Source organism: Cupressus sempervirens, chromosome 3, assembly GCF_028749045.1.
Source record: "Cupressus sempervirens isolate cs-2001-9-10 chromosome 3, ASM2874904v1, whole genome shotgun sequence".
In the NCBI taxonomy this organism is placed as follows: Eukaryota; Viridiplantae; Streptophyta; class Pinopsida; order Cupressales; family Cupressaceae; genus Cupressus; species Cupressus sempervirens.
The window spans coordinates 874,606,899-874,667,846 of NC_143120.1; the positions used below are offsets into that span (position 1 = coordinate 874,606,899).

General features: G+C 33.9%; 1 pseudogene; it reads right to left on the bottom strand.

Annotated features, from left to right (window-relative positions):
* Positions 1-45,541: 45,541 nt before the first annotated feature.
* LOC149569576 (ATP-dependent helicase rhp16-like) lies at positions 45,542-60,663 on the bottom strand (annotated as a pseudogene).
* Between the last annotated feature and the right edge of the window lie 285 nt (positions 60,664-60,948).

Consider the following 60,948-nt stretch of genomic DNA (forward strand, 5'->3'; position numbering starts at 1 on the left):
AATTTTGTGTATGTGGGTGGCTATGAAGGGCTTTTCTTTAGTCAACCCCCCATTTTTGGTAATTTCCACTTCTATGAATAGTCATAGGAAAAATGTCATGTGTATGTGTGTAACCCTAGATTTGTAGATCTAAAATGTAAATATGCTAAGAATCTACTCTGTGAGTGAAACCCTAGCATGTAAGTGTACAAGTATATAAAATTTGTGAAGGTGCAAAGAATTAGATCTAAAGCATGATGTAGAAATCATACTAAGTACCCAAGACTTAAGTACTCTAACCATCTTTGAGATCCCTTCAAAACTCCATGTTTGATATATTCACCTTTGAATGCTTGAAGAAGAATAATAACCTCACTTCCAATGAAGAATAAGAAATCATCCCTCACTTTCACCTTGTAGTTTCCCTAAGTTAGATCGAGATGTCTACAAGTGCTTTATACTTGCTCCTCTCACACCATGTCATGTCATTTTCTTGTTCAAATGAGGGATTGAATGCCTTTTTATAAGGATTTTGTGAAATTACTTTGCAAGAGTTAATTGCACAAGTGAAATTTTAGCAGAGGAGTTAAACATCTCTGAGCCCTTAATCAATGAAAACCTCAAGACTGGGCTAACTTGAGTTGACCTAGTTTGGACAAGGTCAAGTTGGGTGACCTGGTCTAGACCAGGTCAACTATAGACTAGGTCGACTATAGTTGACCTAGTCTAGAAGGTTGAATTTCAGGGTCTTCCTGTCCAAGTTCAAGACTAGTATAGATCAGAAATAGAAAGTGTTAGAGTAAAGGGTTAATTTAATTTAATTTATTAAATTACCTTTAATCCCTACTTAAGATTTCAATTTATACACTTGCATTTCCATTTAATAATTAAATATTAATTTTTAAATGCCATTTACCTCTTAGGGTTTCCCTTTTAGGTTTTACAATCTCCTTTTATAAGGATTGATCAATTGTAAATTTCATTCATTCTTTCAATTTGATGTTATAATTTTCCATATTTTGATAGAAAAACCCTTGCCTCTTCTCTATCTTTTCTTCTCTATGATAGGTTCATGCATGCAGGTCTTGTTTGGGTTGTATTGCTCAAATCCTTCATGGTATTAGAGTCGGATATGCTATAACTTGTTCAATTTTTGAAGAAAGCGGGAATGAATGTTTGTTGGATCAGATCTAGCTATTTTTTCACTATTTTTTGTGCAAATAGGGGGTTCTCTAAAAATTAAAGTGTGTTGACTCCAAATGGACATCATAGCTGGATTTAAAAGATGTCAAACCCCTATTTTCATATAAAATTTGTCAATTTGGACACTAGGCAAATTTGATGCATTTTTTTATTACCTAACAAGACCATCAACCCTCAACATGCATTCTAAATTGGATTTTAAAAAAAAAAAGATCAAAAAATTATTTTTTTAAACATGTTGCCACCATTGTTGGTGTTCCCCACTGGTGTGACATCCGATTCACTCTGCCCATGTGCTACCAGGCCACATCATCGCTGCCCACACCCTGTCTAGCCTCCATTGCCTAGCATGCTATCGCATGGGGGGTTGGGGGCTTATTTCTTAGCCCCTTCTATTTTTTTTTGATTTTGTGCAAAATTGTTTGCTATTTAGAGGCCTTGGCAATTTTTTGGCTCTAACTTGAGCATACAGAGGCATTTTTGGGCAATCAAAATATAGTCAAAATGCTGATTTTGAGATGGACATGATGAAAAGGTATTTTTGGATTTTTTTTGGAGTTTCATATCTATTTTTTTACTCAATGTTAGATGATGCTTTCTATCTTCCAGGTGGCATAACTTGCTCATTTTAGCTCCATTTTCCAATCTGAAAAAAGAGTCAAAAATCTCTTCTCAAGAACTATCCACATTCTCTATTATTTTTATCAATATTTTTCAAAGGTACATGTGATTTTGAAATTGAATATTTTTTGTTCTTTTCTTATATACACATTCCTTCTAGTAGCTGGGGTTCAATTTTTTCCATTGTGGGGGGTGTTTTGTATTATTGTTTATGTAATTTACATCAGTAAACCATAAGCTTTTCAAAAAACAACCCAAAAACTTCTAAAACAATGACTGATACCTCTTCTTGTCTAGAACTTCTGACCCTTCATAACTATCACACATAGAAGTCCCTAATAACACAACTTCTCTAGTCAAAAGGGTTGTGGTTTTGTTTAGACATATTGCAACTTGTTTTATAGAGGCCTTTTGAGGTCATGCAACATAGGAACAAGATGGATGAGGCAATGGGGTTGATTACTTTATAGGTATAAAAAAGTCTACAGTTCCATCTTGATGGGTGCAATACCCCTCTAGCTATGTGGACCAAGCTTGATGACTTGTTTAGTATAGTAAATGAGTTTAGGGCACTTTAGATTTAGGTAGAGCTTACCTCTCTTATACCAAATTCTTTTCCTTCCATTGAGGACTTCTTGATAAAGTTCAAACAATAGAGATCTTTATTGCAAGGTTGTGAGAAAATCGAGATTGACACTGAGAGCATTTACTTGATTCTTTCTAAGCTTCGTGGAAACTTTTAGATTTTAGCTTCTACCTTCCATTCCACTATGGATGATTTGGGTACTATATTTATCATGCCATCCTTTGAGGTTTCTTGTGATCATTTGACTTAAGAGAAAGCTAAGCTCTCTCAGTTGGATTCTATCACAAGCTCACAGACTTATGCATTCGTAGCTCAGACATCTTCTGAAAAGGAGAAGAAATAGAAGTCATAGGCTACCGAGTCTCATATTGCTTCTATCCCTCACATTTCATTAGGACCACCTCCTCCTAAGGGGGATAAACTAAAGCTAGATAGACCAAAGTGTGCTTATTTTAATAAGTCTAATCATGATGAGTCACAATTTTATGAGAAGAAGTTAGATGGCTATGTCAAGAAAGTTTCAGATTTGACAACTCTCCTTTATAAGAGAAAAATTGATATTCCTTCTACTTCTCATAGATCTTCTTCATCCTCATCATTTCAATCAGATGGTAAAGACATAGGAAAGGGTCATGCAATATGTGCAACTACTACTTCACATTCTTCTAGATGGTTACTAGATTTAGGTGCTTCACACAATATGGCATCTTCTTAGAATTTGTTCTCTTCTTTTGAGGCTTCTCCTACTCCACACATTTTGATGGGGAACAACATTGTTATGAATGTATGTGGGAAAGGTTCTATTAATATTGATGATGATACATTTTGTAATGTACTATGTTTTCCATCTTTGTCCTCTAATCTTCTCTGTATTTATTAGATTACACATAGTGGGATAGGGAAGACAGTTGAGTTTGCACAAGATTTAGTGCAGATTAGAGATAGTGAGATAGGCAATATTGTTGCTATAGGGAATGTCAATCATTCTTCCCACTTATACTCTTTCTCTTATTTTGGTCCACTATCTCCACTATCAAAGACTCACTCTCCTTCTTCACCAGACACTACTAACGTGAAGTTTGGGCACTTGAACTTATGTGTTGTTCCTGAGACCAATGTTATGACTTCTAGACCTCCACCTCCTATTTAGATTCCATCTATTACATAGGATTACTCTTCAACATTGTCTACCATTGCAGCTACAGTCATTGAGCCACCTACTGTAGTTGTTGAGGAGATTTTAGAGGACACAAATGTCCTCTTAGATGATAGATTCAACACACCTATTATCCCACCTCCATTGGAGATTCTATTTCAGGATTCTCATGTATTCTCCTTTGAGCATCAGCTAGGACTTCCAACTTCACCTTACATTCAGGGGTTTCATCCTCCTCATCTAGTGCCTTTGTTTCTTTTAGATCAAAGCCACAATGGTTTGTTCATCGACACAAGATTTTTGCTCTTCTAGGAGGGCTATGGAGTCTCAAGCCTCTACCATGGGGGGTTTCATTGTAATTATGGTTTTGAGAGAGTCTCTTGAGACATATTATTTTTAATTTTTCTTTCTATCTCTTTTTGGAGTAGGGTTTTTCCCATGTGGTTTTCCCTATTTCTTTGTTTCATAGGAATTTGGTTATCATTGGGTACCTCATTAGGCCTTGTTTTTGGGACCCAAGTTTGCTTTCAACATTGTACTTTCCTTGTGATTTCATGCATTTTTTGTAGCTACATTTTTTCTCATCTTAAGGGGTGCTGTTAGAGTAAAGGGTTAATTTAATTTAATTTATTAAACTACCCTTACTCCTTTCTTAATATTTTACTTTATGCACTTGCATTTCCATTTAATAATTAAATACCAATTATTAAATTTTGTTTACATCTTAGGGTTTCCCTTTTAGGTTTTACGATCTCCTTCTATAAGGACTGATCAATTGTAAATTTCATTCATTCCTTCAGTTAGATAATATAATTTTCCATATTTTTAGAGCAAAAACCTTGCCTCTTCTTTGTCTTTTCTTCTCTGTAACAAGTTCTTGCATGTAGGTGTTCTTCAGGTTTTGTGGATTTGTATTGCTCAAATCCTTCAGAAAGTGTGTGTTAGACTATCATCTGGAGATCCAATATGGGATTTTGATGTCCTAGAAAAGAAGGATAATGATATATTAGGTCCTAATGTAGTGAATGTGTGAAGGAGGGAAATCAAAGAGGATTTGTTAGGTCCTACCTTAGTTTCACCTAAGAGAAAGATAAGAAAAGAAGTGAAATGTGTGCTTAAGGTGTGAATGTGATATAAGACACACTAAAAAGGAGCTAAAAGGTCTTAAATCAAAGTGCATCCAATTTAAGATGGTAGATTGAATCAATATACTACTTGGGTTAATGGGAAGAAATAAATATTATTGCCTTTGGTTGAGAAATCTGAGGAAAGTCAATGTACTTCTGTGAGAATTCATTTGGTTTATGGAAATAAGTTTATGAAAGAAATAAAGAAATATAATTTTTTCTTTAATTTGAGCCTTAGAAAGAAAAAACAACAAGATGAACTTGAACATGCACCTAATCTTATATCTTTGTTGGCTAACTTTCAAGATATTATTTCTGATAATGTTATTGATGGATTACTCCCTATGAGAAGCATAAGTCAATGTGTGGATTTGATACATGGAGATAGTTTGCCTACTAAAGCACAAAATAGACTTATACCTAGAGAAAATGAAGAATTGGATAGGAAAGTACAAGAATTTCTAGAAAAATGATTGATTTGAGAAAATTTGATTCCTTGTGCAATACCTGTTGCATTAGAACCTAAGAAAAATGGAGAATGGAGAATGTGTATAGATTATAGAGCTATAAACAAGATATATGTGAAGTATAGGTTTCCTTTTCCTAGAATGGATGACATTATGGATAGATTGAGTGATTGAGTGGAGCAAAATATTTTAAAAAGATTAATTTGAAAAGTGGATATTATTAAATTAGAATCAGAGAAGTGATGAATGGAAGACTTCTTTTAAGATTAATGAAGTCTCATATGAGTGGTTGGTTATGCCTTTTGGTTTAACTAATGCACCTAGTACTTTTATGAGATTAATGAATGAAATTTTGAACAAATTATTGGGTAGTTTTGTGGTTGTATACTTTGATGACATATTTATCTACAAAAAGACTAAATAATATCACCTTGATCATATCAAACAATTTTCATAGAGATTAAAGGAAGAAAAGTTGTTGATAAACTTGAAGAAATGTTCTTTTATGAAGGGGGAACTTGTTATCTTGGGTTTGTTATTTTTGTTGATATTTAGAAGATGGATCCTAAGACGGTAAAAGCTATTCTTGACTAGACTACACGTAAAAGTGTTGGGGAAGTTACATCATTTCATGGATTGACAAGTTTTCATAGAAAGTTTATTAGAAATTTTAGTTCTATTTGTAATGATATGACTGAAACTGTGAGGGGAGATAAAAAGGATTTCAAGTGGATACATGGAGTGAATAGAAGCTTTAAAAAATTGAAGGAAAATTTCACATAATTACTTGTGCTTTCTCTACCTAATTTTAACAAAGATTTTCAAGTTGATTGTGATGCTAGTGGTAATGTCATTAGTGATGTTTTGAGTCAAGAATGTAAGCCTAAAAATTTATACCATGAGAAATTGAATGATGCTAAGAGGGAATATATAGTCTATGATCAAGAATTTAATACAATTATTCAAGCTTTACAAAAGTGAAGACATTATTTGATGCCTAAAGAGTATGCACTATACATTGATAATAAAACTTTACAATATTTAGGAAGTTAGAACAAGTTGAATTAGAGACACATGAAATGGGTTGAGTATATGTAGAATTTTTCTTTTGTGTTAAAACATAAGAGTAGAGAATACAATAAAGTGGTAGATATTTTGAGTAGGAGAAGACGTTTGTTGACTAAGATGAGAGTTGAAGTCTTTGGCTTTGAGGTTTTGAAGAACTTGTATGAAACTAAACTTGATTTTGTAGAACCCTGGAAATCTTGTAAGAACCCTATGATCAATAAACAAGACAAGTTAGTTAACTATTTCATTTAGGAAGAAATGTTGTTTAAAGTAGTTCATTTATGCATACCAAGAGGATCTATGAGAGAGAACATTATTGAAGAGAAACATAGTGGTGGACTTGTAGGACATTTTGGGATTGATAAGACAATAAAAATTATTTTAGAAAGGTACTTTTGGCTGCAAATATATAAGGACATTCAGAAGATGGTAAGGAGTTGCAGAATATGTCAAGTTGCTAAAAGATGTAGTCAAAATGTTGGTTTGTACACACCTTTTTCTATTACATGCAGACCTTGGGAAGATATCACTATGGACTTTGTTTTTGGATTGCCTAGACCCTAGAGAGGTAATGATTCTATCTTTGTAGTGGTTGACATATTTTCTAAAACGGGACATTTCATATCTTTTAAGAAGACATCAAATGCAGTACACATAGAAAACTTATTTTTTAGAGAGATTGTGAGACTTCATGAATTGCCTGTGATAATTATTTTAGATGTAGATACTAAGTTTACTGGTTACTTTTGGAGGGCACTTTGGAGGAAGTTGAATAGTGATCTTAAGTTTAGTTCTACATTGTTAAGATTAGGTGTGTTGCACACATTTAATAGTATTTTTTATATTATATTATATTATTTTATTATGTAATGTTGCACCTAAGAGCACCTAGATGGATGTGCAACATGTAAAGATTTTAATAGGATATATTAAATGTGGGTCAGTGGGTTAGGTAGCACATGGTTTTGGCACATGTTTTATGTAATACCACTTGTGGTTTTGGGGAACTTGCTACTATATGAGCAGTCACAACAGTAGTTGTTGTATGAGAAAGACAAAAGGGGAAAAAAGGAAAGTCGAGCATGACAAGGCTTGACATAGGTTGGAAGCATGACATGGGATGTGTGGATTTATGATTTTTCACATGGATTGCTTTGTTGTAGCAATGGCTTTGAAGGCTTCCATGGTTCTATTGAAATGGTATTTTTGCTAAATAACACATGGTAATGGATGCTTTTGGAGGCTGGGTTTTTTTCTGTTAATGAGGGTTTCTCAGGGTATATCTTATGTCACATTTATGTTAGTATGTTGTATTCTCTTACATGTAGATTTTAATTGTATATGTATTTAAGATTTATTATGAGTTATGTGGAAACAGTTATATTTTTTTGTTGCAAGTTTCCTTACAACTAGTATCAGAGCTATGATTTTGTTGTTGTAACCCTAGATTGAGTCCATGGGAATACATGAGAGGATAAAAGAAAGGGCAAGCTATATGGGTTTTGTAGGTTGTTTATTGCAGATTTGAGGACTTTGAGTTTTCTATTATGATAGGATATCGATAGATTTTGGGCATGTGAAATTGTTGGTCAAAAGATTTTTTAGATGTTTTGTTTAAATGAGGGTTTTAGGGTGGTGCTTGAAGAAATGACCTCCTAGACAGAAAAAAAAACCTCACCACTGAATCCAGGTTAAAGTTTCCATAAATATTAATACATAATATGCCCTAGTTTTTTCATATTGATAGAAAATAAAAAAGCTTTTTAGTTTTAGCTTGTGACAACTATCAAAATTAATGCCATCAAAATTTTCATCACAAAAAAATAAAATGAAAAATTGCAGTGAAAATGGTAAAAATTCTGTCTTGGTAAAATAATCATAACTTTTTCTTAGGATATTAGATTTTAGAATTTGTATAGTCATTGGAAAGCTAATTAAGAGCACTACAATAACTTGTTGGATCTACAAGTTATGCAATTTTGTAAGCAGTCTATACTTAGAAGTTGTATTTAAGGCTTGGATATGTGTTGTCTTTGCCCATTGAACTTTCATTATTGATGCATATTCATATTGGTGGCTTGGATATAGGTTCTCTATGCCCTAAGTCACATAATTTATTAATTTTTTCTTTATGTAGAAGGGATGAGATGTTGTTACTAGGTATAGTCATGGTGGAGGATTGTGGTTGACTATTTTATGCTAACAAGTTGGACACATTTTGAGAGTTAGTTGTTTGGTTCATGGATGTGACCACAGTGCCATAGATTTTGGCATTACATGATTGGATATACAAGTACATCCTTGATGTTTATTAGTTTGGATTTCTAATTTGGTTAAGGTGGTATATCTTCTTGTTTGAGGATCATGCTTATTTGGTTTCATTTGAGGAGCTCATGATGTGCACTTTGAGTTCAATAATGGTTTGATTCCTTGGTTTATTCTCATGGTTAGAGGATTGTTTTTTCATCATGATGTCATGGATATCTTGGATACACAATTTAATGGGAGCTCATGACAATGATGAGGTGGCAATATGGGGATTAGTTCTTAGTTTGGCTTGTATCTTCTTGGTTTGGATATCTTGGTTTCACTTGGTACTAACACTTTGGTTGTTTGTGTAGACTTGGAGGATCTTCATGTAGGAGATGGATTTTATCATGCCATGGGTGACTTGATACCATGGTTCAGTGGGAGTTTTTGGCATTGATATATTTATTGAGTATTTGAAAATGTTGGAGGTTTCTCTTAGATCCTATTGGTGTAGAAGCATCTTTTAAATTTGCATGGTTCACTTGTTATCTTCATGGTATGTGGAGATGGTTTCATCTTGAGCACTCATGGGGTTCTTGGAAAAGTTGTGGTTTATGCTTTCATTTGACATGATATCCTTGGTGTTAGGATGGTTTCATTATATGTCATGGTATATTCTTGATACATGTTTGGAGTTTTGACATGCTATGGTATTTTCATATGGAGCATGTTATCTCTTTGGTTGAGATGGTTTAGATCATGTTGTCATGTTTATGTTCATGAGGCCATGGTTGGAACTTTAACATTGATCTTGGTTTAGTTTCTTAGTATTGAGTACATTGATCGTTTCTTGTTAGTGTATCATCTTAAAATGAAAGCACTTCCATGATAAGAGCATTTAGCCCTCCAAGTAATTGATTTGGGGTCATTTCAAGTGCCTTGAATAGATCTTTGCATGGATCTAGTTTTTTCCCCCCTGTTCTGCTTCTCTCCTCCTATTTCTAGCCTCTTTTTGAACACTTTCTTTGAGAAACTAAAGACTTTAACTTTCTAGGTCAATGATGACCTGATAAGTCAATGTTGACCTCAACCTTGACCTAGGTCAAGGATGACCTTGACTCTGAACTAGGGAAAAGTTGACCTTGACCCTGGCCCCAAGTCCAAATTTTAAGTTTCGAAGGTTTTAGGATATCGAGCTTCAAAAATTTCCATTTTCCCACTTCTAGGTTGATCATTTCATGTTTTAGAATGGTAAAATCTTAAATTGCATTTAATCTAGGTCCATTTCTAGGGGTTAATATTAATTGGGATTTAATTCTCCAATGTTGGCCTCTCTAGAAGTTTGTGCCCTAGATCACTATATAAGAAAGTCTTCTCTCATTTTGACATCTATCTATTATCTATCTATGAGCTATCAATCTACCTATTATCTACTTTTCATAAAGAGATGATTTGGATATAACTTTCTATGATCAAGAATCCGCATTCAAGCATTCAAGAATTTGATTCATCAAGGAGATCCATTGTTAGCCATTGAAGGATTCAATCTCCATGGAGCCCTCTTTTTGAATATTTCTCCATCCACTTTCATTTAAGCCTTTTCCTATGCTAAGATCCATTCAAGATTGATCTTATTGATTTGAGACATCCTACATTCATTTCTACGTTTATTTGGAGCACCCATACTTTTGGATTCAAGGATTTGAATCCTCCACAAGGATTTCGACATAAACAAGGTGAATAGTTCCATTTACTTTGTTTATACATATTGCAATTTTAATTACATTTTAAGGTTGATTCCAAATTGGGGTTTGACCAAGGAAAAAGCCCCATCCAAACAAAAAAAACATTTTTCTTGTAAGTAGAGGTATAAAACATTGAATATTAGTGCAGATTTGGATACCCTTTTTGGTGAACCTTTGAGATTCGTGAACAAAATTCTTGTCAGAGCAGTGTAGGTCAAGGTCAAAAATAAAGGGCTAAGATTGTGCCTTGCTATCTAGGTCAAGGTTGACCTACCCTCAAAAAGGCAAAAAAAAATTTAGGTTTTCTTTGTCTTGGCATTTCCAGTCTAGAGTAGGTTGCAAAATTTCTCAAAACTGTGCATAGACATCAGAAATCAGCATTTTCCAAATTTTCCCTACTTTGAGGTTAGTACTTTCTTTTTATTCATTCAAGATTTCAAATACATACTTTCTATAGTAGATTATAGGATTTCCTTCTTTCTTCATATTCTCCATCATTCTGTTCATTTTTGCATTGATCACTTCTTTGTGATTAATCAATTTGGATCTTTCCTTTTGGGAATTTGGGTTAAGGATAGGTCTTATATTCCCCCTCTTATAGCATATTTATCCCATTCATTTTTACATCTATTCAACTAGATACTTCATTATATTTCTATGTTGCATTTGGAGTTGGCATGGATTGATTGGTTACAGGTACTCATGGATACTTAGAGACAATGGTGATCTTGATTTCTCTAGGATTATGGATGTATTTGTTGGGACACTTGATGGTTTCAGCAGGAAGTCTAAGAGGCATTCACTTGATATAAACTTGAGAGGAGATTTTTCTTAGATGAGTCTTGTCTAGAGACTTAGATATCTTGATGAGCATTCTCAGTCTCCACTCTTGGTCTACTCGGTGGTTTACTACTTGAGATATAGCCCATTGTTTCTCTCAGTTGAGTTGTGTTTATGCTTGTCTTTCATGATATGGATCTTGAGCTATTGTACTTGATTTAGTTCTAGAGGGTTCATTCGAGATATAGTTTAGCATTGGTTATTTCCTTATGCATATGTTGTTATGTTGGTTGAGTTTGGGAGATTGTTTTATATTGGGCATATTCCTTAGATTAGGAATGGTTATTCCTTGCTTTAGGAATAGTTTATGAGTTTTATCTTCTTATGAGAGGCTTAAATCCATGTTTATTTATATGGTATGATTTGGGTGTTTTTTTTTTGGCTTCTTGGTTGGGGATTTATGGAGGTGATGTTACTTGACACAATTTACATCTAGAGGTGTGTGTAGAAGGACATGATACATGTTATGATTTAAATGATTTATCTTTGGTCTTGGTTATCTTCCTAGATGTTTGATTTCACTTATATTGGATTTAAGATTGGTTGGAGATCGTAATCATTGGTTTGTGTTCATGTATATCATGTGAGAGATGACATGGTTATTCCTTTATCTCTTTCTTTTGTTGGTTATGGAGAACTTGGGAGAGCATTGGAGACTTATTATGAGAGTTGGTCTTGCAGGTATATATATGTTATGAATTTCCTCGATACTACATGGATTCACTTCTATGAGATGTTGTGAGTGGATTGGTTAAAAATTTGACATTAGCTTTTGTAGTGGGAACCTCTTGGTATATATATGGTAGGTATTATGTGATTGTAGGTTACAGATTGGATATGTTGATGATGTGAGATTCACTTGGTATAAGTTTAGAGGTATAGATAGTTGGATGGGTTTGACACTTGTTGTCGATGTTATTTCAGCTATGCATAATTGACAACTATAGATACATGTGATTGCCTTCGGATTAGGTGTTTGGGCTTGACATTTTAGTTGGTACATGATTTTATGATCTTCTAATGTGACATGTTGGGTGGCTTTCTCTTTGGATGGCTTCTATGTATGTCCAGTTGTAGTTGCATAATAGGATGTGGCATTATTCATGTTTGAGAGGCTAGATACTTTGATTTTTTTGTTGGTACTAGGATGGAGCACTTGGTGTACTTTAATCTATGATAGTGGATGTACTAGGAGGGATTTTTCCCTTGTTCATTTATGTGGCTATAGATTGACCCTATGCAATGTATACAACAAGTGGGAGATTGTTGAGATTATGTGTGTTGCACACATTGCATAATATTTTTTAGATTATATCATTTTATTTTATTATGTAATGTTGCACCTAGGAGCGCCTAGATGAATGTGCAACATGTAAAGATTCCCATAGGATATACTTGATGAGTTGTATTGTAAAATTGTGATAATATTTGATGTAATTATTTACTATTGAAAAAAAATTAAATGTCCAATATTAAATGTGGGGTCATTGGGTTAGATAACACATGGTTTATGTAATACCAATTGGTAATTTTCTAGGACTTGCTATTAAATAAGCAACCACAATGGGTAGTTGTTGTATGAGAAAGACAAAAAGGGAAAAGAAAAGTTGAGCAAGAAAAGGCTTGATAGGTTAGCCAAGGGAACATTTGTGAAGGTTGGAAGCATGGTATGGGATGTGTAAATTCATGCTTATTTGCATGGATTGCTTGGTTGTGGCTATGGCTTTGAAGGCTTCCATGGTTGTATTGCAATGGTATTTCTGTTGAATAATACATGGTGATGGATCTTTTGGAGGTTGGATTTTTTGCCTTGATGAGGGTTTTCTAAGGTATATCTTGTGTCATATTTATGTGGGTATGTTATTGATGCAAGGAGGGATAAAGCAACTAGGGCTAAGGGCACACCTAGCTATCCAAACTACCCACCCTATAAAGTAAACACAATGGAAGAAAACAACAAAGAACAACACCAAGGAGAGAGAGAACAAAACATTTTTATTTATTTTTCAAGCAATCAACATACATGCCTAGTTGTAAGGCCTTCTAGGTTACGACCAGATACAAAAATACATTCAAGATCCATGATCCAACTTCAAATTCACACTTCAAGACACATATGCCTCCTACTTACATAACCCTCTAAGATCTACCTTTAAGCTAAGCCTAAGTACTCTATATATACTTGCCAAAATGGCTTACATAAGATTCTAGAACATTACATCAAAGAAAGGCCAACCCTAGAATGGTCAACACTCGTCCCTAAAAAGATCCTATCATTAAATTAATGATCCAAATTAAATACAAAGGTCAGCTCCAAACAAGAACCAAAACACATAATCCTCAGTCAAGGAAGGATCAGAGCATTAAAAAATAAAAGGTTTACTCAGCACATGATGGAACACTTGGTCAACATTCAACAACTCAGTAGCAATTAAAACTTGGTAGCAACTGAAACTTGACAACAACTGGAACTTGGTAGCAACTAGAACTCAACAGTAACTGGAACTTGATAGTAACTAGCACTCAACAATAATTGACACTCGCAATAACTGACAAAATGAACAAAAAGTGTAGGATTACAAGGTAATTCAAGGTGCTCTTGCACCAGACAACTAGGATTAAAATAAATAATTCTCCTTAATCATGAACATGTCACAACCTGAGCTGAATCCAACTCAAATTGAGAAATCTATGTAGCATCTTCAAATGGTCTATTCTTCCACTTTACCAAATAATCATAGTAGTCTTTTCTCTTGTGCTCTTACCAACTCTCTGATCGAATACATGTTCAACCTCTTCAATTTTCTTTTTATTCTAATCATCTGATATAACAACTTCATCATTCAACTCATGATATTTATACAAACAAAAGCATTAAATATAGGAATATATCCATGTCATTACGTAACTTAACTTCATAAGCATTACCACTGTAAAACTTCTTCAAGATCTTACAAGGTCCAAACTTCTTCATCTTCAAATTACTGTATGTTCCAATAGGAAATTTTTCTTTCTTCAAATAAACCATCACCTCATCACCAACTTCAAAAATATAATGTCTTCTAGAATTATCAACATTCTCCTTGTACTTTTGATTACTTTGTTCCAATTTTAACTTTACTTCCTCATGAAAAGACTTCATAAAATCAGCAAAATCTTCTCCTACAACACTTCTCTTCTCTTCACCAACAACATCCCTTAAATCAAATATCCCTTTAGGCTATATTTTAGTGACAATCACAAAAGGTATTTTCCTTATACTCCTATTCACAAAATTATTATACACAAACTCAGCTTTTGCTAATACCAGCTGCCAATTACTTGGCTTATCTCCAACTAAAAATCTCAGCAAATTACCCAAGCTTCTATTCACAACCTCTGTTTGTGTATTTTTTTGTGGATGGAATATAGAACTAAACTTCAACTCAATACCCATCTTCTTCCACAAAGTCTTCCAAAAGTAACCAAAAAACTTATTATCTCTGTCAGAAATAATACTTCTTGGTAATCCATTCAACCTAACAATCTCTTTGAAGAAAATCTTAGCAAAGTGCTCAACATATGATGTCTTCTTACAAGGTATGAAATGAGCCATCTTAGAAAATCTATCCACAACAACAAATATAGAATCATATCCCTTCACTTTCTTAGGCAATCCAAGAACAAAATCCATACTGATGTCACTCTAAGGTTTCTCAAGAATAGAAAGAGGTGTATAGAAACTAGTATTCTAACTTACTCCTTTTGCAACTTGAAAAACTCCACAACTCTTTAAAACTTTTGAACATCCTTATACTATGGCCAATAATACTTATCCTTCAATAAACTTAATGTCTTATCAATTCCAAAATGTCCAACCAATCGACCACTATGTTTTTCCTTAATCAAATTCAATCTCATAGAACCCTTAGGAATACACAACTGAATACCCTAAAACAACATACCTTCTTGGATAAAATATTCATCAAACTTACTTGGTTGTCTTGTCAAAGTAGGTGCTATGGAATCTCTCCACATATCAAAAAAATTAGGATCAGTATCATACAACTTCTTTATCTCATCAAAACCAAGAATTTCAACCTTCATCTCTATCAGAAAAGAATGTCTTCTGCTCAATGCATCAACTTGGTTAGTGACTCCACTTTTTATGCTTGATCACAAATGTGGAACTCTCTAAATACTCAACCCACTTCATATGTCTCTGATTCAACTTATGTTGACTTCTCAAGTTCTATAAAGCTTTATGATTAGTATACAATACAAATAGCTTAGGAATCAAATAATGCCTCCACTTCTTCAATTCTTGAAAAATAGCACAAAACTCTTGATCATACACAAAATACTTCCTTTTAGCATCATTCAACTTCTCACTAAAGAAAGCAACATGTTTACCTTCTTGACTCAACACAACTCTTATTGCACTACCACTTGCATCACATTCAACTTGAAATACCTTATTGAAATTAGGCAAAGCAAATACAAGTAACTTAGCAAATTTTTGTTGCAAAGTCTCAAAACTATTATCAGCTCCATGTGTCTACTTGAATTCCTTTTTATCCCCTCTTATTGTCTCAGTCATAGCATTACAAATAGAATTGAAATTTCTTATAAACTTCCTATAGAAACTAGCCAAACCATGAAATAATCTTACCTTACCCACATTCTCAGGTGCAGGCCATTCCAAAATTGCTTTAACCTTCTTAGGGTGTTTCACTTTTCATCAAATCTTAAGGCCACAAAAAGTGTGCTCCTGTGAGAGAAAAAGCTATGCATGAACGATAAGGTGATCCCTTCTCCAACTAAGTATGTCAACGAAATTTGTAAACATGTGGAAAACAGTAGAAAAAAGATCACTCAATCAAAATAACATAATAAAACTATTGGCTCCATTATATTCCATAAACATACATTCAAAAAATATAACACATTTAGGCAAGAATAACTACACTCTGAATGAGAGCACCAACAACATATATTATTGCATCAAAATAACAGCCCAAAATACATATTACATTCTTGAATTTATAAGAAATAATCTCCTCAATTTGTGTTGAGAGTGAGAGATCTCTTTATGCAAACATATGCTTCTAAACTAATAAAACAAATCTATTTATGTACAAATTGACTCTCTAATTGATGCTAAGTAGGACTCCACCCTTCTTTATATCATTTAATGGGTGCATGAGCCTTTAAATGTCTTAAAACAAAAAAATCATGAGAAAATAAGAAGAAGAAATCCATAAGATGATGTAGGAGATTGTAGAGATGCCAAAAATAGAAGCTCAACCTTCTTTGGATGTTTATAGGAGTTAAATTGTCATCATAATGAGTTTCCGATGCATGAAAAGCTCTAAATTTGGAACTAGCAGTTAATTGTTGGTGCACCTCTAACTTCTTCAAAAAAATTTGGCATACCTTTGGAGAATCACACCTTGGAGGAAGCACACCTTGTGCACCTTGAGAGATAGGTGCAAAAAATGCAAAATTTTGCCAAGTGTCAAAACTGAAAATCTAGCTTTTGGGTTTTGTTCCCCTTCATAATAGAGCGATGTTTAGGTATTTGCTCTTGAATTTCTCTATAATATCCATCACTTGGGTTCCATCTAGAAAATCTAAAGCATCATATTTATCCTTTACCTTTTATCGATAGTTGCCCACCTCTATGCGAGTTTTTGCAAAATCTCTCAGTTTCACATCCAATTCTAGCAATGCCTCTTCAGTCTTAAATGCTTGTCTAATATCCTCATCAGTGGAAGCTTCTTCAAATTTCTTCCAAAATTGTTCAACAACTACTTGTGAAATCATTAATTTATCCCTTGAATCATCTTCAAAAATGTCCTAGCAAGCATCGTTGTAATGTCTCCCTGCTTCCAAAATTTTCTCTTGGGCTTGATCCTTGAGCTTATGAATATCTGCATGTAATGCTTCCATTACTTTATTACCATCTACAATCTTCTCTATCCAATCATTTATCTTATCTAACTCATCCACTACATATACATCCATCAACATCTGATACTTTAGACCCTTTATTGATTGTAACACTTGTAGGTCTTTACCCCAGGTATATACTTTGTCCATTAACCCACTATCTTGGTTCAACATTAGCAACCAGCTTATTTGCATTATTTTGCATGTGGTGTTTAATTTTAATATTTCCTTGTATGATTTTCACACCTTTTTCTTCAAAACTTTCTCATCATTGCTGACAAGCCTTCAAAAATGGATCTAATTATATAGTCTCCTTATCCCTCTTATCAAGTGTCACATTTAGAGTCTCCTTAGGATTTTCAAGATCCAACAAACCAACTACTTCATTCAAATAACCTCTTAGGATTTCATTCTTCTTTTGGAAGTTTAACAATTCAAACTCATCATGTTCTAAGTGCCAAACACTTCTTTGATTCATGTTGTGACCATTAATTTGGCAATATCCACAATGGATTTTCCAAGCAAGACCTCCTTGATTTGATAATATTTTGGGTTTGAATCCTTAATATCTATGTGTGGAGGAGGGATAGAAACATGGGTGAACAAGTCCTAATTTTGATCACTCATCAAAAAGGCCAATATTTGTGTATCACCTATGGGTCACTCAGGTTTCTTGAAAGCTTCAGTTAATTCTCCCATTCCCTCTTCCTCAGTACAATACAACTACCTTTTGTGTCTAACCATCACCTTTTTTCTCAACCATCTTGGAGTATCTTCCTTTAGAGATTTACCTTTAGATGAAGGAGGAGCTTGTACTACTAGACTTTTTCCCTTATCACTTCTCTCCAAAGTCTTCTCCTTTTTTGAGAGGTCTACCTTAGGCATCTTTGTGTCTGTCAAGTCCATAGTTCTCACCTCTATATCTTGAGAAGTCTATTGAGGTTCCTCATATATTTACCCCTCCTCTAATAATTCATTGGTAGGTATTTATTGTGGCTCTTCTTCCTGTTCAGCTTGCACTTGTTCTTCATTACCTGGAGGGAGAGGAGTAACTGAACTTTTATCCAAGCAAGATAAATCTCGACTTGATGATGGTGGAGCAATTAAAGGTCCTAGTGACTGAGGTAGAAATTGACTCTAATCCTCTTTTGGAGGTTGATTTTTTGGGGTATCCCTTATCTTATCACGTACCAACTGAATGACTACTAGCATGAAATCAAAATCTGACATCTTAAAGACATCAACCCCTTGATCCTCTTGCTCATCAATCCATTGTTGTAATTCATCCTCTAAAGTTGTAACCTAAATAGGCTATGTAGGAATGTATGGTGGTGTACTAGTATAACTTCTTCTCTGTTCTACCTTTGTATCTCTAGCAAGATGAGTCCTTTGACTCAAGGGAAGGTTATCCTCTTCATCTTCATCATCCTCTTCTTCTTCTTCTAGAGTAACTTCTAGGACTAATGGAAAAGGAATAACCTTTCTTATCACCTTTTGCCTCCTTTTCCTTTTAATCAGAGTTTTCATCTTTCTTTTCTTAGTAGACAATGGAGAGGCTTCTTCCTTTTGCATAAGTAGAGATACTTCATGTGCTTCTGCTTTAGCTTCTTGCCCTTGTTTTGGTAGTGGCATTGGAAAATTATCCTAAGTTTGGATAACTTCTACATTTTCTGCCCTTTCTGCATTCTCTGCCCCTTAGTGTTCTAGTGCTTGAGTTACCTCTTCTTCAAGCCTAGCTTGTTGAGGGGAAGTTCTTTTCCTTTTATTTTTACCCTTTTGTGCCCTAAAGTATCCAACTTCTCTATCAATATGATGCACTATTTTTGGCCTTACTGGAGAATGAGTTGTGAATAGTGGCACTGCCACCTTTACTCCTCTACCTTTCACTGGGTGGATTGTAGGTTGGAAAACTATAGTTTGTGGAATTAGATCAAGCTTGAATGGACTCCTGATCCAATCCTTGGTTAATTGGATGATGTTCCTCACCCTATCATTGATATCTACATTTTCTTCTCTATTAATCTCTGCATTCATGATAGGCCGATCAGATATCTTATCTCTGTTATACAAGGGATATAAAACCTTTTAGTGTCTTGCTGCACAATCTTTAATGGGACCTTCATTTTCAAGGCACTACCTACCAACTAGAGAGTCATCCTATAATAATCCCTTATTTAGATTTCATAGTCATCCACTATATTCATCCAATGATCCTCTATGGCATCTTCATGTTGGAATTGTTTCCCTGCCAAGTATTGAACTCTACCAATGTTATCAAAATAGGAACGAGGAGAGTTATAATCCTCCAAGGGATACTAATCCCACTCAAACTCAAAAGTTTCAATATCCTACTTTTGGTTAACTCTAAACAAACCTATAGTGATGGGCCATACCCAGGTCTTTTTATGTTGCTTCCTTACTCTCTCATATGCATATGAGAGTTGTCGTGCAATCTCCAACAATATGAGTCTATCACATAGATACCTAGGGAGCTTCTTTGGATTAACAATCATACTCGCTACCCTTAAATAGGTGAATGTTTTAAGTTGGATGTAATAGGCGCTAATTTTTGTAATATTTTTTGTTGCCTCTTCTTGTAGACAACTAAAAACCTTTAGAAAATAAAGTATTTTTATTTTCTGAAAAATTCCTGATGACATCATCATTTATTAATTAATTAATTATTTAATTTATTTATTTATTTTTATGCCATTAAATCCCTTTATCTTAATTAAAAATATTTAATTAAGAAATCCCTCCCAAAAATGTTTAAATCTTATTTAAACATTATTTCCTTATTTATTAATTATTTAATTAATTAATTGACCAAAAAACCCAAAATAAATAAAAAATTTATTTTTTCCAAAAACTTGGCCAATTACCACTAACCTCTTCCAAAATCTTCTAATCCTTCTTTAATTTTGATTAAAGGCTAATCCCATCATTTCCTACCCCTAATCCCAACTCAAAATATTTAATTAAGATTAAATATTAATCCTCATGTTTATTAAAAAAATTTTAATAAATATCTCCTCAACCCAAACCCTTGAAATAAATAAAACTTTACTTATTTCCTAAAAATCTAATTTATCCTCATCCTAAGAAGTTCTAGACTCTTCTAGAAAGTCTTCATCCTCATCCTAGAAAATTCTAGACTATTCTAGAAAGTCTTTATCCTCATCCAAAGTCTAGACTCTTCTAGAAGATGTCTTTAAACCTAATCCTAATCCCCTCCTAACCTTGTCAAATTCTCTAAACATGGGTTAAGACTTTCTAACCCAAGCCAAAGTTAACAAATATCTCCTCCTTCACCCACCCTCATTAAATGCCATCCACTTGCCTATCCCTAAGCTAATCCTAAACCATCCTAATCCATCCTCTAATCATTTTCACAAGCCTAAGCAAGCTTAAAACCCTCCTAATCAAGCCCAAGTCAAAATTTCTCTCATCTCCTTCAAAATATCCCAACCATAAAACTTTATGAAGCCCACTAGGCCATAAATGACTCTTCCAAGCCCTTTTATTGCTCTTACAAGCCATTATGAGGGTCTTTATGAAGATTTTATCCCTTGAGCCTCCTTTGTTGACTCATCCTTCCCCTTTCCTCCATCCTCTCAACCTAACATGTGTCACTCCCTGATTGGTTGTAAGGAAGCACAATCCATGTGCTCTCCTCTCATGCAATCTGAGCCCTCCATGAGCTTTTTCCCATCCTTGCATCTTAGCCCTCAATCCCTCAAGCCTCTTGCCTATAAATTGGATCCTTCCCCTTTGCAAAATAACACAATCCATGAAGTAAAGTCATAATTCCATTTTAAGAAGCCATTTTACATCAAAACCATACACTCACACCCAAATTCCAACTCCATTTGAAGCCATTTTTGAAGCATAAGCTTGAGCATACATCCTATCTATTTAGACAAAGCCACTCAACAAGAGAGCTTCTTATTGAGAGAGTCTATTAATGGCTCATATTCTCAATTGAGAGCTCATCTTAGTCTATCTTGAAGTTTATGAATTTTGTTTAGTTTGTAGAAGCTTTATTTAAATTTGGTTTCTATTAGCATACTAACATTGCTCATATACACTTCTGATATCCTTTTTGCATAATCTCCTTGAATGAACCAGATGATTGCAAAAATGAAGGCATCATTCACTATTTTGTATTCCTTACTGTGCTTTGAAAGCTTTTTCCTTACCAACTTGAGGTATACACATAAGGCCATGCATTTGCATCTTGCAAGTTGCCCTTTTTGAACAACCCTAGATAATATCTTGCTCTTGCAGCTAAAAATTACACCAAATAGGATGTCATATAGAATGTTTGGTTGTTCTTGACCACCACTAGTTTTTCATCTAAATTATCACTAAGAATTGAAGCCCAATCATTTGACATCTTTGTCATTTTGATGGTTTCAATGAAGTGTACCATCCATATATTTGAGTTGCCTACTACTGGTAATCACATGACTCTACTTAGGAGCACTATAGAATGTCTGATATCATCTTTCATATAGCCCCTCATCATATCCACTTTTCCTTCTTTTTGTCCAAGAGGAATCTTATCAATGAGATACAAGGATTGAATGATTTTTGATGGTTCCTCTCCATGCTCTCTGTACCACCTTTCTGCTTGATGATATGTCAATCTTATATATTGATCTGCCCTTGGGAGATGAAATACTTTCTCGATGTTCTTAGGCCTTAGATCTAGGTTGATCTTTCCAATTATGCTTTTACAACCCTTTCCTATGCAACATAGTTTTTTGCTAATTACATAATCAACTTCGAAGACTGTACTGAAATTGGGTGTGATACTGCATTTACTAGTCCTAATCTAATAAGTGAAAATACCATTAGGGGCCTTTTAGTTGGCTTGTCGATAAGACCATGAATATATTCTAGTCAATATGACCTAGCTAAGTGTCTCAGATCTCTAAATATGCATCTTGGAAGCGTGACTTTGATGTAACACCTTGGAATTTGAAGACCATTGGTTTTGGAGCCATCTTTGTAGTGAGGAAGGATGAGGAGTAAGCCATTTAATCTACCAAAAATAGACATCCATTAGTCTGGAAGGTTTAAAAAATTAATTAAAATGAACCCTAATTATGACAAAAACATAACCCAAAAACCTTAACACCTAAAAAATGGAATAAAACACCTAAAACACCTCTAGAAGACATGACTTTGGTGCACCTTGTGCACCTTAAGGGTGTGCTAGGTGCATCTTTCTCTTTTTTTGGACCTTCAAACCTAATAGTGCGCACTTATCACACCTTGAGGGGTGCACTAGGTGCACACTTGTACTATGTGCAAAGTATTATGCAGTATGAAAAAAAGGTGCGCACATAGCACACCTTGTGGGCTACGCTATGTGTGCACCCTTACTTTACTTAGGGGAATAAGGTTTTGTCTATGAAAGTTGCACATGCATGCACCTTAGTAGGTGTGCACATGCACACCTTTCACTTAGGTGGAGCTTTGTTGTTTTAAGTTTTATTAAAGTTTTTTTATTTTTAAACACAAAAATTAAAATAATAGACAAAAAAACCAAGGGGAGAGAGAGAGAGAGAGAACAAAACACTCTTATTGATTTTTCAAGAAATTAACATACATGCCCAGCTATAAGGCCTTTTGGGTTATGACCAAATACAAAAATACATTCAAGATCCATAATCCAGATTCAATTTTGCACTTCCAAACACATATGCCTCCCACTTTTGAAACCCTCTAAGTTCTACCTTTAACCTAAGCCTATATACTTGCCAAAATGGCTTACAAAATATTCTAGAACATTACATCAAAGAAAGGTCAACCCCAAAATGGTCAATGCTCATCCCTAAACAAGATCCTATCATTAAATTCATGATCCAAATTAAATACAAAAGTTGGATCCAACTAAGAACCAAAACACAAACAACTCAGTCAATGAAGGACCCATGCATCAGCAAATAAAAAATTCACTCGACACATGAAGGAATACTCAGCAATAACTAAAACTCGACAGCAACTGGAACTCGATAGCAACTAGAACTTGGCAGAAACTTGAACTCAACAACAATTGAAACTTGACAGCAACAAGAAATTGACAGTAACTAGAACTCAATAGTAATTCCACTCAGTAGTAACTATCACTCGACAATAACTAGCATTCAATAGTAACTGACACTTAGCAGTGACTAGCACTCAACAATAATTGGAAGAATGAACAAAAAATGCAGGATCAAAAGACAACCTAGGATGCTCCTACATTAGTTATTTATTCTCTTACATGTGGATTTTAATTGCATATATATTTTAGATTTATTATGGGTTACGTGGAAATGGTTATATTTTTTTGTTCCAAGTTTCCTTACATACATTTCATCCATAGACAAATCGACAAACTAAAGTTGTTAATTGAAGTTTGGTTAACCTTTTGAGATGTTTGATTAGAGATAGAACTTCTAATTGGGATTTGATTTTGGCACAAGTTGATTTTGCATATAACAATTCTATGAATAGAAGTACTAAGAAAACCCCTTTTGAAATTATAAATGGTATGAGTCCTAGAGGAACTATCAAATTGAGGAAATTGGATGGTGAGATAAAGAACAATGTTAGAGCTTAGGAATTTGTAGATTTTATGAAGAATTTTTATTAAAAAGTTAAAAGTAATCTACATGATAGTAATAGAGGATATAAGGACAGAGAAGATAAGAGGAGAAGACACACGAATTTTCAAGTTGGAGATGAGGTAATGGTAGACTTAGAGAAAAATATATTTCCAAATGGCACATGTAGTAAGTTGAAGATGAAGAAGTTTGGTTCTTGTAAGATCTTGAAGAAACATAATAGTAGTAATGTTTTTGAAGTGGAATTTCTTGAAGATATGGATATCTCACCTATTTCTAATATTTGAGACATTTATAAATACTATGACTCAGATGGAGAGGCAACTAATAAAATTGATTGTCCTAAGAAGAAGACATAAGGGAATGAAAAGATTTTGGACACTATTATTAGTAAGAGCACTAGAGGAAAAGACTACAAAGAGTACTTGGTTCAATGACAAAATAAGCTCATTTAAGATAATTGTTGGATCACAGAGGCTAATTGGGATCTTTTTGATACTTGTCAAGAACTAAGGCTTCTTAATATAGACATGAGTTCTTTTGTTACCCTAGGTGTCTGATGCACAAGCATCTTGGGTACTTTAGCAATCTTACATCACCAAAAAGATTTCCTTTCTTTCATTCCTATTTTCTATTTGAAGAATGGGTGTTATTTTTCATGGTTTCTCTTTCCACATAATCATCTACTTAATGTGGCCTATTGTGTATCCTTTCTTTAAGAGCGTTAAACATAACTCTATAATTTTTGAAAGTTATTCCTTCTTTTGTTCAAGGCATTGATTTCCTAGCAGCTTGAGTAACATGTGGGTTTGGCTTTGGCACAATTTCATATGAACTTTTGGAGTTTTGCACAATTTGGATTCCCTTATTGAGACACATGTAGACCTATCCTTGACCCTACAAAAGCTAATTTGCTTGTTTGATGGCTTTCTAATTTCTCCTTCAAGGTAAGACCTATAATTTGTAATAAATTTCTTGATAGGTCGACTTGTGATCTTGTTGGATATAAAAGTAGAGATTTGGGATTACAAAAAGTCCAATGAAGTTAGATAGAAGGAAAATATTGAGATTTGACTCTGTAAGCCTGATCTCTTAAGCTCATTGATTGTAATTGTAAATTATATGGTTGAAACTAGGTAAGCCTTATGCCTAGCATGTTGAATGACGATTATCTACCCATTGTTGCATTGATTCCTCTATATTCTATTATGTTATTTCTATTTGGTGGCTTTTGTGTGTAACTTTTAGCAAGGGTATTTGAGACATGTCATTTATCCTCTGCCTTGCATCATATATGCTCCTACCTATGCATTGCATTCATAAGTGCCTCCTTGGCCCTTTATTATTTTGGGTCTAGATCTCCCCCCACCCCTCTCTTCTCAAGGACATACCTATATACTTATAGCTACCAACTACTTTCTTAAGTGTGTTAAAGTTGTTCCTCTTTGTTCAACTATTGTGGGGGTAATTTGTTAGTTCATTCTTCAAAATATCATCGCTTGATTTGGCATTCCTATAGAAATCATTCTGATAATGGAACCTATATTAAAAATAAATAAGTGAAATCTTTCTTTTAGAATTGCATCCATCAATGTTTCTCTTCTCCTTGTTTTCCCTAATCTAATGTTCAAGTTGAAGCTTCTGATAAGGTTATCGAGAAAATCCTTTGAAATACTATTGATAAACATTCTAAGGATTGACATACAAAATTAACCTACATCTTATGGGTTTATAGAACAAGTGTATGCATTACGACTAGAACATCACCTTATAATCTAGTCTCTAGAACTAATGCAGTTGTTCCTTTAGAGCTAGAAATTCATTCTTTAATAATTTCATTGAAGGGTATAATTGATAAAGATTCTTTAAGAGAGTAATTATCACAAGCATTGGAGATGTTAGACAAGAAATGTACTAATACTTTGGAACATATCATGGCCTATCACAAATTTGTTAACAAAAGATACAATAGTAAAGTGATTGAACACTTTTTTGTCAATTGTTGATTTAGTTGTTTATGAAAATCAAAAGAATATAAGTGAACTACCTAGTGAAAAAGGGAAGTTTAGTCCTAATTGGCGAGGTCCAGACATTTTTACTTAAGTGTATGACTCTAGTGTATATAGAATTTCTTACATGAATGGTTTACCCTTTAAGGAACCTATTAATATTATGCATTTTTATCTCATCCATAATTCATGTTCTATCATTTTTCCTTTCGAGTATTGTTAGGATTTCTCAAATGCAATATATAATATGAAAAAGGATTATACTTTAAAATGTAAGTGCATATCATTTTCATTAGTTCATTTTTATTCCTTTGGATTTTTATTCCATTAAGCATGCAAATAGATCAATCATAGAAATGATAAGAAATGATAGTAAACATGTAAGTGATCCATCACATATAAATACATAATCATAAAACTATTTTGGTTTACATAGAAGGCACTAAGAAAAATGTGTCTGGTATCAAAATAGTGCACCATGCATCATCCATAGGATGGTAAGACCTAAATCTTTCTAATCTATGATGGGATGCTAGTGTTACTCAGTGTGTAGTCAAGGTGTAGCTATAGCTCTCAAAGAAGCTCCTCTTCAATTGATCTGTAATTCATATCATTGCTCCTATAGCTCATGCTCTAGCTACTCCTCCTTATGTGTCCTTAGTTGCATCCCCACTGCTATGGGTGCAAAGATATCTATATGTCTCCTAGGATCTCGCATCTCTTCATAGAGGATCTATGATATGGAAGGAACCCTTGATGCTATGGCCATATTCCTTGAGACATCTATTATGAAGGATATCTACTCCTTTGTGCTAGTTGCATATCAAATTTATAACATATTTGTTAACCTTTCATCTATTAAGTTTATGTCAAATTTTCTCATACTTGGATAGCCCTCACAAAAGTTGGGATGTAAGTGTAAGAGGGGCACTATGGATGCCAATTGACTATAATCTCCTTTCTCTATCTACCTCATCCAAGGTGGGAGCATCTATGTATAGGCTTGTGTTACTCAGGATCATAAGGGCCTAGCTGCTACTAGAGATAGTGGACCCTCATCCATTATCCCACTTGCTACCAATATGTCATCCCCAACCTTTATCTCCATGACATCTCAACATGTTGGCAACTCCTCCTCCTCCTCATCCTCATCCTCATATTTACATTGATTCCAAAAGTATTGAACTATATCTCTGGTACCATAGTCATCTAGGAACAAGGGTCTTGTTGGTGTTTGAAAACATTACCAGTTTCCAATTACCCCGATGAGAATATGGTACATCTAGGGGCAGCTAATTCCCATCTTCAACATATCACTTAAGACACCAGGCCAATTAGAAGTCTAGATCCTTCTTCTACTTCAGGCTCTACAAGACCTAGGCGGGTGGACCTCAGATTCAATCGATATGGTACCAGTGCAAAAACGTATTCTTGAATCTATTAAAGTAGATAAAAGACCCTTATGTCTCCTAATGACTTATGCAATAAGAAAGAAGTGCAGTAACAAATTACAACTCTATGGAATGCACAAGCTGAGTGAGGGTTAAACTGTTCTAGCTCTTCAACATAAAATGTAAAGATGATTTGAATTTGATTTTGATTTTATGTGGGTGGGGAAAGTGGATGAAAACTAGGTATGAACAAAAAACTTATGATCCTATAACAGATCAGTGCCTCATCCATTGGGCAATTCACAAATCTCCTTCATGCATTTTGGATATCTAGAACACATATCTTATGCCAAGACTCCAGATCTATCCATTTACTTTGTAAATTTGATATCAATGTTTGATCTAAATCTCATTCTTACATGATATCATCCTCAATAAACCTGCAACCCTATTGAATCTTTGAAGCATTTACATAATTCCTTGAATTACAAGCAACAATTAAGCAACATACAACCTTAAGGGACTACATCTATGATCTAAGCTCTTTGTTCAAAGACCATAAAACATCACAACTCAACTAAAAAAGGAGACAAGATTCAAACTGAAACTAAACATTTATTATTCCTTGTATTGATTTCCTTGAAATAATACATAGAAATGCATGAAATTATCTCATAAAGAACCTAATAAACCAGGCTATACAATGAACAAATGCTATCATTCAAGAGAGAAAATGGTGGGAATGAGAAACTGATGGGATGGGAAGGGGGTGTCACAGCCAAAGAAAAAGCTTCATGGTCTGGAACCAGCACATCCCAGATCTTCCATTCAAACTTCATCAATTCTAGGGCCAATTCTACTAATTTTCTTCATTCCAGAGAAACTTTCCAAAGTTCCAAACCTTACAAAAGAGAAGAAGAAAATATAAATTTCAAGAGGGCAATTCCTGAATTGAATTTGCAATTGACATGTGTCCCCTCTGAATTCCTTCCCCAGAAGCTAAAAAAGCCTCTCTCTACCGTCTCTCGTAACTGCATATCAAATCTCCATCATTTGGCCTCCACAAGGCACAAAGAATCTCAAATATTTTGATTCAAGATCATAACTATTTTTTTTTTGCTAAAGTGAACTCTTGGTAAAAGTAAAAATTAGTTAAACATGACCTTTAGAAGACAAGAAAACAACTTAAAATCAATTTTCTTCACTTTCAAATTGCAACAAGCTTTTACATTTGTCCTTTAACCAATTCTGATGATCAATGTTGAAATCTGCCTGTTCTACTAAGAATGCCCCAGAATTTACAAATTGACATATAGCATGAACCAATGAATACCTATGCACAATCTGACATTAGAAATGGAAAATATAGATCTTCCCAGTTTCGATGGTATATTGGAGAGCCCATGTCGGATAAAAATTGCCCCCAATTATAGCCATTTGAATTTCAGGCATCTATCTCATGGCTTTGTATAGCACTTGAAAATTTCAAAATTTTATCCCTTTTTCTATAGTTTGACTTTACAAATATTTCAGGGTTTTATTAAAAATTCTGATGATTGCATGTTTAGGAGAACAATAAAATATTACAATTTATGCCTTTCAAATTTCTCTCATTTTCCTATCTGAGTCAAACTTAGTTTGACCATCCTGCCACATGTCATCATGTGATTGGCTCGGGCCTGTACAGCTGTTGAACCTCCCCAACTAGGTGCCATGTGTCAGCATGGGATTTGTCCACCTTGCCACCATGTCGATGCCATGTGTCATCTTCCTATTGTGATTTGCTATGTTGCCATGTTATCTTCCCTGCAACTTTCCTCTTTGCGACATAGCGATGACCCTCTGATTTGCTACATGGCATGATCTGGTGGATCTGAGATATCTACTACCACATCACAATTTTCCTTGGAACTCATGCCACATGGCACCTTGTGATTGGTCTGAAGTTCCACATCATCGCCACATCATTTTAATTTTATCATCTTGTTGATGCATACGTTGTACAGCTGCCACTTGTCACTCCACGATTCACTGATCTGTATCCAGGCAAGACCCATGTTGCTTATTTTACCTTCACTAGATTTTGAAGTTTTTCAACAATTCACTATGTCACTAACCAGAAAACTTGGGATTTTCTGGCTAGCAAGATGGTGAATTGCCAAATTTTGGACCTTTTGATGACTGGGCTTCCACGCTAATGTCATTGGTCTTTGTATGCACATTCATTCAAAATTTATGACTTGTCGCCAGCTGGCCGGCCAAGTGGGCCCTGCAATGGAATGCTTGGCTCACAAAAAATCGTGTGTCTTTAAGACACAAAATTTTATGTTTGATTTTGTATTTAAATAACAAAATATCCCATAGTATAAGCGATGTGGGATATATGTCATTTCATGGCTTTTTTCTCTATTCTCTGTGATTGCTTTGGAAAGCCTTCCTAGTTTGGTGATGGCTTCATCTCCTTGCATGGCGCTTTATGCAAAAGCTCCTCCTTTTTTATTTTGCTACGGCTTTGTCTTTTGATGTGCCACCTTGGACCTTTCTCACAGCATGCCTTCCTTTGTTTTCTTATGTCGTGTGCTCCTTTCTTGCCGCAAGGTCTTTCTTTTCTTCCTGAATGCTAGATGTGCATTGTTTATTACTGTCCAATTCCTTTGGCTTGCATGGATTGCCTACTTTCTTCACCTTATTTCATGGCTTTGTCTCTTTGTGGTCAATGGTTTCTTTTTTTTTATTTCCCTGCACTTCAATGTGGGGCCTTCCATATCCTGTGTGTTTCTCTCTTTTACCTTGGACTGGCTAACTTTAAATGGCATGGAATCTTGTTCTAATCCACCCCTTGCTTCTAACTTTAACGCCCTTTGTCTTTTGCAAATGGGAAATTCTCTACTTGGCTATTGGTTTCATAGTGACTCCCTTTTTAATTAGGGACTATTCTTTTTTACTTGCCTCCTTAGCCATGGGTTGCTCTGTTATCAAAAATGTGAGTCATCCTTGCTATAAGTCATGAGAGACCCCTGTTGCATTTGCTACAAATCGCAGGCAACTACATGCAAGTTGTGGGCCACATATTTGGTGCCTTTTTCCTTCAAACTTCCCCCTTTTATGCCTTTGAAGAGAGAAGAACAAGACACAAGTCATTGCTTGAAAACATTAAATATTGTTTGCATGCTTTGACTATCTTCATCTCAGTGTTGACTATCCTTGTTTTCTTATGGGTTGCTCCTTTACATGGGCATTCTTTGTTATGCATAAAGACATATAAAAACATCTATCCCCTTCTTAAAACCAGTGCCTCTATTTTGGAGTGTTCCTCCTTGCTTAGGGATTTATTTTCTTCATGCCATGGATACCTCTTCTTTCTCATCAGTATTTGGCCACCCACCAACAACATCCCACAATAGAAAAAATCTTATAACTAATGATCCACACTAGAACACAAACAAATCCAATGGCTTTTGGTCAAACTTTCCCCAAACACCATCATGGTCTGTGGCAGAGTTTTATTTATCAACCAAATATGACCAACATTGTAAAGCATTTTATATGTTTTGGTTAACAAATATGCTTCATCACTTTAAACACAGAGGCATTCACTTTAGCTTTATTATTCTCATGCTTTGAATCACTCTGCCTGATGGAATCAGTCAAGCCCCAATGTGGGTCCATCTAAAAAAAAATTCATTTTGAAATGACTGAAATGCACAAATAATCTATTGAATCCATCATACTGATTGAAAACAAATTTGATCACTAAACTGCCAATTAAAACTCACTCTATCACTTATCTGCAAACTATGATTTTCTACTAATATGGCCTATTGGCTGGCTTTAAAAATTGACCCAAACATCTAACCAAGCTCTAAAATTAGACACACTAATTCTTTGTTCCACACACTTGTACCCCATAAATTCTTGTCTCATGATGAATTTAGGGTCAAAAGATATTGACCATCAAAGTCACCCTTTCAAAACTGCTTGCAAGAAAACATGTCAGAAATAATAAAATGTGTTTGGATTTGGCTTTGAAAACTAGGTAAATGGACACTTGGGGAAAACAAATACTGGGTGCAAATGGCGAACGGTCAAAGTAGGCTACTCAGATTTTGCAAATTAAAAGCACTAATAGAAAACATTTTTTGCGAATGGAATTGACCTGGGAAAGTGTGCAAATGGATTTGTCAAGACTTAAAAACTGGCACACTTAAATTATTTTTAGAGGACAAAACAGTGGTACAATCCATTTGATCTGACCTATCATGGATCTTGAGATATAACATCACAAATAGGGGTTTTGACAAATTTGCAAATGCTAACACTAGTAACAAATCAGAAATTGCATTTGGAATCGCATTTGAAAACTGATCAAATGGATTTGTCATAAGCTCAAACCTAAAACATAGCATGTCTCTAACCTCTAAAATGCAATGCAAAAAGAATTTTAACATTTTGGTCAACTGGGTCAAAATTATAACTCATCAAACAAGGCCTTCCAAAATTATGTGCAATGTGCATCAGCATGAAAATAGTAAACTACCAACTTTGAGGGATTCAAAACCTAGTCAAACAGACTCAAAAAAATTTGAAATCTAAAACATAGGTTCTCAAGTATGGACACTAGATACTCCCAAAGTGGTGAATCATGAAACATTTCTGGGTGTGAGATATTCAATGGCAAACACAACCTCCTGTCATTGTTTGACACTAGTGAAAATGCAGATTTGGAATTTGCTCAAAACAAGACTTCACAAAATGATTTGAAATGGAAATTGAACTTCATGGAATGCTTAGACAGCCTATATGCATGGTGTTAGAAACATTAAACACCTCACGGGGCTCAAAGGTACAGCCAGGTACATCGGCATCAAAAAGAATTTAAAAGGCTCAAATTCTCAATGGTACTCAAAATTGACCATGCAATTTTCAGTCCCAATAGTGGCTCTGTCTAGGGATGCATGTCCCTTGCATACATGACAAGGATTCAAATCTTTGGAAGAACCAGACCACTCACAACAACTTCTCTTGAACAACTTTATTGAAAGCAAAAACAACTACCTCCTATTATGTACAAATGATGGCCCCGAGCCACCAAAAAGTTTTCAAAACTCCTTACATCTATCATACACCTGATTTTCATTTACATTCTCTTGATTCAAACTAAAACTCTCATTCTCCTTTGTTTCACCCAACAGATCAGCATTCGCAATCATCTCGTTAGGCAAAACAAAACTACTATCATTATCTTCATAGTGCATATAAAAATTAGACATACTTTCTTCACCTTGCTCACTATGAAAAAATGAATCAGTGTGACCATAACAACTGACATCAAACTCAAATGGATCACCACTAACTGAACCACGGATTCCTTCAACCAAAAACATAAAAGCTTGGTATTCTACTTCATTCAATGAGTTACATGAATCAGATGGTAACTCACCTTGTGCATTCGGATATGAAAATAATATAAAATCTAATTTCTCCTCATTTGCAATATCAGTACTCCATAAATTAGATTGAACATACGCTGCATTTTCTTCATATTCCAACAAATGATTAGATACCAAATCACAAGAATTATCATGAAATTGCATGTTCACAATATGCTGATCTGTATCAATTTCTTCCTCAAATAACTCACTAGAATGAACTAATTCATTACTATTTCTTTCCTCATCACATGAGCAATCTGAATGTATATTGTCCTCATGAAAACAAGAAAACCATGAACTGACAACATACCTTAACCTACATTTTCATTCTCAACATAGAAGTCATCATGTGCATTGATATATAAATTACTATCACATATACCTCCCAAACTCGACATAGCATATTCTGAAACTACATCTTCTTCAACATCAAATTTAGGGGAGATGACTTCATCATGTGGAAATGCAAAATGTGATAAAACACAAGCATCCTTAGATAGATTAGCATACCTTTCAAAATCATGAGCCAACAAATTGGAAATCTCATCAATACTTAACAAGACTTCACTACTAATTTATTTTCCTTGGCTATGATTATTATCCGAATGGCTTGGCACATTTGTAACAACAGACTTGCTAGTAATATATTGTGAAAAATTAGAATTCTGATCATCACATAAATCTTCTTCCTGAGACAACACCTCAACAACCAGTATCTTAGAACATTTACATTCATCACTAGAATAAAAACTAATACTACTATTACACTTTTCCTCTTCTTCATACTCATCATCATAAAAAGATGAATCCACATTATGCATACTATCAAATTGCTGATTAGTATCCTCTGATTAATAAAGTTGAGACTCTTGATATTCAATATCACTTTCAATGGACTCATTGCATTCACTATCATTACACTCGTTTTTATTCAAAGTGCTTTCAATTTCTATGATAAAATCTTGGAATTCAATAATCTTTTCTAACCTTGGCTTGGCTAACCAATCAACTGAATGTGGCATAAAAACTTCTAAGAGTACCATTGGCCATGAAGAATCCTCAGGTCTGAAAAATTCATCAAGATTCATAACTACTAATTTAAACTTCATGTAAGTTTGAAATCCATTAAGACCTTTAATATTACCAATTGTATTTATTAACTTTAAGACAGTATTAACATGAATCTTTCTTTTCAACCTAGCAATATTTTCACGAACACTTTCAAGAGTTGGCACATCATTTTGAGATCTAGCCTCAAAATCCATCTCTTGAAATTTTAAAAACTCCTACCTCTATTTTCTTAGTGTTGAAACACTAGATAGAGGCAACCATTTCTACCATTCAAATCTCATGAATGAAAAAGACATGAAAACTAAAAATACCTTTATGTGTTGTTGTTTGAAACCTTAGATCTGTTGATTGACAGGTGCAAATATGAAACCCTTCACACCATAGATATAATCCTTGTAGAGCCGCCACCTCCTTGAAGAGGAAAATGAAATCACAACAATGATTCTCCCTTTGAAATGAATTACTTCAGTAGACACAAGTAACCACATAAACCATTAATCAAGAAACTTATAATTTCTCTTTCCCAACAAACTAGATCTGACCACAAATACTAAAAGCCTCTGATATTAAGATAAAACATGCACTGGTACAGAGATTTACTTCAGCGTCGCCACTCACCTTAGTAAGAAAAGACTTGAAACAATTTTACCATTTGTAGATTTTGAACCAGACTTTCAAACATGGAAAACTTGCATATCACTAACACCTTGGAAAGAGGACACACTTCATTTTCAAATTCTTGACTCTGAACCTTTTGCAACAGCACTTGTAGAGATTGAACTGACTAAAGATGGACTTATAATAGTCATAAACCACAATTTATATCCAATCTTACAACCTACTACTATCCATGAACAAAGCTTAACCGGGGAACGCAAAACTCAGCAAGGATATGAAAAGAACTTCACAATTACCTCACTGCAGTAGCAAGTTCTTCCTACCATATTGAATCTTCTTTAAATTCTCAAGGTTTGTCTACTATGTAGATTCAATACAGTCTCCAGCAGAGTCACCATTTTGTTGGTGTTTGAAAATGTTAACGGTTTCCAATCACCTCAATGAGAATATGGTACATCTAGGGGCAGCTAATTCCCATCTTCAAACTATCACTTTAGACACTGGGCCAACTATAAGGCTAGACCCTTCTTCTACTTCAGGCTCTACAAGACCTAGGCAGGTGGACCTTAGATTCAATCGATATGGCACCAGTGCAAAAACATATTCCTAAATCTATTAAAGTAGATAAAAGACCCTTATGTCTCCTAATGACTTATGTAGTACCAAAGAAGTGCAGTAGAAAATTACAACTCTATGGAATGCACAAGCTGAGTGAGGGTTAAATTGTTCTAGCTCTTCAACATAAAATGTAAAGATGATTTGAATTTGATTTTGATTTTATGTGGGTGGGGAAAGTGGATGAAAAATAGGTATGAAAAAAAAATTTATGATCCTATAATAGATTAGTGTCTCATCCATTGGGCAATTCACGAATCTCCTTCATGCATTTTGGATATCTAGAACACATATCTTATGTCAAGACTCTAGATCTATCCATTTACCTTGTAAATTAGATATCAATGTTTGATCTAAATCTCATTCTTACATGATATCCTCCTCAATAAACCTACAACCTTGTTGAATCTCTGAAGCATTTACATAATTTCTTGAATTACAAGCAATAGTGAAGTAACATACAACCTTAAGGGACTACAACTATTATCTAAGCTCTTTGTTCAAAAACCATAAAACATCACAGCTCAATTGAGAAAGGAGCCAAGATTCAAACTGAAACTAAACATTTTTTGTTCCTTGTATTGATTTCCTTGAAATAATACATAGAAATGCATGAAATTAACTCATAAAGAACCTAATAAACTAGGCCATACAATGAACAAATGTTGTCACACAAGAGAGAAAATGGTGGGAATGAGAAACTTATCAGAACTAGCACAAGCCAAAGTAAAAGCTTCATGGTCTGGAACCAGCACATCCCAGATCTTCCATTCAAACTTCATCAATTCCAGGGCCAATTCTACTAACTGTCTTCATTCCAAAGAAACTTTCCAAAATTCCATACAAAAGAGAAGAAGAAAGTATAAATATCAAGAGGGAAATTCTCGGATTGAATTTGTAATTGACACGTGTCCCCTCTGAATTCCTTCCCAAGAAGCTGAAAAAGCTCTCTCTACCTTCTCTCTATAATTGCATATCAAATCCCAATCATTTGGCCTCCACAAGGCACAAAGAATCTTAGATATTTTGATTTTTTGCTAACAGGGCTTGTCGGCTAGCTTTAAAAACTAACCTAAACATCTGATCAGGCTCTAAAATCATACACACTAATTCTCTGTTCCACACACTTGTACCCTGTCAAATCTCATCTCATGATGAATTCAGGGTCAAAAGATATTGACTGTCAAAGTCACCCTTTCAAAACTACCTACAAGAAAACATGTTAGAAAATAATAAAATGTGTTCAGATTTGGCTTTGAAAACTAGGTAAATGGACACTTGGGGAAAACAAAAACTGGGGTGTTGGTTCACTATCACAAGGAGAATATAAGTCTATGATTTGGGCTCATGATGGATAACTGGGCGCAAATGGTGAGTGGTCAAAGTGGGCTACTTAGATTTTGCAAATTGAAAGCACTGACAGAAAACATTTTTTGGGAATGGAATTGACCTAGGAAAGTGTGCAAATGGATTTTTCAAGACTTAAAAACTGGCACACTTAAGGTATTTTTAGAGGAAAATAATTGGTACAATCCATTCAATTAGACCTATGATGGATCTCAAGATATAACATCATGAATAGGGGTTCTGACAAATTTGCAAATGTTGACACCAGTAACAAATCATAAATTGCATTTGGAATCATGTTTGAAAACTGATCAAACAAATTCGTCATAAGCTTAAACCTAAAATGTAGCATGTCTCTGACCTCTAAAATGCAACGCAAAAGGAATTTTAGCATTTTGATCAACTAGGTCAAAATTATAACACGTCAAATAGGGCGCAATGTGCATCAACATGAAAATAGTAAACTACCAACTTTGAGGGATTCAAAACCTAGTCAAACGAACTTGAAATGATTCAAAATCTAAAACATAGGTTCTCAAGTCTGGACACTAGATACTTCTAAAGTGGTGAATCATGAAACATTTCTGGGTACAAGATATTCAATGGCAAACATAGCCTCCTCTCTTTGTGTGACACTTAAGTGAAAATTCAGATTTGGAATTTGCTCAAACCAAGACTTCACAAAATGATTCAAAATGACAATTTAACTTCATGAAATGCTTAGATAGGCTATATACATGGTGTTAGAAACATTAAACAACTCACAGGGCTCAAAGGTATAGTCAGGTACATAGGCATCAAAAAGCATTTAAAAGGTTCAAATTCTCAATGGTACTCAAAATTGACCATGCAATTTTTAGTCCCAACAAGTCTCATACCCTATACATTGATGATCGCAAGTAGTTCCTTGACACTCTTGCATTCTTGACTATAAGAAGGACCTCAACATCATCTAGAATCTCTATATCTGTCAGCTCTATATCATCAATAGTCGACTAAGGTATTGTCCTAAGCCTCCCCTTGTATCTCTTCTCATGTGAATATCAAGGCACTTATGTTGGGAGGGCCTATTAAAGACCAAACTACTGCATCACTCCATCATAATAGTAGGGGATTATTATGTATTCATGCATTTCCTTTAGTAAACTTTGTCTCTACATCCATATTAGCTACATTTTGAGTTCGAACATGGTACCATGTGCCAGTAAGGTCTCCATATAATTTATGTACTTGGAAAATGATCTTGTCTAACCCTTTAGTATAGAACATCACCAACTACCAAGAATGGCCAAATGAATATGCAAATAATCTTTATGATTTAGTTGGTATGTTTGTAGGGAATCTAGCTAGCCTAGTACATGTAAGGTTCTCAAAGGCCCACACTTGTAAGAGTGAACACATTATCAAGATGTGTCTTTGGTATCTAAAAAAATCTTGAGTTCATAATAAAGATGCATGAGCATGCTCTGACCCTATATATATAGTGGACTCTCTCTCCATGTGTTGAAACCCATGTGTAAGAGGAGTCTTGAAAATGGTGCCCTTCATGTCAGGCATTACTATTGTGACAATGATAGAAAGCATAAGCCTTCTTAACAAAGGAGTGTGTCCAATCAAGATACCCTTTGGGGCTCTCTCTCTCTCTCTCTCTCTCTCTCTCTCTCTCTCTCTCTCTCTCTCTCTCTCTCTCTCTCTCTCTCTGTGTGTGTGGTAACCCCACAAAGTACTCAAAATCCCTACTAATCCCCTCTAGAGAATGGTTGACCTATGTTCTCACTATTGATCCTTAGACTAGTAGATGTAAGATCCGATACACATCCTCTAATGTAACTATCATCTTCCTAGAAGGTAGATGAACTTAGCATGTATCCTCATCCCATCTCTCTATTAATGCTAATAGCATGACCCTTTGGAATTCAATAGGAGGTAATCAAGCTACCTAGTAGATATTAGTGGCTCTCATAATCCATGTATCTACTACTCCTAGCTCTCGTATATGCTCTCAAATGTATATTGTAATATTCAACATGCAATGTTCACACATCACTGACAACTCATGCAATAGCAACATGATGTGTATCAATCAGTACAAAATGTCAAAATAATAATTTTCAATATATAAATTTGTACTCTAACCTATCTAAGGATTGGGTCAACTTCTCAGGAAGAGGTTGACTTGCATATTTGGGAATAGCTTGACCTCCCAGGAACAAGTCAACTTCCTAGGAATATGACGACTTCTTGGCCTAATAAAAAAAACCAGTCCCTATAACATGAAAAACAACTTCTTAAATCTACCAATATCATAAAAATGGAACGAAGTTTTAAATAAATGGTCATAAGTAGTGAGATATACTTCCCCTAGCTCTATGTCATTCGCTATTGCCTAGTGGATCACCTCTATCCGCATCTATGATAGTTCATCCTTCCTCAACATCTTCCTCTTTCTTCTTCATTGCCTTTAAGAAAATATTCTAAATGAGCTTTAACAAAGGAAACTTCACTTTATATACATTAAGTAATTAGGTTATTGTACTATCTAAATTGGAAGCACTTCAATTAAATCATGGTCTAACACCTATTTAATGCAATATCATCATTTATGTGTACCTCTCTTTCTTTATTCTACTTTATTCTCATGCCCCTCAAATGGAATGAGGGTAGGACATAATAGATCCTCTTTAATACTCCTATTTTTATGGTACAAGGATCAAGTTATGATCAACAACCTAGGTCCTCCCTTCCCTTCATCCAATAACTCAAAATCTATTTTTCACATTCTAATGATCATACCTCAAATTTTGCACTTGATGGTTTTGAGACCTAGTTAGAAGGGATATACTATGTCCCTATTTTATTAGGGACATAATGCATCCCTACAAGGCCAATTAGGGATAGAGTGCATCCTTTCTTGGCTCCACTCCCTGGGTCCCATGTCCGAATTGATCTGAGGTGCTAATTTTAAGTTTAGTCAGCCTATGGGAGAAAGTTAATTTTGACCCCTTTATAAACCTATCCATTTTCCTCATTTTTCATCTAATCTATCACATAGGAATATCTTATTCACATGTGCACTAACACTCAAGCACTCAAGTTTTCAAGCATTTAGGTAATTCCTCAATTGAAGATCAAGGATTCAAGCATTCAAGCAATTGAAGGAGTTTATCTAGCCCTCAACATCTCCCTCAACACATTCAAGGTCCTTTATTTCATCTTATACATCTATTCATATGCATTCCTCTTGATTCAATTCAATTGGTAAAATGATATCATTGCATTCAAATTAAGAGATCTTACTATTCTAAGGTGAATCTGTACATTTACTTTACATTTTTAGCATTTCACTATTTGACTCGCTATGGAAAATATCTTCTACTTACCATTTTGATTATTTCAAGTCAAGGTTATTTCCTAAATTGGGGTTTGACCAAGGCTAACCCCCATCAACAAAAAAATCATTTTTCTTGCAGATTGCAAATCTCAAAAAAGAAAATAGGTTGTGGATTCTTATACCCTTTTTGTGGAACTTTCAAAGTGAAAAAATAGATCTAGGTTTGGACATTTTTTATTAGGATTATATTTCTTTCGCGCACAAGGAAAAGTCATCCCTGCTAAGAAAAGTTCACATTGCCAAACAACCAAATAATTTTTTGGGTCTTAGCTTACAATTTCAGGTTTAATGTTTCAATTATTTGTCAATTGGAGTTGCCCAAACATCAAAAAATTAGTTTTGAAGTTCTTCATTCTTAAGGAGAGTCTTCTATTTACCTTCTTTAGTTTAGCATATTTATTTCCTACATCTCGTGATATAATTTCACATCCCTTTCTACATATAAAGGTATCAAGGAATAAATCGCATCCCTTCTTTAATTCTATCACTACTAGATCTTGGCTTGCATTAGTGCTCCTTTATCATTTGATTAGCACTAATCTTCCTAGACCTAGTTACCTTAGAATTAGGATTGAAAGGATAAATTTCCTTGATTCCCCTTTTGAGTTTTAACGTTATGTGATGAACTTCGGTTTACTTTCCTTGATTCACATTTTTACCAAAAAAATCACTTTCTAAAATTTGTTTTCAAAAATTAATTATTCCTATTAGATATCAATACATATCTTCACTCTTTTGATCATATCTTGAGTTTGGTAACTCTGATTCATGCATTGTTACAGGTGTTAGAATCGTGATTCATTTACCTTTCTATCCAAGTACCTTTGAAAATATATAGTTTCATATTGAATTATTTTGAAGGCTACTCATCATCATCTCCTACATTTAGTTCACTATGGTAAACATGATACCCTATTTTACCTTTTTCAAAAAACAAGTTGAAATAGGGGGTCATATAGCTACCTATGAGCTTCATCACCCTTCTCTAGTAAGTCCTCAATAATTTTTATTATCACTAACCCATGGTTCTATAGGATGTGGTTACTAATGTTTTCTTTCATGAACTATAGATGTGGACCTAACCATATCCCTTTTCAGTTATATATACTTTTCTTACTTTAGGTTGTATATGCACATAGTGTCACATACCACTAAAGTGGTGGATAAATGTACCATCTATAGTTGGACACACTATAATTTATGAGCTTTTAGCTCCTCGTTAGTGTATTTGTATTGAACATTTACACTTGGACCACACACTTTCCTCTCTCTTTCTCTCTCTTAGGAAAAGTTGAGGTAAGACCTAACACTTCCTCCTTGATTTTTTGTTTTCTCACTCATCGGCCAAGGTGGGACTAAATTTGTATGCATCCTTCTCTTTTTAGGCCCTGTTTACTAAATCTATCCTTAATTTATCAATGCTCTATGTATATTCACCCAAACCCTCTATAGTCCTAAAGGTTGGGGTTACAACCCCAAGATACTGGCATCCTTGGGAATAGGTCAACCAGGTCAACCTATTCCCTAGTGGTCAGGCAGTTTTGGGCTTGGTCCTATTTCAATTTTTTATTACTTTCTAGTCCATTGTAGTCATCTCTCATGGGGATAATTTCAAATTGTCACTATAAAAGGACATCAAATGTATCATTTTCACATGATAGAAGCAAGGTACAAGTATGTGTGGACAACCCAATCAAACATAGAGAAATTTCAATGTGGAAGATAAGGGTTGAATCTAATTCCTTCATTATAAAGTGAGGTCTTCATCTATATTACTTCAATTCAAGCATTTTAAAACCATGAAGACGCAAGGGGATTGTGAAGATGGTTAGAATACTTTAGCCTTGGGGGCTTGGTATGATTTCTATGATATGTTCAGCTATGATCTTTGTCTCTTAATATATTGCACACATTTACATTTGCAAGCACACTTACATGCTAGGGTTTCACTCATAGAGTATATTCTTAGCATTTACTAGCTCCTTTACATTCTAGATCTACAATCTAGGATTCCCAAGCACTACATACACACATGATATTCTCCCTAAGGACTATTCATGGAGGTGGAAATCACCAATGAACGGGGTTGACTAAGGAAAACCCATTTATAGCAACCCACACACACACACATTTTCTAATAGGCATGTAAGTTTTTGATTGTGCGGCCACATATCAGGAAATAACTTTCTAAGGCTTTTCCAAAGAAGTTGGGTCCATTTTTCTACAGTGTATTTAGAACACATTGACTTTGTTATCAAGTATTTGTACCACTGTGACCTACTCAACATCTTCCTAAGAGCCTAATTAATATAGCATTTTTTGGATATTATGTCATGATCACAGATGCAGTCAAAACTTTAGCTACAATCCTATATTCATGCTTTCTAAACAAAAAGTCATATTCCATTGCAAATTTTGAGGTAAGTACCCTATCATTTGTTTCTCCTTTTATAGTATACCTATTTTCATATTTTAATTGGGTATATTTGGTCCCTAGACCTAGCTTACACTTCACAAATAGTCAAATGGCTCAATTTAATTATTTAATTTGTATATCTATAATCAAGTTACATTGCATGAAAGAGACCTTCCTAGTGTACTTCTTTAATATGACTTGGGTTTAGTATTTGTGTCCCTTATCTCACTTAGGTCTTGATAATCTAACATAGGTCATATTGAGAGTTATCCTTGGAAGCCCCTCTTTCTCTTACATTGAATGGAATAGGGAGAAAGTGTTAAACTTCTCATACCTTGTTTGTATTGTTAGACACATTTATCTCATTTCCCCTAAATAATTTCAATTAAACCCACTTAAAGTGTCATTAAAAGATTAATTGAAATAAGTAGGACTTTCTTTCTCCTAACTAATTTATACTTTGGTAATAACAAGTTTGGTTGAACTCTTCTTATTTAGTTTCAACCTTTGAATGAATAGACATGTATGTACAAAATCTTATGACAAAAAGCTTAGTATAATAATTGATAGTTATGATTGTTCTCTATAATTATGAATATTGTAGAAAAAACTCCTCCAAATATGTATTAGATGACCCTTCTTTCAAAGGTTTATATATGCAACTTATGAAAGACAAATGACCTTGATATTGTGAAGTAATTATCATTAGAAAATTGGATTGCACCTTATAAAAGATTGTCTTCGTATTTATGTTATAGGTATCTACCATTTTTTTAGTTTCTTAAGTCTAATGTGTTTAGTAATGTTTTAATCACTCATCATATAATCTTTTAGGAACTAAGAACCAAAAATTTAAAAGTTTGACATGGAAGCTATGCCTCTTACCTTGTTTATTCATGAAACTCTTATAAGTGTATTTGCAATTAGGGAGATCTTAAATTAGCTCAAGAACATATAATATTATAGGCCATTTATAGATATCAACTTAAAATTATATCCTCTTGTGTTAACCATTTTCCTATTTGGACCATAAATGTTAAGGAAAATAAGACTTTCAATAGCTCATTCTAATTTTCTAGAACATAGATTTGGATTCTAAATATCATGTAAGAAGGAAATGTCAAAAGGGTAGTAATGATTAAGTATGATAAACAATGTTTGATTATAATTATCTTGATAGATTACACAAAGTATGAAGATCATAAACGTGTCTCACATATCAAGGTAACCTCCTTAACAACTTTACTATGCTTGATCCATAAGAGAATCTATGTCCTATTGTCATAGGCCAAATTCGTATCTTATTAATGAACAAAAATGATGACTTCTAGGTGTAAGTCAACTCCAGGGGGGATGTAAAACCCCTATAACCATGAAAAGTTTTTTCTGAGAACTAGGAGATGTAATTAGAAATCTGGGGATATGTTTCTAACAATTATGTAGTTTTGTCTAAATTTCTTGGTTCTATTCATTATGTTCTACCTATGATTCAATGTGAAAATGGTAAGTATGCTTTTAGGTTTCCCTTGAATAAGATGATGAGATACTATAAGAATATGCTCGATGCATGTCTGATTCTATGAACAATAATGACATTTTATCTCCTTTACTATATTTACATGATTATGATTATTTATGGGCTAAAAATACTAACCAAATATATAACATTTAGCATGCATCCTATCTAATGTGCCTATATGATGACACTAGTACATTTGACCTCTTTTTTGACCAATATTGGTCAAAATTTTGACCCAGGTTGGTCAAAGTTTTTCTTGTTGAAATTTCAACCAACTTAGTTGTTGGTCGAAAACTTTCCAAAGCTCTAGCACAATTTCTACCAGTTGTTGGTCAAAATTTTGACCAATGCTTGGTCAAAAACTGCCAGGCATTCATCAAAATTTTGACCAATGCTTGGTCAAAAACTTGAAGGCATTGGTCAAAATTAAGTTGTGATTGTCTTAGTAGACATGCATGAAAAATTAACAACACTAGATTTCCACAATCTATTTGTAATGCAAGTTCATTTTGGATTTGATTGTGCGTGTTTTTTAGCATCATCGTTTCAGATCACTCTCTATAATCCATCATGTTTAGGTTGTGATTGTCCTAGTAGACATGCATGAAAAATTAACAATATCGGATTTCCACAATCCATTTGTAATGCAAGTTCATTTTGGATTTGATTGTGTGTGGTTTTTAGTATCATTGTTTCAGATCACTCTCTGTAATCCATCATCAGGATGAGAGAGTGCAGGATGCATGCAAAATGTCAAATCATAGGTAAGGCATGTTAATTGTTTTATAGAATGCCTCAAAGAAATGTGGTTTCTTTGCGAGCCATGAACTATTTTATACAATTACACAAGCAATCAATACAACTTTAGGACCTTAACAGTGATATATTCAAAACATATTGTTATTGATGATGGGACAAACCAGCTCCCCCATCTGTAAGCCAAAATCAATTTTTAAAAAAAACAATTACTCTTTCCATGAATGGATTCTAGAAGAAAAGACTACACTACAAGTAAATTTATCACTACTCGATCTAAACAAATCTTCAGTACCATTGCAACAGCCAAGAATATTGTAAAGATTATCATTCTAAACAGAAAGTGGGTAAATATTAAAAATAAGTTAAAGTTGTCACAGTTTTTACTTTCTAGTAAAAAATACAATAGTTTTTACTACACTCCTCTGTCTAAGAAAAGGAGAGAAATACAATAGTTTCTACTACACTCCTCTATCTAAGAAAAGGAGAGAATCAGAAAACTAAATTGATCCCTCTTTTAGGAGGGTTCCAAAATAAATGCTCATTGGTTCAATTCTATCAAAAGCATGAACAATTAAAGATTTACCGTTGTAGCTTAGTAATTACACTTTCCAAATTAAGCTAGTTGTGCACAACATGTGCATCTTGAGAGTTTTGAATTAAGATGACATCTAAAAATACTCTGTAAAGCATCCTATCTATTCACAACTCTGTTGTGTTGTGTATGAAGCACATGCCATCAAAAAGATCTAAATGATTGTTGACCACGACATAGACTTATTTAAGGCAATTCTAAAAACTTTACCCTATATGGGGAAAAGTAGTAAAATATTAACACCTAAGGCTTTCTTACTATGAAATTATATCCAATGAATACAAAATTATTATTTGCTTGCCTGCCCATAACAGAGGTATTCCCAACCTTAACATAATAGAGTTGATCTAGTGACTTGACTAAGAACTAGTCAACCATCCAAAACCATTTTCTAGTCTGTGTTAGTATATAAATGATTGAGTAAATCAAACTTGTTGACTAATGATGTTTATTTTTCAACAATAAAATACATGTTATAGCATATTTTACTAAAAAATTAATAAAAACTGATGTGAATGATGTTATAGTTCTTTCAAGTTCTTTCATATTTATAAAGTAACACTATCTTGTAAGTCCCTAATGCCAATATTTGATTGTAACCTCCATCAATCAAGGATTTTCTTCAAAAGTTGTACTATATTTATTCATCCTACGCCTAAATATTATTATATTCCATTCTGACTGATAAAAGAAAAATAATAATAATATTCTTCTTTCCCTGATTCAACAACATTGTAATAGATTTACTACCTCTACTACACCTATTGAAAAAATATATTGTAGCTATTATATCATAACACATCAGTTTGCTCAACAATTAACACTCTCCCAAACTGTTGCCAAGTAATAACAAAGAAAATTATGTTATCCACAAAAAAAAAGGAACAAAGGAACAATCTACACGATAAATAAATGTTGCAAAAATTAGAAAGCCTATAACATACCAAAGCATCTATCTTGGTGCTGGTTTGAAAATCATCAAGATTTATACGATTTAGAATACTTGAGCTTTTGTAGCCCTTGACCTTGTCTGTGCTCTTTCTCCCAGTCAAATTAATTGTCAGAGGTTCCGAGCAAGATGGGCATGAAGACTATCCAGTAATTGAAATGTATTCTTCTATACAGCCTTTGTAGAATGTACACCCGCATGTAGCTCTCTGACACACATCAATACTATGAAGCTTAAACCAGTAGATTCATATTGTGTATTAAGAGAAACAATTCTTATATGAATCTTCATATTTTTTGTTACAATGACCAAGGTGGCTGAAGTATCAAAAATACTTACCACCAGATCATCTGACTCCTCATGACAGAGACCACAATCACTTTTTCCTAAAGATAAATCATATGTGCCATTCTAATTGTTTGGATTTGATTGTGATTTTTTAGAATAAACCACTAGATATGGGTGGTCTACTGCCTGAAAAAAAATCAGGAAAACATGACAATTCTTATCTATCTCAAAAAGCTCTCACACAATAACAAAGTAGTACCTTTTTGATTGCTAGTTAAAATTTGATAGCTTTTTACAGTTTATGCCTTTGCATAAATTTACTAATTCCTATGCAACATAAAACACACAAAGAAAATGAAATATTCAAATATGTAAACAAAATTCCTAAAAAGCCTAACCATCAATATCATTATGGAAAAACAAGTAAAAATTGTCCACTCTACAGTTTGCCAAAGAAATCAACCATGTTACAAAAAGACTCCATTTTACAGGTTTGGACATAATCATAAAGGAAAAACTGACATAGAATCTTCCACAATCTTGTGATGCACACAATTTTAAGAGAGCTCATCATACAACACTTCCTAAAATAGCATAGCTGATCAAAATTGTAAGCATCTTGTGATATATTGATTAATGCACGGTAAGTTGTTATTTTGAAATGTAAACTTGAACTTGGCAATAATTATTCTCTAATATTTTTAATCCGTATCTACTCTAACCAGACAATTGATAATAGGAATTCAAGTTTACTTTATTGTTAAAACTAATTAAATGAAAGGAAGCTTTCAACATAAAGAGTTATACACATCCAAAGTTCCAAATCACCACAAGATGTCCTACTGAGAGCAACAACAATATTAGGGAGAAAGCACACCTATATATGTCAGATCCTGAATCTTCAAAATGCTTTGAGACTAAGAATTAAATGAGACCAGGAATTAAATGACAAGCTTGAGGCTAGCTAATTGCCCAAGGTTATCTGCTACAGCTAGGTGAGCTGATCAAAGATGAGCCTAATTGCTAAATAATTGCTGAAGATTACAGACTAGGAATTAAATGATAGGCTTGAGGCTAGCTAATTGCCCAAGGTTACCTAGCACAGCTGTGTGAACAGATCAAAGATGAGCCTGATTGCTAAATAATTCCCAAAGATTACCTGTCTCAGTCGTGTGAGTAGATCAAAGATATGAGCATAATTGTTGAGTAGTGTTCCTGATGTGATATATCTAAATTTGGCAAAAACATAAATACACATTAGAACATGCATACTTGTACTGGTCGGTACAAAAATTATAAAATACAAGTATAGAATTGAAAAATCACATCACAATCCTAAAAAACAAATCATTTTTACAGAAATCTAATTGCATAATACACATTCCAAAGAAAATAAGTTTTTATAGATCTCTTGACATCAATACTACTGTTGGTATTCCATTTATAATGAAAAGCAAGGGAAGGTGATATACCTTGGCAAAAGGGATTATGGATTTTTTTTTTAAAGTGCAAAAAGTGTAACATATATATTCAACAATAAAAGAAACTACACAATATTCCAAGATGTTACATAAGTATACTTAGTTATTGTTATGAATAAGGGACTGCTAGATGTACCAATCTATCATAGGAAAGAGAAGCACAAGAAATATTTGCATAGCACATATCTACAGTTGTAATAGATAAAAAATACATCTCTAGAATTTGGAATTGGATTGCACCTACAAAAGACATGCATGTAGAAGTCAACATAATGCCTACAGTAGAAATCCAATTCAAAGCATACGAAAGGAAAAACACATACAAGAGGTAAATAATTGGATAGAAGATAAGTAATGTGAAAATTAGATTTTACGACTAAATTATAAAAAAGGAAGAGAATTATTGAAGTGAAAAAAGTAAAGCAAATGACAAGCCAATCTTTATATTTGTGACTTAGTTCACTGAAAAATTGCATCTAAATCCATCCCTTGAAAGCAATTCATGTAAAGGTTTTCTTACGTGTTGAACTGTGATTGACTCTGTGTATACAAAGCTTCATAGAGATCTTGTTCTCTTGCATCAAATGCATCCCGTCTCAAAAAATGCTTGTAATGAAAAGAATGTGACACAGCAAATAATAAGAATCTACCTTGTCTAACTCCTCTATAGAAAACAAAAATAACAACTATGACTACTATAACAAAGCAATCTAAAGCCATAGGTGAAGAGATACAAACTGTTCTAGGTGGAAGGACAAGATCTACTGCCCGTTCAATTTTTGTACACCTTAGAACTATGCTATTCAATACTTTGTACTTGAACAAAATCAGTGGTTTGTGCCCGTCATGAGTGTAGCCCCGTTTCTTTATTGGATTTGCAACAAACTATAACATGAAATATAACATAAAATAAAATGTTCAAAAGGGAGGAATTTGTAGGAATATGCCAGTCCAGGCAAGGAAAAAATATAAACCTGAATCCTTGTTTTCTCCTACATAAGGAAAAAGGGAAACCAATGATATTATACCTTATTACACTAGCAGAAGTGTTGTGGGCTGAATGACCATAATCATCACACTTCTGCCCATCCTTCCCAAACCTGTGGTTGATGACATGTAAACTCTCTTAGATTCATGGTTACAAATTAACAGCTTACACAAATAGTTCCAAATGCTAAACACACAGATTACAAGAATGTTGAACATCAAAGCATACAAAAATAATTGTTATAAGTAAAAAATCAATTAACAACTTAGCCAAAAAAATCAGTAAGCAATAATACACGTCTGTTTATTAATCTTTCAAAAACTGCAACATTACAAAGTTGTTTATCAAACAATTTAAGATTAACAATAAGCACAAACCTAACATCAAAATATCTTACCCTCATTATTAAATAGTTTGGTGATTGACAACAGTAAAAATGTACTACTAGGCCCCTAGGAAGGAATAGTTATAGAATACAAAAACAACACAGAATCCTTTAAAACTTTTTCTTGGGACTGTCATTTGTGCAAGTTGCTCCATGTAAAATAACTTGGCTCCAATAAAACATTAATCTTTTGAAAATTTGTGTCTGTAAAAGGCATCACTTGTTTATTAAAGCATTTGTTGCAAATTTCATTTGATGATCCTGTATGAAGTCTTTACGCAACAATTCATTATACTTCTCAGACCTCAGTCATGAACTTCAGTAGGCATGAAGCACAACTCAATATCTATTTTGTGCTCTACGCTATAAATAGATAATTTTTAAAACATTATGCCCCCGAATCCTCCATAAACTGACTTTGGCATGTAAAAAAGTTGCTTCACTGCAAAGTTGCAAACAACAGCCAGCACCATCATACAACAAAATTGTCACCTCACACACTATGATGTATCTTGTGCAGCATGATTGTCAGGTCCGTACTATGTTACAAATTCATCCCCTACCATGTGCAGATACATATTTAGCTTGAACCCAGTCCGAATTGAGACTGATTCACTAAGTGATGTTGTCAAAAGTTAGAATGCATGGAGACAACTATGAGTTCTCCAAGGGCAAAGATGTGAAGAAGCCATCAGAGCCAAGTAGATGACCAGTTTTCTTTTGCAAGATGATACAGTGATTCCTTTCATCCATGACCACTGACTCACCACCATTTGATTCCCTCCTCGACCACACATAGCTATTGTCCATCATCCTCTATCATCAGTGTATTCCCCACCTATTGTTGCATTTTGCAGGAACCTTTGTTTGGATGGAAATAAATAATAAAAAGTACTATCTAATCTTTATTTCAATGTGCCAATCAAAGATAAAAGCATGTCATTTGATAAATTGTTAAGGTATACGTTTTGATGGACTCTATTTTAAACTGGAAAGGGCTTATTTTCTATGACTACTGTTGCCTTGATGATAAGGATTTATTTATTTATCAAATTAAGAAAAAGCCTTTTACAATTTAACAGTTAAATATGGATACATTAAGGATATATAGGGATTCAGATCAAATTATGATAAAGTGTGTGTGTTTGTATAATAAAAATTTGGATTAAATAAAGATTGTGTGCATTTATATAGCTATCAACCCAGATAGATTGTGAAATTCAAATACCTAAACCCCAAACCAGCAACATGGGATCCATCAAGCATGGTACCCTAATTTTTATTGAGTATTATCCATATATATGTCCAAAAGATGATTGGAAAAGACAAGATGCGTTCAAACATTATTTTAAAAAGATTAAATACAACCTACCACAATAAAAAAGACTAAGTGGACATCTTCAGTTGAACAAAGTCAGGGCAATGACAAGTAAATGTGCTTGTTAAGAAAATTTTGAGAGGTGATAGAAATATATGCATCATTGTAAAAATGCCAACAAGATCACCATGAACCATCTAAGAATCAAAAAGATCAAACATAGAGGCAGCCCAATGTGCCATCACGCTCTTACAATCGCATCCTGATTTTCTTCCTATATCCAGATAACCACATTTTCTTATTGCGATCCTGACATTCTAATTTGATGCAAGCCACAAGAAATTGGAATTTTTTTAGTGGTTTCATTTGGGAATATTGTTAAGGAAAATATATGGTAAAGGTGATGATGAAGCCAAAATGATGAGAATTGCATTAGTTTCCTAATTTCCTTTCCTATTCATGTGCATTATGTTGTAATGTTATTATATTATCTAATCTACTATCCCCCAGTTCTTTATTGTATTCATCTCCAGCTGATCAAAGCTCTTGGACTATTATATCCATTACAAATTTCCCTCTTTAAATTTTAATAAACCTTCATCCTATATAAACACAACTATATTTTCTAGTTTTTTGTCACAAAACATCCAGTTGCTCTTGTGGTGAGTTGCCAGTTTACAAAAATTGGTTTTGCCAATATGGTGAAAAATTCCTAAAATCAGTCTACCTAGGTTCAGCTGTATAATATAATATAAAATTTGATATTCCTACACACACACACACACACACACACACACACACACACACACACACACACAATAATGAATAAACTAATAGAAAGATATATATTTCAAATCCCTCCTATATATCTTTATCAAATTACAAGAATATTGTATTAATTAATCAGTTTACTAATTTATATATAAATTTTTTATATAACATGATTTTGGGTTGCACATATTACACACGTCATTGGTTGTCCAATGGGGAGTGTAGATTATCCAAAACATCCAATGCTGCCACTATCAACTCCATGAAAAATTCCTCTACTTTGGGTCTATCCTACCAAGATCTAACCCACTTGAAGCATTCAAACATGGTTGTTAAGCCCTAGAGAGCCTTCCATAAAATCTTAAACAATGGGCACCTAGAATTTTTTTATTAATAGCATTTTGAGCTCCTAGACCTACAACATTTTCTCCTTCACAGTCTCCATGCTTTCTTTTCTGCAAATGCAAACAAATTTGTACTGGTCCTACAAAAACAACACCTAATAAATCTCAAATGTTTTATGTGTATGAGGATCACATGGATGCAATGAGTGCTAAGTGGACTATTTGTTATCACAAGAGATGAGCTCTTGTAAACCACTACTCTTGCAATTGTTTCAAGATCGGTACTAATTAAACATCACATAATTTAACATGATGAAAAATACCACCTAGTTGTTAATGAAGGAACTGAGTAGATCTATGATCAATGGTTCATAAGGCACAGAACTTATTGAATGTTTTGCAAATTGCATGGCAAGCTAAGAAGGCTTAATCTTGGGCAAAACTTTATGGTCAAGTAAATTTGGATCATCATGGAATTAAGTAGGTAGACCTTCTAGGAATTTGCAATACTTCAACCTTGTAAGCATCACCTCAATGCAATGGGTACTAAACAAACAATTTAAGCTGATGAGAAATGGTTGTTATGAATTCAACCTTGTAAGCATCACCTCAATGCAATGGATATTAAACAAACAATTCAAGCTGATGAGTATGGGTTCTTATGAACCACTACTCATGAAATATGCATTAAGTCCTAATAATACATCATAGTGTATAAGAAGTTTGAACCATTTACTATCACACCTTGTGCTAAAAAACAATTAGCATCAAAATACAATCTTATTGACGAGAGTTTTCATATAAATTGTTATAATTTTTTTGTAATCAACTACCATTTTCAACAACAAAAAAGACCTTATCCATCTGACCATCCACAAGATCAAATGTTACATAAGTGACACCCTACCCCACCCCAAAAAAAATGTAGACTAACAATGGTATTTTCGAGACCCTGAGATGACAATGAACCATTCCTCCAATGTGCCACCACTACCATGTAGGAGACGTCTCCCTCAAAGTGGGGACATTGAAGGGATGATAGGATTTCCCTAATATACTCAAGAAACTCAACCAAGTGTCTCTTGAATATCTTACAAACTTTAAGCTATTTGCCACAACTTATAGCCATTTAACAACATTTTTGGGACCCCAAGATGTTGAAGAAACATTCCTCTGGTGTGCAATAACCACCACTAATAGATAGTAGATGTCTTCCTTGAAGTGATAACATTAAGAGGATGCTAGGATTCTCCAAGAACTCAAGAGCTCCAACAGCATTTCAAAAGCTTTAAGCTTTCCACCATATTTTTGTCATCTAACAACAACATTCTCGAGACCCCACAATGGTAATAAACATAGCTCCGTTGTGCCACCACCACCACTCCCTTAAAGTGGGGACATTGGGAAAATGCTAGGACATCCCTGGCCCCCAAGAGAATCAAGCAAATCAATGTCTCTTGAACATCTTAAAAACTCTACGTTGTCCACCACATGTAACATTTAAAAAGGGCATTTTTAAAAATTTGGATCACTAATCTTGATTTCTAATACTCTCATTTATCCCACCCACACCCTAAACCATAAAAAAAAGTTATAAAAATTGCATATCCCTTTTCATTTAGACTAACAAGATACTTCAACTTCATTGTTAGTTCTCTAAACAGTGGTGAGTTCGCTAGAAATACTAAAATAGTGAGGACTTGGTGTTAGAGAGAATAATGTGATAAATTATGAAAATAGCATGCACCACTAAGGGCATTTAATGTCAAAAACCTTAAAGCCCCTCCATCCCATCATTTGCCATGTAAAAGAATGCACAAAGGGCACTACTCCCAAATATTATGAGAGGTGTTGCCCATCAACCAATCAGGGGTTGTACTCCCAGGCCCCTGCCAAATAATCCCCAAATTAGGATCCTTCTCCCCCTTGCCGCCAAAACTTTCCACCTCATTCTATGACTCCCTGACACATGAACAATATCAATATATTATTCTTATAAACTCGCATATAAATAAAAAATCAGATATGAGATTAAAATTTGTAAACAAAAGATAACACTGAATCAACCTTATAGTGTCCATGAACATTAAAAAGTATAAACAATAAGTTAAGAGTCAAGACAATGTTGGCTCATGTCAATGTGTGTGGTATATATTTTTAAAAACTATTAACTATGTGCACAGAAATATTTTGGATCCTTGAAACAATAAGGCACTAAACTGAATGAACACAAAAATGGCCAGCTCAAAAAATTGCATCTACAAATGGGTCCACTTTAAGCCTTATGTAAGAGAAGTTACCTATAATCAAGTGATTTGCAGTTGCATTTCTTACAGTAGTAATAGGAGTAAGGAAAGATTTGTAAGAAGCACACCTACAATGCATTTCAAATCCATGGCATATGATTTATAAATGATCCAATAGTTCATATAAGCAATCTGTACCTTTTAAAGGATACAGAACATGTTAATATAAAAATTGGATGATAGAACTTACACGAGAGTATAATTCTCCAATGTGGTTTTGAAGAGGAGTTCCATTCAAAGCCCACTTGTAAGATGACTCTAATGAGAATACAGCTTTAGTAGTACTACATGATCAGTCCTTGATAAAATGGGCCTGACATATAAAAAAGTCAAACCCTAAATGATTTACAACAAAGTTAAAAATTTAATTATTTTTAAAAATGAAGCTCTTTTTCTACTTCAAAAACATTTAAAATGTATCATAAATATCATTTATTTGATTGCATACTATGTGTTTCTTGAGTAGTTATTGTCACTGGCAAGACTTCATAATTGAATACATCAATTTCTTATGTTACAAGCTCTATACTCTATCCAAGAACCATAGAAAATACAATGTAACAAACATACGTCATCTAATATGATGCAATCACATTTGACTAAATGTAGAACCGATAGTCCCGTATCATTTGATGAGCCTAGTACCTTATTTCCAATCTCCTTAGTGTCATCAAGATCTGAATTTTTATTTTTCCTATTGCTTCTTTGAGAATTCCCATCCATAGCACTCTTACCAATGCTTGACATAGCACTCTTATCAATGCTTGACACCTTAGACTTTCCTTTACCCTTCATCTTTCCCTTGTTGAAATCTACATATTTATCTTCATCAATTGTTTTCTTTTTTGATGGTTTCGCATATACTACCTATTTTCCTTTCTTTTTAACTTGTTTAGATTGCTTTTCAGATCTCACAGCAAGAGACCCACAAAAGTATCGCTAATGTATGCCTAATTGTTTTGGATAAAATAATTTATAGCACCATTGACACCTCTTCTTTCTAGGCATCAGTTTCTTTCTATGCTCTAACTCAATAATGTTATATGTGGTCAAAGCAATGCCATAATCAGAAAGTTTTACAATATCTTTACATCTATTAGCACCATGATAAACCAAAACTTTAGTGCTTCCTTTACTTGTGAACCTTGCAATCTCATTTCTCCATTGGATGACCGCTACCATTAGACAAACAACAAGAGTGGCTTTAATCTAAGGCAGAACCTTAGATTTGCTACTGGACTCTCCTTCAATGTTTGATAGCTTAGATGAGTTAGCTGTAAGAGGTGCCTTCAGTCAAAGGTTGTAATGCCCCACCAAGGGATCCAAAAGAATTAACCTAAAGTTTTACTAATTTCTCCAAACAATTTTTTTTTTTAAATCATGAAAGATAAACCATTCATATCAAACACATAGTAGCAGAAGCAATAACATACAATCAACTGTAAGCATACATAACAGGTTACATTCCTTAAGTATCCCAAGATTTTGAGTCACATTTAATTTAATTAATACTAAGTCTAACAAATACCACATCCACATGAAAGAATAATTAAAGGTCCACAGTCCATAATATACATTTGTTTTGAATGCCTCTTGGCAATTAATTCAAAATGTTCAATCATCCATTGTACATGTCACAAGGTATAAAAGCTTAAAATAATATACATATATAAACATAAAGATACATCATCCTCATTGAATCCATGATAAAAAGTACCATAAAGTAAATGAAACCATTAACATACATGATACATCCATCCATCAATAAAGATATAACAACCATCGTAAAAGATAACCATCCATCATAAAACACAACTAACTAAGTGTGTGGTTCCTCCCAAATGTCAATAGCATCATTAGACCATCGTGGGCCCTAGCCATCCCCCACGCGTAACATCCCAAGCCACCGAAGAGATCATCGGTACTATAGTAATAGGGATGTCACTCTTAAACATACTACAACATATGCATAAAGAAAACTAACATGCAAGAAATAAAGCATAAGATGATCCTACAAAGTAGATCACATCATCTATCACATGCTAATAATCAATATAAAGAAACATACCATTAAATAACATCCATCATAATGATCCATGAATAGAATGAAGATAAATACCAATAAAGAATGCTCCAGCCATAGTGACTATGGATGGATCTCAAATGGTAAGAGTGAATAAGCACTACCACCTGATCACATGGAACCTAAATGGCCCACTCCCACAACACTGAGGAGATAATCTCAAGTCCCAAATAAGATATCAAATCACATAACACAAGTACTGTCTAAGTCCAAGAATCCTAGAAGTATACTAACTCAAAGGTTCCACTACATAGATCAACATCTAGACCCAGAGGCACAATAAAGACATTTAGAAAACCTACAATATAAGCGAGAAAGTGTCATCACACGAATCACGCTAGAGTTACCCTAGTAGTCTCTCCCTAGACCCTGGCCCCCTAGTGATCTCTATGGGGCCACTAGTATCCTCTCATACTGATGAGGCATAATATGAAATGCAAGGTCACAAGCAAGCATTCTCTCTACTCCTATCCTAGTTTGTACTAGCACTCGAGGCATGGGTGAGAACATACAATTATCTTATTAGGTTCATTTTAATCCCCATTTAATATAAATGTTTTCACTTATTAAATAACTTACAATGAGTTACCCTGGCAGCTACTTAGGGCCCCGACCCCCATTGTAAGCCACTTCCTGACACTACAAGTAGATAACCTACCCTAAGCTCATGAAATCACAAATCACAAAATCACCTCAGTCCTATACAAGCAATTGGAAAGCATCATAAAGATAATCAAAATAATCACATCAATTCTCCATAAGCAACTAAAAAGCATCCAATGATAAACATAATATCCATCAGTTCTCAATGAGCAACCAAAAAGTATCTCAAAGTAAGACCGATTGAAGACTCCAAAATGGTCAAGTCAAACATGTCACAACATGACATCATCAAGATCAAAATAGACACTTCAGTCCAATCAAGGCGACTAGAAAGTAACCCAAGTATAACTGATTGATGACTCAAAAATGGTTAAGTCAAATATCTCAAATACATACACCTCAACTTCACACAAGAAGATTGGAAAACAATAATAATCAGTAAATACAAACATCTCATAGAGCATACCATCACATTACCATGGTTGGGTTTAGAAAGATCGAGATCAAATAACATCAACATACCATCACATTCGCATAACTCCCAAGCCTCTAGTAGATGTCCTAACTGGTCAACACTCTAGGACCACCCAAACCCCAAACATGGATAGCATATAGAACAAGATACAAACACATGTTTTGGTTTACTTTTACAATCACATGGTTAAGCCATATATGAGGTTTCAGTTTTCATTCAAGTATATTTTCAAGTGTATAAGAATCTTCATTTAATCTCCAAGTCAACCCATTTATCTTTTTGAATAAAACATAGAATTATCCCTCCATTATTTTAAAACAATTTTCTAAAATAATCAAATGATAATCATTTACTTATTTAAATCATGAAACTAATTCCCATTGACTTTTAATAAAATCATTGCATTATTTTACTAAAATCAATGTTACTAATAATTAAATGAAACTCCCTTAATTCCAAGAGCATCTCTCATTATTCAAATCATAAGAATAATACTTATCAACTTTTAAATAATTAGTTTACAATTTTCTTAAAACACTTCAAAGACAATAATTTTCATTGATTTTAAGTAAAATCAATCTCATTAATAATTCAATTATTTAATTCCACTAAACACTTATTAATATCTCTTTTCTTTTATTTTAATTTTCCCTCATTTAAAAATCTATTTACTTAAATTGACTAATAATTAATTACACTTCTTCTACTATTAACTAATCTTAATTTAATTTAATTTAATTAGATTAGTGAATAAATCATATAAAACTAATGCATAATAATAAGATTCTATTTTAATTCGAACTCAAACCCAAAACAATTTCCAAATCTTGATTCTACTAAGGGAAGATTGCAATAATATTTTAAATTCTCATAACTGGATGAAATAATATGTATGCCAGAATTCCAAATTACAAAATTGAGGATTCATTCATAGAGAATTATTCAGACACACATAACAAACACAATGAAGACAGGAAAAGAAAGAGCGTAATAAAATATGTGAAATAATCACAAGTGCCTACCTGGACACTAATGCTAATTTGGTACACCTCAGAAAATTGTAGAGAAGCTCCTCCTCTTAGAACCTTCTCCTTTTCGAAATTCATTCCTTCTCCAACATTCACAATTCCTCTAGGAACCGAAACCCCCCCAAGTGACTAGGAGTGCTTGTCGAAGCATATGAGGATGTCCATACACACTAGGAGAGCTTGTATATAAAGGCCTCTACGATGCATCTAGAATGTGTCTAGAAAGAACTAGGAGATAAGCATGACAACTAAGCACATAACTTCCATGATAAGAAGATAAAGATGATGAGGTGTCTAGAATGTTGTAGACACCATGTGCTCAAATAATGTGCTAACTCCTAAGTGTAGACAACATGTGCATAATTAGAGTGCAAACTCTTGTGTTGTCAACATGACAACTCACAAGAGTTTGCATACTCCTATGTGAATAAATATTAAAATAATGCACATTACTTAATTAATTAAATTTCTTTATTTAATATTCACTTGACTCCTTTTTAAATTAATCTATTAATTTTAAATCTCATGCACTTATCATGTGATCATGAAATTTTTAATAAATTAATTTCTTTTCCACTTCTAAATTTTTTTTCGAAACTTAATTGATAAAATATTTATTAACTTAAATAATAATATTATTTAGCATTTACTTAAAAATGAACTCTAAATATGTTATTATTAAATTAAATAAATATTACCGCATTCCAAATTTAAACTTATAACTTTCATCTCCAACTTTAATTCTTTTATTTAATTAATTTCCCAATTAATTAAATAAAATAAATATTAAAATATCATAATAATTTTTTATTAAATTAAATCATTAATTAAATCTTTTAATTAGACTTAATTAATAGAAAATACACCAAAGACTCATAAAGTAAAATACAAAAACCCATCATAGCAAAACACATACAAAATCAAACCAAAAGGGTTAATATCACAAATTATGTCATCTGACATATTTGGAGGGTACTCGACTTAGATACTAGTCCTAATTTTCAATTACGACAAATGGCTTAAAGTTTTAGGATTCGAACTTGAGAATTTATCTTCCCTCTCTTACCATTAAGATAATGCGATAGGGTACACTCATCCTGGCAATTCAGAAAAGTCGATACCCGGTACTTGTAACCTGCATAAAATCTACACATGTACAAGCACAACATATACTAAGCTAAACAAGCAATGGCAGGAAGCGGTGCATCATGTAGATCTCGACTAGCAGGTGACTACGACTCCCTTCCTTAACCACATCATAAACGTCATACAGAAAGAAAACAAACACACACACCATACACATGCAAGTATGGGGTAAGTATCCATAAGAAAACACATATGATGATAAACCATCTAACTAATCATCATCAATAACTGAAATCACTGAATAATCATCATGCAAACATGAAATATAAATTACCAAGTAATCTCATCATATATCAACTGACTCTAACACAATATTTGATAATCTCAAAATAATGTCACTAAACATCAATATACAACTAACCTAAAAGAGTTTGGCAATGATAACAAAAATGCGACCTAGGGGCAGGCACTACAAAGGTCATGACTAGTTAGAAAAAGGGATATTGCCTGAATTGTTTTTCTCATTCCCATTTCATCTGCAAGAATGCCACCTTTAAATTCATATTCTTCTTTCTTTAGACTCCAAGCTAGCCACTCCTTTTGGAAAGGTAATAATGGCATCAGCATCTCAGGGGGTGGCTTCTACTCTTCTATGGGACCCTTCTTTTGAGAAAATGCATCTAAGTTAAGCTCTCCATCATCTGCCCAGGATCCCCAATCTTCAAGGCCTTTCTCCCAAACCTGCCAAATCAAATTGTTAGCAATGCCTACTTCAGAATGTAATGGCTTCTTTTCTTTTCTCTTCCTCATTTTTTTGCTTCTCCATGCATTTTTTAATGGTTTTGACCTCTTTCATTTATTTTTGGACTCCTAGTCACTAGAAACAATTATTTCTTCCTCACTGGTTGAACTAGAATCCTGATCATCACTGATTTGCATTCGAGGTTCAAAATCTGAATCTTCTATGTCAGATACGAACATGTTATTTTGATTCACAATTGTCTCAGTAATTGGATGTAATGCTTTATAGATGTATTATGCATTCCATTTCTTTATGATGCATCTATTAGGTAATATCGCTTCCATGGTAGATTCCTTATCTAAAGGGCAAGCAATAGGTTCAAACAACTTCAAGCATTAGAATATCACTCATACCCAATACAATTTGCATCATTAGCTTTTCTTTCAAAATATGTCATTGGAAGAAAATCCTTTTATAATCAATCACTACAAAATCCTATTAAAACCCCATAGAAGCTATAATTTTGTACTTCTCCATGCTTCAAGCTCATATATATGTTTTGTTTAAATTTAGGTAAGGTTGCTCAAGCTTAAGTAGACAACACATTGTTTATACTTAGACCCTAGTATGCTCAAGATCAATACACAAGAGACCCTCCAATATGAAGCATACTGTAGATAAAAAGAAATCAAAAGTAGATATTTGAAAACTTTAGCTAATTCTAAAAGACCAAACCAGGCTATACCTCAAGTAAAGTATTCACTTTTTAAGGACTTCCTTAAGTTATTTGTAAATGTATGCCAGAAACTAGAATTAGAACTCAAAACCAAAATAGAATTTATGATGATATAGCTATTGATTCAATATCTCTTTGAAAGATAGTTTCTTAACCTAAATTGATGTATATACACTGCCCTAAAGACTACTTAAGACCCTGAATACACAATGCCAAATACACACCACTAAAAATGTGTCCACACTCACCGAATTCATGGTCACTAGCTACAAGCACCTCTACATTAGAGGGCATGCCATCACTATCCGCATGGTTGATGAGAAGCGCCATGACTGTAACAATGACAATGAAAACCATGTCAACCAAAATGTAGCATACTTAAAACTTGAGAAGCTCAATTTAGCTCATTCTATCCAACCATCCTTTTAATAAGAACAAGATTCTTCAATATTCTTGAATGGTAGAGCCTGTCAATACTAATAGTTGCATGCCTAACATTTTCATGGTGGATGAGGCTTATGATTGTAATGGGTCTTTGCAGAGTTTAGAAGAACAAGATTCTTCAATGTTTAGGGAGGCCATTAACAGAGGAATGTATGAAAGAAAGATCTCTGC